We start from the raw sequence: 72089 nt of genomic DNA, 5'->3' as shown, positions 1-72089 counted from the left end.
GGGTCATGGATCTTCAGGAATTGGTAAGTCATTGGAAGTTCAGGGTATCCTTTCCTTTGGAACCCATTCTTCTCATGGCGCCCCAACACTTTAATCCTGTCGGCGGGGATTACATGGGTTACTTCCTCATATACATATGAGTTCATCTCAACCCTCCGACCTCGAATATGTAAAGTTGAGTTTACGCGAGCTTCCACAAAAATGAACAGATTCACGACTTTCAGGTCTTCCAACCACTTGATCCTCTTTAGGTTGGTTTGTAGGTAAGCAAACCGGTGGGCAACTATATAGTAGATTCTTGAGGCACCCGTCCATCTTCGTTCCATGTACAAAGGCAATGGATTATAGATTCACTCTAGGATGTTCCTCATCTCAACCCTTTGTCGGTAGTTAGGGGAATGCATTGCAGTCATAAACATGACTCGGAACACTAAGAACTTGTTCCACGCTTCGTAATTTTGCAAGACAGCATTGAAATTAAGGAAATGTTTGGAACAACAACATTTGCTTTACTTTAACTTATTAAGATTTCATAGAAAACAATTCCTTGCTGGGTTGGCTCTGATACCAACTGTAATGTGTCCACTTGTTTCTTCAGGACACGTCTTAGCAGTCCATCGAAAAGGATGTCTAGAAAGCTCCCCCCGGCACTTCCATGGAATGTTACGGGGTTTGCGATCTAGGGCTTTCCGTGTCTGCCACGTAGCGGAAGTATTCCAGCCGTTCCCATTTAGGATCAACCTGAATTAGGATTTTCCTTATTGGTCATTTCCCAACGGCAACTAGCGTCGGACCCAAGCGAACTACTTTACGCAGAAATGCTAGGTTTGAAGCGGATTCACGTTGCAGTTGGTTCAAGGAGAATGGGAAATGAGAGGGATGCAAAGCTCAACCTCTCTGCCATAAGGCATAGTCCCATTCCATTCCCCTAAAACAGTGTAAATCAGGATCAATCATAACTCTAGGTCAACGCTTTTGTTGTTTGTGTTCCTTGATGATCTTCGTGCTGTCCATCGCGTTTTGAGAAAAGTTCCCGGCCAACCGGGACCACCCATCCGTAGGACAGACCTATGGCCACATCCATCGCACTTTCCTCGTGTTGTTTTAATTATCTAATTACCTAACACATTTAGTTAAACATGTAACAATTAGCTTCCTTAATGAGCCCGTTAGGCACTAGTTCCTTCACGTAACCATATCACTTGACATAGAAAAGCAATGAAAAACAAGTTCCTTTTTAACAGGTTATCATATTTATCTTTGAAATACATAAAGTCCAGCTCGTAGGCTTATCCACAATCCTCTCGAAGGCTATCCAGCAATCCAAAGGGATCACTAATCCAATTTTTCGCCCGTAGACTAGTATTCGGGCCTCGAGATCCAATCTCGAGTCACGTTAGCCTCTTGTGCAGGGCCCGAAAGGCGACGAATTTATGGCCAGAGCCCCCCTAGCACCCAAGCGTCCTCCTGCTCCAAGTAGCGCTCAACGGAGAAACCTCTGGCAGTGGGTTCGGTCCACTTTCCTGGCGCGGTTAACAACCCCCTTGGTTAGGGTCAGGCAAGCAGTCGGGGGTAATTGAAGCTACCTCTCCCTTCAAGCCTTCAACCTGAAGTATTAGATATCCATTTATCTTTTAGTTCATTGATCAAACAAAGCTAAACAGTGCTCTTAAATCTTTAACAACCACAAACATATCCATTGGTCGTTTTTGTTGGCAAACTGCTAAGGAATGAATCCTTCCTCTCGAATGCGTTCAGCACTCGATCCGGGATGACTTGCGACTTGGCAAGATCCGCTATATCGTGGGTTAGGGCGTACCCTATTAACCCGACTTGGTCAAACCTTAAGTTCATAGATTATTTCAATTTATCGACTGGTCTTTTGCTTCCAAACAATTATCTTTACTCAAGAAAGATATTATATTAGGATGATTATTCATCCTCTTGCAAGATAACTTGCGTAAGGACCTACCAACCTCATTGCGAGAATTGGCCATTCCCTTGTGATTCAATCACAAGATCATATGACTCTGCACTTGTTGCGCAAAGATCGCATCGAACTATGAGACTATTCTACTCATCGAATGGAGTCACGAAATAATCTGTTCCTCATCACATTAGGCTGACGTCGTCAGTCCTAGGGTTCCAAGCTCCATCTCGTAAGATTCTTAGGGACAAACCCTAGTTCACTTTCCAAATATGTTTCATTGTCCCTATGTTCGGTGAATGTGGGCAAGTATTTAAGGTATAGGAGTTTTAGTTTTAGCAATACATACGATTAGGTCACGTATTAATTCCTAGTGAATTTCTTGGAATTTAACTCATTCTAAACGAGTACTTCGGGGTTGCGGTGTTCAGGTTTATGCCAATTTGTTTAACTCTTGAAGATAGTTACGTTATCATTTCATAAACACATACCTCGTTGTCTACGTGTAAATTGATTTTTCAACCCTAACTTATTGATTTAAGGTCACTCATAGGTTAGGTTAATTCCAACTAATCTTCCTATAACTTTGCGAAAAAAATTCATGCTAACAAGCAATCTTTTACTTGATAATTTATGCAGTTGACAAACGATATTTGCTTAGAGTTATGCATTGTAAGAATCATTTCATGCCTTGCACTTTCCTAAGGATTCCTAGCACTTTCTATGATGAATCATTGTGAAGAGGATATGGGTTAATAATGCGATATGTAGTTTATACTTTCATGTTTAAACGAGGTATACTATCTTAATTCCGTTCTATAACAATGGACATTAATCTAATTTTAATTCATTGCACTGCATAAAGCTATTTACTAGAAATGCATTTATGCTCCCTTTATTTTACTTGTTTTATTGAAAATATTAATGACTAAATTCCTCTGTCGTGAGCTAATTTTTCTAAAGCATTTAAGACAAAAAAAATGCATCCTATTTCCAACAATTATCCTTTGCACGATTGAGTTATAACAATACCAAATAAAAATGAGGAAGGAAAACCTGGACTTGGGGTGAGATGTCCACGTGGATACTAGGAGACGACCCTCCTGGAGCTGCGCCTTGGGCTTTCTTAGGAGGCATCGCGAATGTAGTCTTTCCGTCATGGATGCAGCTTTACAACTCCTTTTTGAAATTCCACCGTGGCTCTCTTTTGCGATAACTTGCACCGTCCATCAAAAGCAATTTTAGAAGGCTTCCTCCTTGAAGTAGGGATTTCGAAAAGAGGGTGTTTCAAAATCTTTCGCAATTCAGGCCCATTAAAGCCATGGGAAAGGCTTAATGGCCTTATAAAGACTCACACGAAAAAGGTGTAAAACAAAAGGGAGTATAAGGGTCCTTAAGGAGGAAATTTTGTGGATGGGGTGTTATATGCAAGGGCACATGAACGCTTTGAAATTCCCCGGGGGGGGGGGGGGGGGATAGGGGGTGTTTTGACAATCCCTCACGAACCACGGCTAGGAGGGAAAAGAAAAAAATGACATGAAAGGCGTAAGGGAACCCTTAGGGAGGGATTTTGAGGGGGTGGGAGAAAAAGGGCTTAGGGAGGTCTTAGGAGGGAATTCAGAGGGGGGGGGGTAGTCTTAAGGCTATAGGAAAGGGCCTAAGGGGGATTTAAAACACAGGGGAGGAAAAGGCCCTTTGGGGTAACCTTTTATGGGGGGGAAAGGCCCTAACGGAGCCTTAGAGAGGAATCTAAAAGGGGGGGGTTTCAAGAGGCCACAGGAAGGGGGCCTAAGGAGGGTTTTAAGACACGGGGGGGGGGGGGGGGGGAGAATAAGACCTTTAAGGTCAGACTTCTTTCGGGGGGGAAAGGGGGCTTATGAAGCCTGTTTGAAGCTTCTAGAAGCTTTAGTGCTTCTACACGTGGGGGGGGAATGATTTCCTCAAACATGACATGAGGGCCAGGTAGCGTGGCCTGCGGCTCTAGACGGTGGCACCGAGACGACTGGCAGGAGGATGGCTGCTGAATGGCGGCTGCTGTGACTGGCGTGGTAGCTCACGACTCCCCAGGGAGGCGGTAGCGCGTCGATGTTCTCTCTCTTCCTCACAACACTCAGAGGGTCTCAGCTCCTTCGTCCTTCTCTTCCCCAGGCTACCATAGCCACTAGTAGCCATGATTTATATGCGTCGATTGGCATGCTCCATTGCCTAGGCAAGCTCCAGCAAGGAGCTTGCCTCACTTGCTATTCCCCTCTTCCTCCAGCTCGACAGTCGGCTGGAGGAGAGGGGAAATAATTTAAAAACATTTTCTTAATCAAAAGAATTATCCAATTCCATTATCCTCTATTGAGGCAGTTCATGCGTGCCTTCAGGATATTATAGAGAGAGAGTAGGGCAATCAAACCCCTTTATACCTAAAGTGACTACACCAAGCAGACACCAAGCTCTCTTTGGAATAAGGGGAGTTGAATCTCTCTACTAAAACCATGGGAGAGTGCCACCCCCCCCCCCCGACACTATGATTAATTCAATAACCCTACTATGTGAGGGTTTAGGGTTTTAACCTTACTTGCCAAGATCTCTTGTATGCCATTGAGAACCCAATCTATGGAGAGAGGTGATCAAATGTATCCCCCTCCCCCTTCTTTTTTCCCTCTATCCCCTCCTTAAATTTAAGTTGAATATAGGAAATTAAGAGGGGTATACCTCTAATGTATACACTTAAGTGTCCCCTTCCAAAAACCCCCTCCCTTACACTCACGTTGTCGTCGCGTTAAGAGTTGAAGGCCTTCCACCGAGGATTTTAGTGCAGAAGAAGAGTTTGGGATTCAAGATTCAGGAATGAAAAATGGATTGGGTTTTGATATGATTCGGGGTTTAGAAAGAATTAAGGTACGGAAGAGGAATTCAAGCCTTCTCACTTTGTACTTAACATACATGAACAGAAGGAATAAGACTAACTTGATTACATCAAATGCTTCAGGATGCATACATAATTTCATAAAGGATATTTTCAGATTTCTAATTCATTTATGAATGTCAAATGCAAGCTCTATTGGCATTTATTTCATGTACATAGATGGATTTCAATCCTTTGGGTCAAGTATATTGATGCTAGAATCAAATACATCCAAGATTTGGGCCAAAGATACATGAAATGAATGGGAAAAGAATAATTTTAGCTTCAGCCCTGTTTCAAAACAGAAAATTCCAGCCCATAAACAAATTCAAAATGAGTGCATAAACTCAAGAAGAAGCACTTTTAATCATCTATGAACAATGTCCTGAAGAAAAGAGGTCATTTTCCTCTATTACAACCATAAAAAACCCATGTTTGCTCATAAAAATAGATCAAAATAGTGGGCTTCCCTATTTATGACTGGTTATTTCAGCCCATAACAGTTCATAAGTCTTCAATATCCTCCCCCTTTGCTTGCCCCAAAGTCACTCAAGTACTTGGGCACAAGTCGGGCTTCATCATTGGACCAAGAATAAGGTAGAGAAGATGAGAGAAGTCGTGCATAAGAGCAAGCTGAATACTCTTCTCTCAGATTTCCCCTCTTTATAGACAGTTTCAGCATGCATTTTCATCAGACCAAAGAGGCAGAGAAGTGGAGCTCTCACCATGTTTACATCTTCAGTATAGTTGGGCATGTTCATCTTCAGTTTGCATGCTCCACTTCATGCATCTCAGCTCCAGCTTTCTTCCAGTCTTCCTCAGACAGTGCAGCCCGTATTTTGTGCCAAAAAACACAGGCTGCTCTTTGTTCTATCCCTAGTTACTTTTTGACAAGCCTAGGTCACTTGCTGGTCACCTAAGTCAGTTACTTTTGGTCCCTTGTGGACCTAGTGGACTTTTGTCAGTTTTAATAATGCCTGAATTTTGTATGCAAATATCTCATACAATTTCCAGTGAAACTCTTCTGTGTTTATAAGAATCGCATGATTTATATCATGGACAGTAAACTCTTTGACATTCACCCCCTCCTAACCTGCACATCCTCCGGCATGTGCCATTTTATAAGATTACAGGTCAAGGAGGGTCTTCTTCTTCATTTTCATTCTCAAAGTCTTTTTCTTCCTGTATGTCTTCAAGTAGAGGACTCATTTCTAAGTCATCAAGTTCATAACTTGAAGATTCTCATCGTTTGAAGAGTTTGATTCGTTTCCCAGCTATTGGAATCTTAATCATAGTCCCATCCATTTCAGCCAAAGAGTAAGTAGCATTATTATGTACTACTTTTACAACATATGGTCCAAACCATCGCCTGGCTAACTTCCTATGAGCACTATATTGATTATCCAGGCTGCTATCATAAACAAGAACCCAGTCATTCTCTTGAATAGCTCTTGGACGGAGTCAATGGTGCTTATCAAACCTCTTCTTATTCTTTAATCTTACTGTTTTTAGCCTTTCAATGGCTATTTTAACATCCTCTGGCCTTCTTTCAAGTTGCCTTATGCGTAAAGACAACAATTCTTCCCTGTTCATGCCTTCATCCCAAGGCAAGATACTCCATGTGACAATGGATTCCTCAATAGGCATAATAGGTGGCTGTCCATACATGAGTTCAGCTGGCATATATCCTGTCACTGCACTATGGGTTCTTCTATCAGCCCATAATACGAATGGTAGCATTTTAGGCCATTCCCTCAACTTTCCTTTGCATGATTTTGCTAAAGCTTTAAGAATTGGTTGATGACCTCTTTCACTCTTACCATTGCCTTCAGGATTGTAGGCTGAAGTAAGAGATAGCTTAATTCCCGATTGAGCAAAGAAATGGCGAGCTTCATCGGCATCCAATTCTCCTCTATCAGCAGTTACTTTAGCAACACATCCATACTTGCAAAATACTTCTTCAAGTAAAAATCTACAAACAACATGAGTGGACTTTGTTTTCAAGGCCTTTCCTTCCACTTGATTTGTGAGATCTTCTCTAGCAAGTACTAGATATCTCATGTTCCAAATTCCTGTAGGCATGGTTACTAAATCAATAGCCCATCTATAGTGAATAGATAAAGGATAGGTAGGCTGAAGCCCATCTCTATGCTTTACCATAAAATACATTTGACAAGCATGACAAGACTCAACAAAATGCTCAATGTCTTTATACATGTTTTGCCACCAAAATTTTTCTTTTATTTTGGCAAAAGTATCCCATATGCCTCTATGACCAGCCAATAGGCTTTCATGGAATTCTTACATGACCTGTCTTTGTGTCTTTTTGTCACCTAAGACACGAACAGGCGCTCTTCCTTTCTTTTTTGCATGCCTCCAAAGGTAGCCATCTTTAAGAAAAAAACCATAGGCTTTTCTCTTAATTCTCTTGAACTCTTCATGAGTCCATTCTTCCTTCTTTGTCATAGTACTCAAAAATTGGCCAATTTTTAGCCAATCATCTGCATAATATTCTTCTTTAAAGTGTGAACAAACCATAACAAAACATGGAATATGTTGTTTACTAGCTGTCCATTGTCCTTCTTTAGTTGATTCATCCATCCTTGCTGATGTAAAAGTTGTATTATTAGCTGAACCTGTTGTTCTTGCTGTAATTTTTATTGTACCTGCATTAACAGCTTCATTTATAAACTCTGATTCTTCTTCATCCATCATTTCTTCTTCATCCATATATCTGGCACGTGAAAGCATGTTAGCAACTGGATTATCTTTACCTGCAATATGTTTCAAATCAGGATTTAAGGATTTGATATAGGCTATCCATCTTAGCATGGCTATGTCAGGAGTGGAACAGTTGGCTATCATGCCCAAGAGTGGAAGGCAATCTGTCTCAACTATAACATGTGCGCCCATGAAGTACTCCCTGTCACATTTTAATGCAGTTACTACTCCCCAAAGCTCTCTTTTAATTTGAGCATACCTTCTTTGTCATTCATTGAGAACCTTTGCTCCAAAGCGGATCACATATCTGTTGCCTTCAAGGTCGTGGGAGCTGAAGTCAGCATTTTCTTGAGTTTCCAAATAGCCTGAGTGTGTTCTTTTGTCCATAGAAACCTTTGGCCCTTTCTTAGAAGATGATAAAGACTTTCAGCAACATGAGCAAAATGTGGTATCCAAATAAGGTAGAAGACACATGCACCAAGAAATCTTCTCACTTCTGAAACATTTGTACATTCTTCTTGCATCTTGCTGATTGCATTTATTTTCGATGGAGAAGGCTTTCGGCCATATGGTCCACACATATGACCGACCACAAGGACTTCTTCAACTCCAAAAACAGATTTAGCTCTTGAAAGAGTAAGGTAAACTTCTTCTAATTTAGACAGGATTTGAGCACAATCATTAATATGATCAAAAACAAACTTTTGACATCCAAGTTCATTGAGTTCTTCATTTTTCTCATGAACTTCACATCCTTTGATTGGAACATCATCAAGGAAAGGAAGAGTCAATTGAGGAATATAATCCCTCAATACTTTATGCATGGCATTCATCATGTGAGCTACTGAACTCGTAGCCCCTTGAGGTAGAGTACACATGCGGACTAGGCCAAGAGGCGTCTTCATTGTAGTAATGTCACGGCTTTCCAAAGCAAGCTGAAATTGGTCGTAGCCTGAATATAAGTCTCCCATGGAATAGATTGCCCTTCCTGCAAAAGCTTCAGCAAACTCATCCACAATTTGTCCTGATCCAACATTTCTAATAGTGAATTTATTAACGGGTTGCAAATCTTGAATGAATCGTAAAGATCCATTCTTCTTAGGTATGGTAAACCATTGATTGGAATATGGAGCTGAAGATGGCTCCAATATTCGCATTTTTATCTTTTCATTTAAAGGTTCCAATAACTTAGGCAAATGAGCCCTTGGAACCGGAATTGGTTTAAGATTCCAAGGCACATGTGGGACCGTAAAAATTACCATTGGAGCCACAATGCTTGGATCCACACAGCCGATTTCATGCGGCTTAAATGAAAAAGCTTTACCATGGTTCTTTAACATTTGCATGAAAATTTGTTTTTCAACCGGCAAGAGGAAAGAGTCTTCACCAATTTTCAGCTGTAAATTGATGGCCAATATCTTTAGGATCACGAAGGCTTGGTTATTTGGATGCCCTTTCTGCCAATCCTTCGCTTTCAAGTGGTAGAGGAGTAGCTACCGGCTTGACCTTCTTATCAATTGTTTTATATTTTGTTTCTACTCTTGCTTCATCCTTTTTTGGCTGTCCAAAGGCTTCATAATCTGCAAATTCTTGAATTATGTCATACATATCCAATGTACATACCTGTATGGACTGATTTTCAGCTTGATTTTCAGCATGAACAGCTGTATAAATTTCAGCCATTGTATCATTATAATTCAGCCCATAAAATAGACCTGAAATTTCTTCATCTTTAGGTAAAACATCAATTTGCTTCAGTTCTTGCTCCATATGACTCAAATACTTTCTTTCAGCCCTGTTCATGGTTGAAAATTGTTTATAACAGCCCACTCCATTGGTTGAAAAAACCTGCAAATCAGCTTTAGACCTTGCCTCCTTCATATGTGGAGGCAATTTTTTATGACATGATGCATTGCCATAGCCTCCACTTATAGCAGCGCTACCCGAAAACCCTTAAATTCTCGGGCATTAGGAGGAACGGGATGATCTCTCAATCGATCCCTATTCCGATGGTGATTAACACAGATAGTTAGGAATTGAACAGCCTTATCATCCGAGCGTATGATGAACCATCATCAAGAGCCTTTGTCTCTAAACGAGACTCGAAAATAAATGGTTGTCCAAGAATGATTGGATAACTGCAAGAATCTTGAACAAAGAAATGAAATTCATCTTTTACATTACCAATACTAACTTGTACATAAGGACATGCTGCATAAAGATCGCCAGAAGACTTATTGGCTGCCTTCATAGCCACCCTGGGTCCACGTCAATGGGCCATCCACCATTCTCATAGAGACTTCTTGACATAACATTAATTTCTGAACCATGGTCTATAAGGGCAATGCATGGAGTTTCTTTCTCACCGATTTTAACAACAGTTTCAGTAGTCGCCCTTGCCCAATGGGTACGGGAATAGTGACTACTTGGAATAAAGTGAGTTTCACTTTCTTCCTGCATGTTGTGAAGAAAAGTCTCTTTCTTTTGCATGGGCTGCACTTTAGATTGAGAAGTTTCCACCATTATGGCTTCTTCAGCTTCTGCTTCATAAATGTCTTCATCTTTGGCTTCTATGGCTGCAATCAATTCTTTGATTGCCTCCAATCGAATCCCTTGAGTTTTCAGCTTCTCTTCATCCTGCAAATACACATGAAGCACTTGCAAAAAAGCATGTACAGATTCTTCAGTTTCCTCACCAACATATAGTCTTTTTCATTTAATTACATCAATTATTACATCATGAAATCCTCATTTTGCAATACCGAGAATTTCACCTAATGTAAATTCAATTCTACTTCCAAGAATCCTTTCTTCTAGGATCCATTTAAGATCCGTTGCGGTCTCTATGTCTGACTGCAACTTGTAACTGGGACGTTTGCTTTTTCTTTTTCCTTCTGTCTTCTTTGCTTGAGGGGCATCTCCCATGTCAAATTCTGGTGGTGGCGGATTTTGAGCAGCCTTCTGTTGGTCTGGTTTGCTTCTTGTTATGCGTTTAGTCGGTCCTGAAGAAGAATGACCGGCAACATCTTCTTCTCTTTTCTTCTATCATGGCTTCTTGATTATTAATTTCAGCTAGCCGGGCAAAAGCTGAAAATGAATCCACAAGCTCGGACCATCCGGTTCTTCCTCGAATACATTGGCTGGCAGTGGTTAAATCATCCTTAGTTGCCTTGCCTTGCTCCATGCGTTCCAAGGCCTGCGTCCACACTTTAGATTTTGCATTAGTTTTACATGCTTTAACAATTTCATTAGTTGGCTCAATTTGCAACCCATAAGTTGCACCATCAACAGCTCCATAGGCTGTTCTTGTTGCCAAATCCTCCAATCTTTTCTTCATGCCGCCGTTACTGAAGTTTGGCTCAAGAGGGAGCCCGGTTTCGGTTGCATGGATTTTGCCATCCTTCCAAAAGACTAATTTTTGTGCTTCAGCTTCACGGAATGCTCCGCACTCCCTCTTGTCATGCTGAAGGCTATCACACCAAATGTAGCGTCTTTTAAAGCCTTCTTGTGTAGGTCTTTGGGCGGTTGACTGACCCCTTTCTTCTACTTTAACATCAAGCCTTTCTACTTTAGAATTAATTTCTGTTAAATTAAGATGGAGATCCCGCATGCTTTTAATTAACTCATCCATGACATCCTTCTTTGGAGAAGGAACAACAGAATTTCTTGATTGCTCGGCCATAGAGACAGGAGGTCGAGAAGCTGAAACAGGCTCCTTCATAGAATCAGTTGTTACAGGGGTTGATCCCCATCTTAGGCACAATCGCTCTCTTCGAGCAATCATATTAACTGCTTCAGTGACATCACTCCAAGCAGTCTTTAATCCCGACTCAGAGTCAGGGTCTTCAAGTCGGTCAGTCAATTTCTCCTGAAGAGAAGAATCTGCAGCTTTTAAAAATAACTCAATCTTTTGACTTTCCATACCTTGTTGGTCATCGGGATCTAGTTGGGCAAATTTGCTTTCAAACTCTCGATGAAGAGCAGTAGCAGTTAGACCCTTATTGGGCCTCTCGACCCATTCGATGAAGATTTTCTTTGTCATAAGGCCAGAATCTTCAAGGAAAAATTCTTCTCGAAGAGCCTTTTTGAACACAGTCCATCCAACATCTTTTTGGGAAAGACCATGAATTCGGTCCTGGAGGCCATGCACAGCCAGGCGGGCAAAGTAACGGCTCCAGGCATGTTGAGGAACTCCAAAGAAGACCATCTTGTCAGTGTAGAGATGGATAAAAGAGGACACATTTTGCCCATTAAATTGCTTGAGCTCATGCCCAACTGCTTCTAAGGCCTTAATGGCAGTAGCATCAATCCGTTCTTCTTCTTGTCTCCATTGTTGTTGCAATTGCAACTGCTGCTGAAATTGCAGCTATTGTTGTTGGCTCTCTTGCATTAGATGAACCAACTGTTGCAAATCATCTCCTCCCGAGCTTGATGATTCTCCCATTGGACTTCTTCTTCTGCAGTGGACCTTCACGTCGGGTTCACCATTGTCGTCACGTTAAGAGTTGAAGGTCTTCCACCGGGGCTTTTAGTGCAGAAGAAGAGTTTGGGATTCAAGATTCAGGAATGAAAAATGGATTGGGTTTTGATATGATTCGGGGTTTAGAAAGAATTAAGGTACGGAAGAGGAATTCAAGCCTTCTCACTTTGTACTTAACATACATGAACAGAAGGAATAAGACTAACTTGATTACATCAAATGCTTCAGGATGCATACATCATTTCATAAAGGATATTTTCAGATTTCTAATTCATTTATGAATGTCAAATGCAAGCTCTATTGGCATTTATTTCATGTACATAGATGGATTTCAATCCTTTGGGTCAAGTATATTGATGCTAGAATCAAATACATCCAAGATTTGGGCCAAAGATACATGAAATGAATGGGAAAAGAATAATTTTAGCTTCAGCCCTGTTTCAAAACAGAAAATTCCAGCCCATAAACAAATTCAAAATGAGTGCATAAACTCAAGAAGAAGCACTTTTGATCATCTATGAACAATGTCCTGAAGAAAAGAGGTCATTTTCCTCTATTACAACCATAAAAAACCCATTTTTGCTCATAAAAATAGATCAAAATAGTGGGCTGCCCTGTTTATGACTGGTTATTTCAGCCCATAACAGTCCATAAGTCTTCAATATCCTCCCCCTTTGCTTGCCCCAAAGTCACTCAAGTACTTGGGCACAAGTCGGGCTTCATTGGACCAAGAATAAGGTAGAGAAGATGAGAGAAGTCATGCATAAGAGTAGGCTGAATACTCTTCTCTCAAAATTTCCCCTCTTTAAGACAGTTTCAGCATGCATTTTCGTCACACCAAAGAGGCAGAGAAGTGGAGCTCTCATCATGTTTACATCTTCAGTAGTTGGGCCTGTTCATCTTCAGTTTGCATGCTCCACTTCATGCATCTCAGCTCCAGCTTTCTTCCGGTCTTCCTCAGACAATGCAGCCCGCATTTTACGCCGAAAAATGCGGGCTACTCTCTATTCTATCCCTGGTTACTTTTTGACCAGCCTAGGTCACTTGCTGGTCACCTAAGTCAGTTACTTTTGGTCCCTTGTGGACCTAGTGGACTTTTGTCAGTTTTTGGCAACATTTTTGGGATTTGTCCATATTTTTGTACCTGAATTAATGTGATTTATCCAGCAGAGTGTCAATTACTTCCAGATGTCCAAGTTATAGGTTCCCATAGACTTATTTAGCAAATTATATGCTAAATACAAAAGAACTTGTATAACTAAGGTAGATATTGGATAATAATGCCTGAATTTTGTATGCAAATATCTCATACAATTTCCAGTGAAACTCTTCTGTGTTTATAAGAATCCCATGATTTATATCATGGACAGTAAACTCTTTGACAACGTGATACCATACAACATCTATACTGAACCCCCTGGGGACCATTCCAACTTCATGAAACATCGTGTTAAATTGTTCGCAACATGCTAGGACTCTCGTACAATCTAAATCACCATCCCATGTCTCTGGCAATTGGATCAATAGTTTAGATAAGCTTGGCTTTTCTTTTTCTACATTACTTTTTCCAATAGTTTTTCCACCCAAATCCCCAAATAAGAGTTCAAGCGTATTATCTTGAGTTGCGATTGAGATTCGGTGTTTGCCCCAAAGTGACAGAAATTTGATGAGCAAATGACTGCATAGTATGGTTATTCTCACTATTATATTCACTCTCATCATCTTCATATGGAAATTATAGTTACTCTCACTATGTTCCTCTTACAAAAGGCCATTGCTATTCTCATTAAGTTTCTCAATAAAAGAGTCACATGGTGGGGCTTCATTTGCATTATTATTGTCAAATCAGTAAGAACATTGTTATTAATATCATTATTACTTTGTATAATGAGATTATTATCAAGTACTATATGAACGTGACTCATCACCGCTTAGAAGACCTAAGTTTCTACCCAACCCATTGTATGCAAATTTGAATTGTTGATGTTTGAAATATGTGTAAGGGGCCACATCGCTTGATCTTTAGAAACAATATCAACACCTTCTTCAATAAGAGGATATAAGCTACCAACAAAGTCATGATTATTTTGTCTAAAGTAGGTGCTTCTATTTACTAATTATCAGCCCTGAGGTGTGCATACATATTTGTAATTATTATAAGTACATTCGCATAAATTACCTATTGAAGGCATGATTTAATATTGATGCAAAGATTAAAGTTAATATATTAATTAAATATTAAGATAGTATAAATGAAAGTATGAAATTTTAGGTCAAGAGATAACTTGCCTCCAAAGATGTGATGGACAACCTCAATGTGATGGAGGACACACAGGATGACCTCCCAACTTCCCTTTTTGGGGACTATTTATTAAAGAAAACAAGTAAAGTAAACAATCAAAATGATGATTATATTTTCTAATACAAGAGCCTTTATATATTTTTAGAGAGAGAGAGAGAGAGAGAGAGATGTTTGATATGGCCAAAAAGTTTACACAACTCCAAAATCCCAACTTACAATAGTAAAATTAAATTTAAAAAAATCACATGGCTATACAAAACTCCCAACTTGCATATGGGTTCTACAAATTACTTTGCAAATTAGGTAATGAGTTAACATGTGGGATATTGTTGTGGTATTTTGTGTATTGTGCTTCACTTGTAAATACCCTCTCTCCTAATCTTGACTTATATAGCTAGGATCATCAAGGATGGAGACCTTACAACCTTACAAATTTTGAAGAGCTTAAAACCTTCCAAACTAATACCCATAATTGTTTCTAATCCTACTTATCAAAAGCATTAGAAGATGTCCAAATAACTTTTGATGGTTAAATGTAGACTTTTTGCACCGCTACATCAGACTGTTAGTGTACTCCCAATACACTAGTTGGGACTGGTTGCATGCTTCGACTACTTGTTCTCTTTGGCATTCATATGCAGGGTAAGGCACTACACATCAAATTGTTAGTGCAATACTCCTAGAGTCTACTGGGTGGGATTAGTTGCATGCTTTGACTACTTGTTATTGGGAAACGAGCTTATACGAGCTTCGAATGTCGACAAAGAAAATACAATAGGCTTGATACTGTTTGTTAGAAATTTTCTTGATCATATGCAATGAAGCAACCTTTTTTGTTCTCAAAAAAAATAAAATTGGGATGGGTTGCATGCTTGGATTACGTGTTCTCTTTAATATTCACATGTTGGGTAAGGTATCTTATGGTCTGCACTAGAGGGCAAGCAATCTATTGTTGTGTTTTTGATTCAACAAAGCAAATGATCTGTTGCTATGTTTTTGACTCATAGCTACATTAGAGGGCAAATGATTACTTTGAGTTTGCAGTTACAAAGCAATGCTCTTGATTTAACAAAGTAGCCACTGCTACATTAAATTGGTAGTGTACTCGCAGTACACTAGTTGGGGTTGCCTAGTCTTGTACAAGATCAATACTTGATAGAGGGCTCCTGTTTGTAAATAGCGCAAAGGAAGATGTTAGATTGTCAGATATACATAGTTTGAGATTGCTATAGAGAAGAGAAATGGCATATGCATATTGATAATTAAAACACGACTTGTTGCACAATTTCAATCCTTGCTATTCCTAGTATCACTATGTGTATTATTTTAGAATAGTGTACTCAGAGGTATATCATGCAGGAAGATGCCAGAACGTTAGATTGTTTTGAGATAGCATCATGCTGCAGAGAAGAATAGGGGACTATCATAGATTTTTTTCAATGCATGATTTTCATAATGATTTTAGTCCTTGCTATTTTAATGCACCAATACTAAACCTTGCTATTTTAATGCATGATTTTCAACATGGCTCTATCTATGTTGATAAATGTTATCTTGAACTCTTGATTCAATAGTAGCAGTAGCATGAGAAGATGACTAGTAGCCATACATTAATGGAAAAGACTAGTCCAGGCATGTTATGCAAGCATCAAAATTGATAGGCTAGGCATCAACATCACTGAATTATGGATTCATAACAGGTACCTTCATATTGGCATCTTTGTGATTAGAATCCTTTTTTCTAGCTCATCTAGCAATCACTCTAATGAAGACACAAAGAGCTTGCACATCAAAAAGAGGGGGCAAGTCCATGATAGCTATAGAGGATCCATTTTACCATTTCAAGAAAATAAGTACAATGCTCATCAATAACAAGAAGTCCAAGGTTTGGTAGATAAGACCTCGGGAAAGTTACTATATGTATATCCTCTACATGACGTGTGTTCAAGGCCTATTTATAAATCCTTATTTGTGAATCTTTCATGAATAAAAAATAACCCTTTTCTATTGGATCCATAAATAACCCCTTTATATTACACCCTTTTGTATGTAAAAAATGTATAAAAATGATATTTAAAAAATACCTTATTTTGAACCCACATGATGCACACATATATTAATGAGTAAGACACATGACCTCTTGCAACATGTACTTACTTGATAGGAAATGCTATGTATTCAATCTATATGATTGAGCATTGGATTTGAAAGGAGAAATTAAAGGTTTCTCTTAGGAATTGTGGCATATATTTTTGTCAAATTTGAGGCCCCTCTCATTAATGTGTAGCAATATTTGACTTCCATTACTCTAGTGGCTCATAAAGTGATTGTATATGCATGGCTTAGATATCTCTAAAAATGACAATTACCATTATTTTCAATTTCATTAAGTCTCACATTCATGATGATTGTCACTTATCTACATGATAGGCGAACTATAGGAAAACTATGTATTCAATCTATAGGACTAATCATTGGATTTGAAAGTCAAAATTTAAGGTTTCTATTAGAAATTGTTGCATATTTTTGTTAGATTTAAGGTCCCTATCATCAATGTGTAGAAATGCTTGATTTCCATTATTGTAGTGACTCATAGAGTGATACATAAGCATGGCTTAAATATCTCTAAAAATGACAATAACCATTACTTTCAGTTTCAATCTCTTGTTGATCATCACTTGTCTACATGACAAGTGAACAATGTCCAAACTGATTTTTAAAAACAACACTTTGATGAGCACCGAATTCAAGGCTTGTGAAGGAAATACGAAGAGCTTGCACGTTATAAAGAGGGAGCACGTCCATGATAGGTGCACAAGCTCCACTTTACCTTGTCAAAGAAGAAGTCCAAGGCTAGGTAAGTATCACAATCTTGTTCTTCTTTTGTAGTCTAGACCTTATGATTAAAATCAGCTCTAAAGGTAAAAAATTTTAGATTTAAATCATCCAAAGGCATGGTTCAAAGTGTGCCAATACTATCAATGTGGTAGTTTACCTGGCAGCTATTAATAGTACTGATGGTACTAGTAGGTTTACTGCTCCTACTGCTACTAGTAAAACTTGGGGCAACACATTGCAAGGTAAATTGAAAGGATAGCACCTTATTCCATGTAGCTAGACACATGACATGAGAGTACTTGATGGGTAATGCTATGTATCTAATCTATAGGACTACATATTGGATTCAATAGTAGGGGCCTAAGACTAAGCCATCCACAATTGTAAGGATAGTGCATATCAAGGCCCCTAAAGCCATCAAGACTAAGGTGGCAAACTTTAGAGCATTAATGCAAGAGCTTAGTTGGCCCATATTGATACTTTGCATCACAAAAGATTAGTATTAAATAAGTGTAATGATGAGCTGCAATCAATTGTCTACCATCAGATATGGTAGTAGTGGATAGCATCTCACCAATGGATAACATCTCAAGCTCAAATGTGCTTTATGCTTACAACCATCATTACAAACATTGCAAGCTAATCTGAAAGGATAGCACCTTATCCCATGTAGCTAGAAACATGACCTAAGTGTACTTACAGGATGGGTAATGCTACTTATCCAATCTATAGAACTAAGCATTGGATTAAGCTAAGACTAGAGAGACTAAGTTGTCCTCACCTAGTAGAATAGTGCTTATCAAGGCCCCTAAAGTCACCAAGACTAATGTGGCTAACTCCATGACATTAGTGTTGGGCACTACTAGGGTCTCACATTGATGTTGATTATCACTTGTCTACATGACAGGTGAACAATGTCCTTTTTTTTTGGAAAAAAAACACTTTGATGAAGCACAAAATTCAAGGTCTGTGAAGGAAACCTGGAGAGCTTGCACATTAGAAAGAGGGAGAAAGTCCATGACATCTACATAAGCTCCATTTTACCTTGTCAAAGAAGGAGTCCAAGGCTTGGTAAGTATCGACGCTCAATCTTGTTCTTCTTTTGTAATCTACGACTTATGACTGAAATCAACTCTCAAGGTAAAATGTTTAGTTTTAAATTAGCCAAAGGCATGGTTCAAAGGTTGCCCATACTATCAAAGTGGCAATTTATCCTAGCAGATACTAATAGTACTAATGTTACCTACCATTACTGGTACTAGCAGGTCTATTGTTGCTATTGCTACTAGTAAGGGGCATTCGGTGGCTTTTGCCTCAAGACATCACATTGCAAGGTAAATTGAAAGGACAACATCTTATTCCATGTAGCCAGACACATGGCTTAAGAGTACTTGATGTGAGTAATGCTACATATCCAATCTATTTGACTAAGCATTGGATTAAGTAGACACCTGAGACTAAGCCATCCATAGCTATAAGAATAGTGCACATCAAGGCCCTTAAATTCATCAAGACTGATGTTGCCAACTTTAGATCATTAGTCCAAGAGCTTAAAAGGCCCATATTGATGCTTTGCATCACAAAAAATTAGTAGAGCAAATAAGTGTATTGATGAGCTACAATCAATAGTCTACCATCATATGATTGTAGTGGATAGCAACTCACCACTGCATAGAAACTCAAGCTCAAATGTCCTTTATGCTTACATCCATCATTACAAACATTGCAAGGTTATCTAAAAGGACAACACCTTATCCCATGTAGCTAGCTAGAAACATGACCTGAATATACTTGATGGGTAATGCTACATATCCAATCTATAGAATAAGCATTTGATTAATCATATCCACTGCTATGTATCCAATCTATGGAACATAGAATCTACTAATAGTAATGATATTATCCACCATTACTAGTATTAATAGCTCTACTTCTATTGTAGCTATCAGTGAAATTTGGGACATTTAGGGTAGTTAGTGGTTGTTGCCTCTAGACAACACATTTTTCTAGCTACCAGTAAAATGTGGGGATGTGCCCCAAGATATCACATTGCAAGATTAGCTATAGCAACATTTGGGGCGTTCAATGAGTATTGCCTCAAGACAACACTTTACAAGGTAAACTAAAAGGATAACACCTTATCCTGACATCTACTAATAGTATCGATGTTACCCACCATTACTAGTACTAACTCTACTAGTACTTCATCTATCAATAAAATTTGGGGCATTTGGAGGCTTTTTCCTCAAGATAGCACATTGCAAGGCTACCATCAAATGACAATAGTTCAAGGACCACTACCCACAAAAAGTAGCCAAATACATAGTTCAAAATCTGGCTATACTATTTATACAAGCTCAAGGACCACTACCCATAGAAAGCAGTCAAATACATAGTTCAAAAGCTGGCCATACTATTCAAGTAGCACCTTATCTTAGCAGCTACTAACATTATTGATGTTAGCCACCATTGCAAAACATTGAAAAGATGATCACTATAATATATCGATAATACAACCATATTATGTTATCAAAACATAATGAAAATAAACTTATAATACATTGAAAAATTGTACCTACACTACCAAGAAACAGTGCCAATGGTGACTGATAATGAAATCTATGATGTCTCTATATTTTGGTGCCTTATCATTGGGGGAATCGTAATTGCACCAATGAGATGATATTCCAGGAGAATAGAAACATTAGTTTTTCTCATGAAGTATGATTATTATATTATATAGAGGGGATGATAATAGGTGCTAATTATTAGTTAGTTAGATAATCCTTAAATCAAGAGATATGGTTTCTTACCTCGGACAATACAGATTTCCTGACTACGATGAAGATGTGCTACAATAGTATGACATAGAGAACCACACGAAGCTCGACTTGTTTCTTCAACTAGCTGAGTGTTGTTTCATTCCCTTGCATGAAGTCTATGTGCCTAGTAGCCCATGCATAGAGTATGGATTGTTTTGTTCTAGAATGAAAAAAAGGGAAAAGAAAAGAAGTTGTAGTTTTGGGAAGGTGGGAGTTCCAAAAAGTAATAGGGGGAAAATATATTTGGATTGGTGTTTGCAATGGTAGGATGAGAACTTTCTTTTTTTTAAAAATTGTTCGAGTTTATAATTACTTATTAACATGCATCTAATGGAGGGTTCTTAGCTTAGGATAATTCACACTTCTTAGACAATCGTGGCAATGATAAAAAAGTGTCTGTGAATACTTCACACACTCTATACACGGAAAATATTAGTAACTTGTCCAAGACGTAATTCTGGGTGGGTGTCTCCACTACCCAAATGTCAATTCCTTCTTGAATTTGTCTTTTTTCTTTATAAACAATTCTAGAAAAAGAGAAGTAACTTCAATGTCTCACCAGTGATATTTGTAGCTTCCAAGTATTGAATGGACTTGCTTGTATATCTAATAGAGTCTATATCTCTAATACATATTTTCTCCATACATATCACTAAATAATGAATCACTCACTATATCAACACAACCATCTTTACCTAGATTTAAACAAGCTTGGTGAGAATGTCCACCAAATAATAACACTTTGCTTACACATACTTTATCAATTTGCATTATATCCTTTAAGAATCCTAACTACTCAATGCTTCTAATGCATATTGAGGAGTCGTGAGAGCCTCATACTATTGGATTAGTTTGGTATGCCTTATTAGAAATACTCACATGCAACCCATGAGTGGTGATTGAGAACTTTCCGTTCCATCAAAATGTATCACAAGGATAATATTGAGCTCCTCATGCCCCATCTATTGTAGTAATGATCCATCTATTGTGGTAGTGACAAATGAAAATTTTTTGGCTTCATCATTTGAACACACTTAGCCTCTCATTACTAATATATGTTAAACATGATAATGAAGTCCTTGATACTTGAAATTATTGCCTTGTCATTATCCACTCATTGCCATGTGTAGCATCCTTAAGAGGCTTTTCCAACACTTTGTAACAATCAAGATCATGTTATAGTTGTGGTCCATTTCTTCTATGGCTATACAACTATTGTTTTTAGAGAATGAAAAAGACTATTCTATTGCATATGATCAAGAAAATCATTGACATACAGCATCAAGCCTACTGTTTTTGCTTCATCAACATCCTAGGCTCCTACAAGCTCATTGCTCTATATTGCTTTCCCTTGATTAATTTTTGCAATAGATCATTTGCTTGCCTAAATTTTCAAAATAGAGCAACATATCACATGTTCTTTGCTGCATATAAGATGCCTTACCTACATGTGAGTATCAAGGAGAACAAGCAGTCGAAGCATGCAACTAGTCCCGCATAGTATATTGGGAATACACCAACATACTAATGTTGTAGCACCTTACCTTGCATGTGAATATCAAAGATAACAAGTAGTCAAAGCATGCAGCCAATCCCAACTATATAGTGTACTAGGAGTACACTGATAGTTTGATGTGGTAGTACTACGTGTCCGCATTTACTAGTCAAAAGTTATTTGGACATATACTAATGCTTTTGATAAGTTGGATTAGAAAAAATTAGGGGTATTAGTTGGAAGGTTTTAAGCTCTTCAAAAGTTCCCCACTCACATTGTTGAAATAGACTATGGCTTTTGATCCAACTAGCCCTAAGCCTTAACACGGCTACTCTAGTGAAAATTGATTTTTGATGACAAGAAGTGCTGAAAAATAGCAAAAAAATCCATATTTCAGGGGAAAAATAGACTTCGTCGAAGGTGGCGGTGGCAATCAGTACAATTTTAAGCGGCAATGCTCGGAAAGGCTTAAAAGACCCACTTGACGACAGTTGGCGAATTTTCATAATTTTTTGGCATGTTAGATGAGACCTTGGGAGATGCCCGACAATGGAGAACTTCAAGATGAATGCCTAGAATTTTTCGGATCATAATTCGGACACTAGAGGTGGAAGAGGGAGTGCCGGGGAGGCCAAGACTAAAGTCAAGTGGAAATGGGACTTAAGGGATGCCAAAGAGCATGACCCTTGGGGGCTCCCTAAAGGAGGCCCAATCAAAAAAACGTTTTTTTTAAGGGAAGAAGAAGGTGGCACATTTTTCATGCCAAGAAGAAGATGGTGCCATCATTCTTGGGCAAGAAATGGGATATGGGGGCTGCAAATAAACCCCCCAACCGATTAAATGCCTGAGATACTCTTGATCTTCTCCCTCCATCGCTCCAGTCAACTCCTCAAATGGTTGCCTGGTTCAAGAGATCAGATTTTAGTCTTTCTCTCTCGTCTCTCTCTCTCCTGCAAGGGGTAGTTCCTGTGTGTGAAGAAGAATGAAGCCGGGTTGATGAATGCTTGTCCGGCATGGTACCAGATTGCTTCCCAGTCAAAGGTGGGCTGAAGATTGCAGTGTGGAGGCCAGTTGAGCATCAAATAGGGCCTGATTTGTAGACCCGCAACAAGTTTCAAAACTTGAAATAATAAAAAATACACGGTAATGATATTTTTACAAAGAAAATGGCTCTTTTTTCGCATTTGATGAAGTTAGCAATGTTCATATGGGCTGACAATTGATGGACATGTTGTTTGCTGTTGGTTTTAGTCTTCCATAATAAAAAAATCAGAAAATATACACTTACAGTGTGGAAAATAGATGAAAAAAACTTGAAAAGCATGGTTTTAGAGTAAAAATGGGTTTTTGGGGCTTAAAATCGGAAAAACATGAAACAAAACACCAATAAAATCTACATGGTTGGTGTTTAAGGACTAAAGAGTCACAAATCTGAAGTAATGCTAAATTTTTTCCATTTTTATTGATAATAGATAGGAAAAAATAAGGAAAAATGAGGAAAAATACTCTTTAAAAGGGGAAAAATAGGAAACAGACGAGAAAAATTATGAAAACTTATGGATGTGTCTATGGGTATATAATGAGGACAAAGCATGAGGGTTTGCTTCAGGTTATCCCCATTTATAGATTTTTTTGAGTATTTACTGCTTATTTTGTGCGAAATACACATGAAATTACCCTTTTACCTATCACCACAAGCAAAACTCTAAACGTTAGGGAAAGAGGGGAGTTTGAGTGTTGAAACATGTTATAAAATCTGATGTATTCATTGCATTATTCATATAGGATGACATTAAGTTAAATAAAGGGAAGTACAACACGGGTGTAAGGCTCGCTGTCTTCTCTCATCGCAGCAATTATGCGTTAGTGTATGGAAGCATGAAAAGAATGGATTTGCAAGCACAATGCATGAGGTTGTTTTTAAATTGTTTGAGCACTTAATCATATACACATTTGCATTAAGCATCATTAAATGGTATCAATTTCAAGTTCCTGGATGTATAGCACTTGGTTTCTCTAGGACTTGACCCATGTAGAGAGAGTGAGCAACCCAACTGTAGGTATAGACAATGGGTTAAAGGGGATGGATAAGTGAGGATAAGTGCATTCCTCAAACATTAAATATATTGGCACCAAGAGGGGAGTTTGTTTTGAATGTGTCTATGTGTGGAAGCAGCACATCGAGGGGCCAATCCCCAAGATGTAGGAGAGCTATGGTAGGGCCACAATAATTAGCCAATCGGGTGCCCTTGTGTGTGTAATATGTGGCATTCATAGCCGATATATGTATATTTTCCCTCTAAGTTGGACTACAGACTATAAACACGCAGTGATTAGTGTTTAGGATAGTGTAACCCTCGATAGACGGTCTTGGTCCGCGAGGCCATGAGGTGGGGTTGTGTGTTGAGAGCATGAGACCTGGCTAGTGCTTTAGCCAGTGCCAGCCCATTTTAGGTCCCATCAGTGGTGTGTTTTCCGGGAGCCGCCACCAAGTGGTTGTTCTCGAATCTAGGGTTTCTAGGGACCAAATAGTTGGTTTATGTTCTTTGACAAGGACCGTCAAGCCGAAAAACAAAAAGTAGAGCATGCTGAGAGGGCTAGACAGCAGTTGGAGATCGTAAGTCATTATTCTCCTCAAAGCAGGAGCCCGTTGCGCATAAGAGGTAGTGGTTCTAGTAACTTAAGTGTTACAAGTAGTTCTTCGAGTGCAAGTGGAAGTCTTAGTACTTCCCTACTTCCAGTTAATCAACCCACAACAAGTGGGGGTATAGTTTTACCTACACAAACTCCTATTGTCAATCCGGTTGTAGCCATGGCACAACCTATATTAATTCCAGTAGGGACACCAAATTTTCCAGCATTAGGAGCATCATTGCCCATTTTCCATGGGTTAGCAAAAGAAGATGGAGAAATCCACATTCTGGAGTTTCAAACACTCATGTTCAATTATTGAATTCAAGACAAAGGACACCTAATGATGTTCTTTAACATGATGTTAAAAGGAAGAGCGATAGTATGGTACCACGGTCTCGAAGCCTGAACCATAACTACCAGTGCCCAATTCTTTACGGTTTTCTGTAGAGAGTTTTCCCCTGAGAAGGGTGGACAATATTGGTTGCGTGCCTTGAATGTAACACACCAGGAGCCAAATGAAAACATCCAGGCCTATGCCAAGAAATTAAAGCAAGTTCTTCGTAAACTAAATACTTATATCCCCATTCCAACAGCTGCCCAGTTACAATATTTCCTACATGGATTGGATTTTAATATCCAGGTGCAGCTGAGCAGTGTTACTTTGGCCAACATTGACACTGCTATAATCCAAGCAGAAGGAGTAGAGTCGCGCTTGCTGTTAGCTCTATATATAGCACCCCAGGTCCCCTCTATATATTTCTATCATGTGTGCTCAGTTGACACACTTCTAGGGTTCCACTTTCGGTGTCTCGTGTCTCTCTTCTCCTCTCTCTTCCTCCGTTCCTCGTCTCCCTCGCGCACTATTCAACATGGTATCAGAGAAGGCATAGGTCGGTAGCTGAGAGTATCTTGCCTTGTTGTATTTGCCATTGGTCATGGTAACCTAGCCCCCTCCGTCTCTCCCATTATGTTCATCGCCAGGAAGCTCCTTTGCCTCCACCATCACCAACATAAGGCAAGAATGCCCAGTGGGGAGACCTTCCCTTGTTTTCTCCTCCATCTCCAGAACCTGCGACCTTTGCGCTTGAAGCACGACACTCTAACCCAACTAAGGGAGCACCTGGTCTTGGTGAGGCACAGTCCGTCGCATCGAGAACAGCACTAGTCGACAGGTGACCTTTTCCAAACATCGCACTGGTGTCTTCAAGAAAGCCTATGAGCTCTCCGTTCTCTGTGAAGCACAGGTGGCGGTCATCATCTTCTCCTCCACCAACAAGATGTATGAGTATGTGAGCTCGAGCCTGCCCGCCCCGCCCTCCAGGTTTTCCACAGAGAGATTCTCAGCTTGTGCGCGAGAGAGAAAGGGACCTGTATACCAAGACTCAGGGAGGGATGCTGGCTGTCAGATTTGTCCATAGCATTTGCAGTTTTCATGTTGACACAGGTTGATCTTGCTCGAGAAGCAACACATCTCGGCAGGTTTCTTTACAATTTCCAGAGTTGGAGGTATTGGCAATCGCAGGTCTCGCACTACCTGCGGCACTTCAGTACCTCTCCGTCGCCGCCCCTGCTGCCTCGCTCAGCATGGCGGCCACCTCCACCACCTCATTCAGCATCGACGCCACCACCTCCTTCAGCATTGTTGCCTCCGCCACTACTATCACAGACGGATCTAGCCCCTCTGGTCCTGTCTCACAGACGGATCGAGCCCCTCCGGGTCCCTGCCAATGCATCGAATCACACCACAATAGAATCTGCAAAGCCTCGAGTGGCTATCTGCCTTGTTGGTGGTGCTCGTGCTTTCAAATTGATAGGGCCTTCACTGAGAAAATACGTTTTGCTGCACGCCACTCATCACTACAAGGCGGATGTTTTCCTCCATGCTCCCCTGGACAGGGACTTGTTGAGATATCGAGCTCCACTCATGATATGCCAGGGTGACCGTTGTGCATTTATGTCACCGACTTGTCAGTTGCAAATGTGGTTGGTACACCGCCCATGAATAATTGCTAGACGACAGCTATCCTTATCTACTCTAGTTTGTGGCTCAATTAGTATGCCACCTTAGTTAGTTGAGTTTGGTTTGAGACCCATATATAGGGTTCTTCTATTTCTATGTACTTGAGTTCTTTTTGGCTTACACAACTAAGAAGAGGAAAACTGTTTTGAGCCTCCACCTTTGTATGTATTCCCCCATTGTGCAAGCAAGAAAGCTACAAGTGAGACTCCTTTCTTCTCTCCCACAATCTTGACATGGTATCAGAGCCTTTTTCGTGGTAAGGAGCTCAAGAAAACAAGCCAAGCTCGCGGTGTTCTAGTAAGAGGAGCAGTGTTGCTTTCATTTTCTGTTTTGGGAGCAGATCTCTACAGGTAGCACAGGCGGAAATTGCAAGAGTGCATTGTCTCAGGTTGAGACGCCCTTCGCGGTGAAGCAAGAGGGTGCGGGCCAGGGCTGTAGCCCTTGGCGACCCTGTTTTTTTGATTTGAGGCCATTTCGGGAAATGTTTTGGAGGCGGAAGTTTTCTGCACGCACTCAGGAAAAGGCCCAATTTTATGCTGTGCAGCCACTGTTCTACAGATTTGCCCTTGTGAGGCTGAAGCTGTATTCTCTGCAGTGACAGAATTTTTTGCAGTATTCTGTAATGGCGTCTAATTCTCTTTCACAAATTGTAACTGAAAAGCTTGACAAGAACAACTTCCAAGCATGGAAGTTTAGAATGACGAATTTCCTTATGGGAAAAGGATATTGGGAATTTGTTACAGGAAATGAAGAAGAACCAGTTCTTCCTGATGTTCCCAATCAACAGCAAATGCAGGCATTCAAAGCATGGCATGAGAGAGCCAGGAAAGTTATGTATTGGCTGTCTATCAGTATTTCAGACTCTATGATTGTGCATATTCAGGATGCAAGTACACCAAAGGAGGCATGGGATACTTTGTCAAAAATGTATAACACAAATATGCAAGCCAGGAAGATGCAGCTCAAGCAAGAGTTGCATAATGTGCAAAGAGAAAGTATGAGCATCAATGACTACCACATGAAGGTGAAGAAGATTGCAGATGCACTTGCTTTCATTGGGTCGCCAGTGGAAGATGATGATTTAGTTTCTGTGACCTTGAATGGTCTAGGAAAGGATTATGCACAGTTTCGGACATCCATTTTAGTTCGTGAAAGATTTCTTGATTTTGAGGAGTTCATTGCTCTTCTAATTTCTGAGGAGCAAAGAAATGGTGGTGCATCTTCTTCAAGAGGAACTTCAAAAGAAACTGTCTTCTACTCAAATGTTGGAAGAGGTAGAGGCAGAGGTAGAGGAGGCCGATTTGGAGGCCGTGGTAGAAATCAGAATATGCAGCAAACTCAAGAAAACCAGTCCTACGGATGAGGACGTGGTAACTCTAGAGGCAGGGGGAGCCAAAGATGTCGTGGTGGATGGCAAAGAGGCCAACATGCAAACAGTAATGTTGAATGCTACTACTGTGGTAAAATGGGTCATATGGCTAAAGACTGCTATAAAAAGCAGAATGACATCATGAATGGAAAACTGCAACAAGGGAATTATGCATCTTCTAGTAGACAGGGTGACGACAGAAATGAGCATTTGTTTATGGTGCAGCACATGAATAATTTTGTGACAAGTGCAGAAGAAAGCAACGATGTATGATATGTTGACTCAGGTGCATCAAACCACATGACAGGTCATGCAGAATGGATGGAGGATGCAAGGAAAATGGAAAAACTAGGATTTGTGGAGACTGGTCATGATACTGCACATCCTATTGTGCAGATTGGAAAATTTCCTTTGTCTATGCAGGATGGGAAAAAGAAATACCTGTCCGATGTATTTCATGTCCCGAATATCACCAAGAATCTGGTTTCTGTTGGTCAAATGGTTGAGCAGGGCTTGCAGGTCAGATTTAATCCTCATGGATGCTTTGTTGAGGATATGAAAAATAAAGGTCGCTTGATAGCAAAAGGAAAGAAGAAGGGAAGAATGTTTACGTTGGATGCAGACATGTCTGAATTGAGTGCAGCAATGTTTGCACATGGGACCAGTGTAGTTGCAGATATTGATATCTGGCATAAATGCATTGGTCATGTTAATGTACAGTGACTTAAATCAATGCAGGCCCAAAATATTGTTGCAGGATTGCCTAAATTCAAGGTTGCAGAAATGCATAAGGTATGTGAAGCCTGCCAATTTGGAAAACAGGCAAGGAAACCATTTCCTAGACATGTTCAAGAGAGTAAGAAGCCATTGGAATTAATCCACTCTGATATGTGGACTACTAAAGCTGCATCTCTTGGAGGCTGTCATTATTTTATCACTTTTATTGATGACTATAGCAGAAAAGTTTGGGTGTATTTTATGAAAAAGAAAAGTGAAGTTTTTGGGCATTTCAAAACTCTTAAAGCTATGGTTGAAAAAGAAACAGGCCTGCAAATAAAATGCCTAAGATCAGATGGAGGGGGAGAGTACCTCTCAAATGAGTTTGCAAGGTTCTTGCAGGAGCATGGCATAAAGCAGCAATATTCATGCAGTCATACCCCACAACAAAATGGAATTGCAGAAAGGAAAAGCAGGCATATTGGAGAGGTATCTCGTCCCATGCTCAATGAAAAAGACCTGCGAGATTCTTATTGGGCTGAGGCAGTTGCTACAGCAGTCTACATAATGAACAGGACTCCCACTGCAACAATATATGGGATGACTCTAGAGGAGAGGTATACTGGTAGGAAACCAGATATTTCTCATTTAAATTTTTTTGGTTGCATTGCCTATGTTCATGTGCCAGATGAGTTGAGATCCAAGTTGGATCCAAAAGCTGAGAAGTGCATCTTTATTGGTTACTCTCTGCAAGGGTATAGATGCTATAACCCTTCTACTCGTAAGTTTACAGTGAGCAGAGATGTTGTTTTTTATGAGATGAGTAGCTGGTATAAACCAATAAATGTGATTGATGATGTAAATGCACAAAATGGTAATGCTGCATAGAATTCACAGCAGCAGTCACAAAATATTAGTGGACCTGGAGTGTCCTCTAGTAGTGGTTCATATTCTTTGCCATGGACAGGCAGATTGAGATCAGGAGAATCTCCTCAAAACAATGCAGATAGTGGTATGCAGGTTTCACGAAAAGGAAAAGAGAAGGTAGATCAGCCCATGTTTGATGTGAATGAAGGTCACTCTTATGTGGATGGTGAATCCAGTGGCTCAGAACAGAGCATTGATGATGAGTTGGGTATTCCTTCTATTGTTACACCTGGAGTAAGGAAGACTAGGGATGTTTTGAGAGCACCTGGGAGTGAACCTACTTTGCACAGGTCTACCAGAGCTAGGTATCCTGTGGATAGGCTGAAATATGATGGATTTACAGCCATTCACTATGCATATATGGTCAAAGTGATACAGGAACCAGAACCCACTTCTTTTGAGCAAGCCATGGGAAAAGAAAAATGGGAGAAAGCCATGGATGAAGAAATGGATGCCTTGGAAGCAAATGCTACATGGGAGTTAGTACCTTTGCCTAAAGGTAAGAATGCAATTGGCTGTAAGTGGGTTTATAAGGTGAAGCACAATGCAGATGGTTTTGTGACCAGATACAAGGCAAGATTAGTAGTCAAGGGATATGCACAAACATATGGCATTGACTATGAAGAAACATTCAGTCCGGTTGCAAGGATGGCAACTGTAAGAGCAGTCATTGCTATGGCTGCATCAAAGAGATGGTCTTTACATCAGATGGATGTAAAGAATGCCTTCTTGCATGGTGATTTGCAAGAAGAGGTCTATATGGAGCAGCCACCAGGTTATGTGCATGTTGTTCATCCTGAGTTTGTTTGCAGGTTGAAGAAAGCCTTGTATGGCTTGAAGCAAGCACCTAGAGCATGGTCTGACAAGATAGGACAGTATCTTGTCACTATTGGCTTTCAGATTTCCAAGGAAAATTTCTCACTTTATGTGAGAAAAACAGAGAAATGTATTATGCTACTTGTCATTTATGTTGATGATTTGATTATGACAGGTGACAGTGATGAAGATATCCTTCATGTGAAAATGCTATTGAAGCAGAAGTTTGAGATGAAGGATTTGGGAGAGCTGCGTTATTTCTTGGGCATTGAGGTGATTAGATCACCAAGTGGGATACAACTCTTGCAGAGACAGTATGGATTGGACATTCTGTCCAAATATGGGATGACAGGTTGTAAGCCGATTTCAGTTCCTTTGGAGCAGAATCTGAAGCTGAGCGCAGATGCAGGTGAGCTTCTAGAAGACCCTACTATGTACAGACGCATAGTAGGAAGCTTGATTTATATGACTATTACTAGGCCAGATTTGAGCTATGCTGTTGGATTGGTAAGTCAGTTTATGCAGGCTCCAAAGAAACCGCATTTGGATGCGGCTAGACGCATAACTAGGTATGTGAAGTCCACATTGCAGTATGGACTATTTTATGAGACTGGGGTTCAGATACAGTTGCATGGATACACTGATGCTGATTAGGCTAGTAGCATTTCTGATAGATGATCTACCAGTGGATATGTGTTCTCTTTTGGGAGTGTTGCAGTCACTTGGAGCAGCAAGAAACAGCCTACAGTTGCCTTATCTAGCACAGAGGCTGAGTACAGGGGCGCAGCAATGGCTACATGTGAGGTAGCTTGGTTGCATAAGCTACTTTATGATATGCATCAGCCTACAGATGGGCCAGTTGTCATTTATTGTGACAACATGAGTAGTATACACTTGGCAAATAACCTAGTCTATCATGCTAGAACAAAGCACATTGAGGTGCATTATCACTATGTGCGAGAGAGGGTTTTACTAGGTCTTATTGATCTAGTTTATGTCAGCACAGAGGATCAGGTAGCTGACATATTCAGAAAGCATTGGGCGCAGAGAAGCTGCGCAAGTTCAGAGACCTGCTTGGTGTGCAGGAATTGGGATTGAGCTCGAGGGGGAGTGTTGAGATATCGAGCTCCACTCGTGATATGCCAGGGTGACCGTTGTGCATTTATGTCACCGACTTGTCAGTTGCAGATGCGGTTGGTACACCGCCCATGAATAATAGCTAGACGACAGCTATCCTTATCTACTCTAGTTCGTGGCTCAGTTAGTATGCCACCTTAGTTAGTTGAGTTTGGTTTGAGACCCATATATAGGGTTCTTCTATTTCTATGTACTTGAGTTCTTTTTGGCTTACACAACTAAGAAGAGGAAAATTGTTTTGAGCCTCCACCTTTGTGTGTATTCCCCCATTGTGCAAGCAAGAAAGCTACAAGTGAGACTCCTTCCTTCTCTCCCACAATCTTGACAGGACTCTTATAAGCTCAACATTCTCAAGGATGTGCCAAATCTTGCAGATTTCCGGATTTTCGTGTCTCAGAATCTGCCCGAGACTAGAGTGGCAAGGGATGTGTTGACTTCAAGTAACTCTTCTCACAGAATTCAGGGAATCTTGTGGAGGGGTGTATAAATATGATAAAGCACTACCAAACAAAGCACAATTTTGTCCATGATTGGGTCATAAGGACACGTCTGGATGGATTTTGGAGTGATAATCCTCTGTTTGTGGTAGAAGTTGTGTGTGTAGTGGCAGCTCTCTGTGCAGTGCACATCTGCAGCAGGGTGACTACAGATCTCTACCCAGTAGTTTGCTTTTTAGATCACAAGCCTTGTGGCAGACCAGAGAGATATTTTTGACTGCTTGTCTGTATTTCTCCTTCTCATAGTTGTATGAAGTTTTATACTTGCATCAGAAGGGAATTGTGAAACTTCAGCATCGAGATACATAGACAGGCTTGTGGAGTCTACATTTGGAGTGTAATGCTATCTTAGAAATTGAGGGACTAGAGAATTGTGTGGAGCTTTATTGTCTATATTTGAATCAAAATATTATTGAGCATGTAAAGGAGCTGGATCATCTCAAGTGTTTGGACACAATAGACTTGTCAGACAACCAAATAAAACAAATTACAGGATTGTCCTGCTGTCCTTTATTGTGACAATTGTGGTATCAAATTCCAATTTTATCTGATGTCCTCAAATCTGTAGCACTAGGTTACATGAACTCAATCAGTTTTGATGCTAAGAAGGACAGTCTTTATTTGCCCAAAATAAGAGTGGGAGATGATTTCCACTCGGCCTCACTATTCATCACCTAGACAACAGGGGATAGTCCCAGCATACCCTGTGCGAGAGGCATCGGGCCACTTGAACTCTTCTTTGCGGTCTTCCCGTGGGACAGCTGGTTCAAGAATTCAGATATGATATAGCTGCTGACGTTTCATTTTCTAGCTCATAATTTGTTTGCATCTCGTCTATTATTCTTTCCAACTGATGATCGTATTCCAGCTTATAGTTGATGCGCTGATGATATTTTAATGATCGTAATATTCATCTTGTTATTATTCCAGCTGTTGAGTTGTTCCAGCTGATGTTTCATTCCTTATTCAAGCTGTTGAGTTGTTCTAGCTGATGTTTCTTTTCTTATTATTCCAGTTGCTGAGCTGTTCCAGCTGATGTTTCGTTCTTTGTTGTAGCTTCTTTCTAGCTGATGAGCGTCTATATTCCAGCTGATGACAAATTGTTTTATTTATACTTTGTTCATGGGGATCCACATGTGTTATGTTGTCTATAGAGCGACGTCGCAAACCGTCTCTATAGACCTTGTGTTGTTCTAATGTCACTGTAACATTTCTCTTTAAGTTTTGATGTGACAGATATATTGCTTACATCCCAAGTTCAGTTGAAGGAAATTCTTGGAGATTTTATCTTTTGTGGTGATGTCGCTTATCCTTATTTTACATGTTGTATATTTAGGAGTGATAAAGCTCTTTTGATGCCTTTGAATAGGCTGTTGTAGTTGTATATTTAGGAGTGATAAAGCTCTTTTGATGTCTCTGAATAGGCTGTTGTACTTCAGGAGTGATGTAGCTCCTTCTCCATTGATGTTGTAATTCATGAGTGATGTAGCTCATTTGATGCCTATGAATAAGCTCTTGTAAGTTCAACTTTGTAATTTTATATTTCAATATTAATACAATGGTAGGCCTATATAGAGCTGTGGGTTTTTCCCTTGAGTCCCCAAGGGGTTTTTCATCCATAGTAAGGGACCTTTACTTGAGCGGGGGTGTTAGCTATATATAGTCTGTCTATATATAGCGCCCCAGGTCCCCTCTATATATTCCTATCATGTGTACTCAGTTGACACGCTTCTGGGGTTCCACTTTCAGTGTCTCGTGTCTCTCTTCTCCTCTCTCTTCCTCCGTTCCTCGTCTCCCTCGCGCACTGTTCAACACTTGCAAGCGGCTTATGTAGCAGGGATAAATTGGAATGGTAATAACTTGGCCTTGACCAATGGGAGTCAAGGGGATCCCATGTCAAATGCGAATGGGAGAGGAGGGGTCATGCCAAATTTACCTATGTTACCAGCTCCTCCTAGAATGACTATGCCCATGGCTAGTTAGGAAGCCTCACTAAATAGTGGGGGCCAAACAATGAATCCTAATGTTGTCCTAGTAGGTCAATGGCCAATCCCTAATCAATTGGTTAGGCCCATGGAATGGCAAACTGACGATCGTGGCTACGAGTCGAGTGCCTTCAATGTCCTTGGTGAAGTTAAGGACATGATGAAGCACTACACCAATATGATCTCTGAACAGTATCGACAAATAGCTGTGGATGTCAATTTCCTTAAGAAGCAACATAATTTGATAGGGAGTCGACGCCTTGAAGAGGATGGCCCCTCAAGATTCAGTTGTAAGTGGTGTGGTTGCCAACATTTTCCTAGGAATTGCTCGAATGTCAAATGCGATATATGCGGGAAGTGTGGCCACTTAGTTGCTACCTATTGGAGTAAGATCATTTCTCTCCAACAAGGAAGTATACAACTTGGTCCAATTAATCATTGCACACAAGGGAATAATCTCCCGCAAGATGAGGTACTAAGACAAATACTGTAACGAGGAAAGGCTGTTGTAGAGGAGTTGCCTCATGGCAGTGGAGTCATCCTTATTGAGGCTGTACGTGTCAATGATGCAAAAAATTCTAATCTACGAACCATAACAAGAGGGAAAAAGATTAAAGAGGGTGATAAAGGGGCAGTAAAGCCTGTCGAGGGAAACCCTAAGCAGGATGCTAGGGAAAAGCAAGTGCTGAATCTGGATATGGAAGGTGGACCTCTAAGGCATGTTGATGGTAAAGTAGATCCCGAGAAGGATAGAGAAGTGCAAAGAAAGAAGACAAAATTCCAAAAAGAGGCACTAAAGCCGGTGGTCCAATGACCAAAGGGAAGAATGGTTTGGCATGAGAAGAGAACTTTGGCTAATTACCATGACTTTGACCTAGCAAGTTCTCTTTGCAAAGTCAAACCAGATGTGAATCTCTTGCAATTGATTAAAATTTCTTCAAGAGTACACAAGGAATTCAAGAAAATCCTGTGTATCGGGTATATAGTAGAACCTTTGGGCATAGATAGAGTGGGAGAAGATTGGTTCGATCATGGTGAAAAGCATTGCCCTAAGGTTCCAGCATATGTGGATAGAATATTAGTGGAGCACGCTATCGTGGACACTGGATCCTCCGTCAATTTCATAAGTTTAGACTTGATGGAGCGGCTAGGTCTCGAAATTCAAAAAGAGAGCTCCACACTTCTTAGGACGGCAGATGATAGTCTAAGACAACCAAAAGGTTGCATCAAACTCCATATTCGAGATTTTGGGAATTTCCCATCAATATGGGAAAACCAAATCAAAATGGATTTCATGAATTTTGGGAATTTCATTAATTTGGAACTTGGTGCAATTAAACATATTACTGCTTATGGTTGTTTCCAAGAGATTGAAAAAAACTCAAAAATGTGGTATTAATAAACACCTTAGTTTTAATATCCTTGAAATATTCAAGGAAAATCTTCAATCAATGGATTCTTGTAGACTTTCTTTAGCCTTCAATACAACCTTTGGGGAAATTTTAACTTTTTTGGGAGATTTTGTACTTTTCTTCATCCAAGAGAAGACAATGCTATCTATTGTTTCCCATCGTTCAGGATCTTTTTTGTTGCACATCCAATATTTATCCCAACAATTAAAATACACCTCTGCATTTGTAGCATTTTGATGACTACAAACTGGTGCCCAATATTGTATACGTACCTTGTTAAAGTTTTTGGAATGTCTATTTGTATCGACCTCACTTTGTGCAACACCAAACCATATTGGATATACTGGATCTAAAGGTCTAACAAGCACAAAGTCATCTTTCTTAACATCAAGCATTAGTTCAAATGCATGTTTGGGTCGTTTGCTTAGAGGACCACAATAGTGATCATTCAACTCTTCCAATCCAATGAAGTCATCTGCATTATCTACATCTATATTGGTTACATCACTTTGTGTTCTCGGCCAAAAATCTATGAAAAATAAATCTTCTTGGACATTTAGAGTTTGAAGAGTGTAGATCATATGTTTCCAATAATCAATCACTGGTGTTATAAACTTTGTGAACTCTGCTTCAGGTCCTTGTACATTTGATTATCTTTCCCAATACTTCAAATAATCTTTAACTCCACTTACTACTTCTTGATGATCCTTAACGTACTCAAACATGGGCAGCAACATTGGAACACCCTTTGGAAGAGTAGGCTTTCCTGCAAGGTCTCTCTTCCATAATTCAATGCCACCTTCTCTTTGTAACTAGTCTGGGGACTTTGGAATCATCTTGTATTGCATGATAGGTGTATCTCCTTGCATATAAAACTGAAATTGAAGAGGTTTTAAGTGACCAACAAGTGTATCTTTCGAATCACATAAGTATCCCTCAATGTATCTCTTAAAGTCAGGCACATCTATCAATAAGAAAGGTGTAGGACTAGTCATCTGGCATGATTGAAAATGTTGCATAAGATGAGGAAAAGTGAAGGTTGCTTGTCCTTAGCTTCTCTGAAAATTTGTTGAACATTGCATCTATGTCTTCATGTGTATGACCCACCATGAGAAACCCAAGTTGGATCATCTTGAATGTTCCTCGTGCAACAACCAATGATAGATATGCAAAGAGATAGTGATTTTTGTTTTCTGACCCAAGTTGAAGTAGTAAGTTCTTTGGCAATCATTTGAAATGATGATGGTCATCCTATGGTGTATTATCTTCCATGCATGATTTATTTTGTGCAACACCTTGATGGTGGTCTAGTACTTTTTTCGAGTTGAGGGCATTTAGTAGCACAGAGGTTGATCTTGGCATTCCATCTACTTGTAGATCACCATTTGCATGCTTGTATAGTCGCTCCAAGTTCCTAAAGGACAATGAAAATGAGGCAATTGTGAAGTTAGGATCATGAGGCCATAGATCGAGTGAGAAATATCCATATCTACCTTCTCCATGTCCATGTGTAATCATGCCTGTTAAAGAAACTGGTAGTTGAGTAGATCTTTTAGTCTCTTTTGATCGAAGCCTTAACCTGGGGATAGCTGTCTTTTGTTGGTCTATTTTATCATGTATGATGCACAAGTTTTTATCTGGATCTAATGTTGAGGCCAAACGCCAAGTGTAATATATGTTCCGACAACTTTATTGCTGTAGCATGTGACATTGATGCTTCTTTAGAAGCACATTTCGCTCTTGAAGACACTTTGTTGCTGCAAGTTGCTCTTTGATCTCTGAGCAAATACTACATTTGGAGAACTCACTTGTCTTTGCTAAGGTTACATGCTTGAACTCTGTGTTCCAAATACGATTGAAGGTGGACAAGGACATTTGCTTACATCCAATACCACTCAATGTTGTATTTTCTTCTGCCCATATATCTACATGCTTGTAAACATCTGGGATGACCAATTGTGTCTCTCTTGATCCATCTTGCATTGTTCTACTCTTGTGTGGCATTTGCTCTGCATTCTTCTTAACAAAGTCTCTAAGGATGGCTCTTTCCATCTCTGTGTGATCCCAAGCTGCTCTTATTACCCCCTTGTTTCCATGCATTGCCCTCCTCACGCCATGCTCAAATTGTGTTTTGTTTCTTTAAAAAGATGTCTTTGGGATTCGATGAATCTCATACCATGCCCTTCCACATACCACTTGTCCATTGAAGATAAAGCTGTACTTCCTTGTTCCCAAGTAATCAATCCTGCATGATGATTCAAAATTGTCATAAACATAGTTTGTACGGTCTTCAAATTGCAATCCCCAAAAGTATTTACGTAATTGTTGCATTGCTTCCCTATCAGCAAACTGGCAACACTTTTCTTGGCAACAATCAATCATGGAAACTTGTGAAATGGAGTCCATAGAAGTCTTCAAGTTTGCACCTTTAGGGGCAATAAATCGAGGCTTTCTATTGACCATACAATATGATCTCTTTTGAACAAAAATTGATTTTTTTGCAGAAAAATAATTTTCATTGGTATCTTCCATGTTTTTGGCACAAGCATTTGTAGAGACAAATTGCATGTATGATTGTTTTTGTAGCAGTGATGTTCCATCATCAAAGGTGACTTGTTTAATAGGCTATCTTTCCAAACTGACACAGTGGAGGTTGTCATCTATGTATGTTCCTGTGGTTTGATCAAGGGCTTTATCTACTACCACACCAACATCCTCTTCTCCTAGCAATTCAAAGTTTATCACATCATATGGAAAAGCCAATGATATAACCCCTGTCCCAACACACACAGTGTTGCCTTCTGTCCATAGCATCACTCTATGTTCTATCCAACTTTCATGAATGCTAAGCACATCAATATCCTCAGAAGGTAGGACATGGTCTGATTCGTAATCATCTCGTCCCTCATGAATTGTTATTGAGTTTGAAACAACCACCACATCTTTCTTTCCCCATTTTGCAAAACCACCTACAGCTTCATGAACCTTCATTGCATCAATTGTTTGGAATGGCAAATACGCTAGTACATTTAAACATTTATCAATAGCCACTTAATAATATACATCTTCAAGTGTTTCTCCATGGCATGTCTCATTTGGATGTATTAAATGCACTCTACCAAGTGCAACAATCTCATGATCAACTAGCAAATTCACAGTTTCTCGAAAATAAAATTTGTTATTCATGATACCTGTACAAGTGAGAAAATGGAGATTTTATCATTTGTATGTTGTCACCTCTCAGAAAGAAGAAAATAGTGATGAAATTGCTAAATACAATGAAGTATCAAATTTCATTGAAACAAAAAAAGTACCTAAACATTAGATAGAATGAGTCCAACTTCCATAATAGAAAGTATCAAGGGAAACATCGTACAGAAAGAAGGGGATAGATTTGACCATATGGCCAAAAACAAACTTTCTCATGAATTGTGCCACCCTAAAGTAAATAAGAAAAGTTTCTTCTATTATTTTTAGTTGCCTTGATTTTACTTTATTTTATTAGCTACTCTTTGATTAAGCAAAAACTACCTTGTGTGTTCTCATTGGGAAAAGATATAGCAGATGTTCAAAACTTGTACTATATCTATTCAACACGAGAACAATGATTAAAATTATTTATAATGTGTATAGGAAAAGATTTAGCCACCAAGTAAAAAATCTATTGTATGTATTCCATACCATAGCAAATATAAAAATTATTTGTGATCCCCATAGGGAAAAACATAGTCAAATGATTGAAACCTTTGTTGTATGTATTTCACATGACAAAAAGGATAAAAGTTCATTGTGGTCTACATAGAAAAATATTTAGCCAAATGGTCAAAACTCAAGCCAAATACATACAACAAGGATAAAAGTTCATTGTGATCTTTATGGAAAAAGATTTAGCCAGATGGTCAAAACCTCTATTGCAACTATTTTACACAAGACTTAGGATTAAAATTCTTTGTGATATCCACAAGAAAAGATTTAGCCATATGGTCAAAACATGTATTTAACCTAGATGATAGCAAGAATAATAATTGTTTGTGATGTCCATAGAACAAGATTTAGCCGAATGTTCAAAGCCTTTATTGTATGTCAACAAGAATAAATAATGTATGTGATCTCCATTGGCAAATATTTGATCAAATGATCAAAACCTTTATTTCATGTATTCCACATGACAACAAGGATAAATATATTTTTAAGAAACTTTGACCTTGTGCTTGAATATTGAAACCAGAATGACCTCTAAAGAATAGGAGATTTCATTCCCTATGACACAAAGTTATAAATATTGAGGAAATTTTAGCATCAATTAAAAGCTATTTGAGAAGGAAAGATAATTTTAATCATGGTTAAATATTTACAAATCTTGTACTACCTACTGGTTGATAATAGTAAAATGTATCATATTACATTTTATTTTTAAGTTAAATTATTTTAGTCTAAATCATGTTATATTAGTATATCGTACTATGTGATTATTATGGAATATATTATCAAAATATATTTTAAATATATATATATTAAAATAATTTATTAATAATTAATAAATATCATTTAAATATATTAAATCATATTTTGTAAGATTATGTATATTTAATGTATCTAATATGTAATGTGTAATATCATTGAGGATTTTAAACCCACCTTAGTGATAGTTCGAGAGTAGAATCTCTAGTAGGGTAGGATAGAGAGTATGTAGGTAAAATCCCTAACTGTGGAAATAGGGGCAATATCCTAATGGTGGGTTCTTAAGGAGGGGCGAGGGGGAAGGAGCTAGTCTAGAAGAAATGCCTGTGGTGAGAGTTTGAGAGCAATGTCTTCCTCGGTGGAGGTTTGGGAGCAATGCCCCCAGTCGGGGTTTCAGGATAGCGCCCATTGTAGGGATTTGGGAGCAAAGCTCCCTTGTGGGGGTTTGGGGGCAACACCCCCAATGGGGGGTCCGAGGGATAGCGCCCCCTTGTGGGGGTGTAGGGGCAACGCCCCTAGCGGGGGTTCGGGGGCAGCACCCCCGGTGGGTTTGGGGGCAACGCCCCCAACGGCGGGGTCCAGGGCTGCCGATAGACCCCCACGGGCGACGGTATAGCCATTACGTGTTTTTTTGAAAAAATCACGATTTGAAATCTTTAATAAAATTAAAAAATAGACATAGAAATAAGATCTAAATCTATTCGTATTCTGTAACAAGTTATGGTTATTCGAATAGCGTGATACATTAAATGATTCGTTTCATGAGTCTGTCTTTAGAACTAATCATGACGTTTTTCAAAATGAGTCTCTTCCCCTCCCTCTCTCTTCCACGCAACTCTGTAACCTGAGTGTTTTCTCTGTTGCGTTTTTACAGTTGCAGGTTTCGCATCTCTAATCCTCTACGTTTTTATCTCTGCTCCTGTCGCCCCTCTCTTACTCTGCAGGTGTTGCAGCCCTAATCTTTGGCAGTTCTATCCCCCTCCTCTTCTTTGACTACTCTCCACTGCTTCATTTTCTCAAACTGAAACAGATTGTGCAGTGCAATTTTTGGTTCGAATCAGGGTATTATGAGCAAAACTACGTGCGTCTCCAAATCAGAAATCTTGCTCCAAGGCTTCATCAATTCAACAAGGCAGTGAATAATCTCCAGTCCACACCGTGCTTGCTCTACTTCATGGGTGATTTTTGTTACATTGACACGCATTACTGACCTACTAATTACAACACGTTTTCAACTTTTTTCTACTTCATTTTTGATTTTGAGTTAAACTACATTGATTATGACCATTTCAATCCATACAATTACTACAAATCACACTACTACTCTTTTGTATGATTAGTATTGAATAATAGTAAGATCAAACACCAAAAGCATTTTCTAAATAAGAATCATGTATGAAAACTAAATGCAATATGTATTTCTGTAGCAATGAGATTAGACATTCACTCTTGAGAATTCAATGTCTTCTTCTTCTTCTCGATTGCTTGATGATCTCCTGGAGCGCTTGTCTTTTTTGTTGTCCAACCACTACCTTGCAAGTGATAGCTTCGCTCTACGTCAATATTGAAAACATGACTTCTTGCACTATTGAAAATACTCTTTTTGTTGTGAATATGAAATATATGATTTGTGTAATGTTGAAAAAAGTCTCTTAGATGTGAATATGGAATAAATGGTTTGTGCAATGCTTTTCTAAATGAGTGCTTTCAAAATACTAGCCTTTCTTTCTATTCTATGATGCTATATAACTTAAGATTTTGCCTGAAGGCTAAACCTAGCCTTATATTTGTTGTATCATTCCGTAATATTAGAGCATTTTATCAAGTTCTTATACATCGTATTATACTTTACTATATAGAACTTTCCATTATACTGTATTTTCATAGTAAAAGCATTACCATCAAATTTTATGGTTACACTCTTTATGATTTTGGAATAAGAATATGGCTATACAATACTTACAAATACTCAATATGCTTTTGCCATAGGATGTAATTTGATCTTCTAACAACACATATCATGATCTTTCATCAATTTATAGATTGGACCATATGGTCAAAAAATTTCTTGCAATATAAGTACTTTTTGTTATTTTATTCAATACAATCTGAGATTTGGCCATGAGGTCAAATCTTTTCTTATAATATAAGAAGTAATTTATGTTCGTTTTTCCAATATACTGTGAGATTTTGCCATGCCAAATCTTCTCCTTAAGCTATCTCTTGGCCAAACTAAGGACTCTTGTAGTATCACAATATCTTGCAACCAATCAAGCACTTTGTTCATTTTACTACAAGAATGACATTTTTCCATTTGGTCAAATGCTTTCTTATAGTATCAACCCTTTCTTACTTCCAAAAGGAAAGGCTAGTTTCTACTTAGAATTTCTTACTTTCTATAGTTTGGCCCTGTGGTCAAATCTTGTCTTGTAACAAACAAACCACTTTTTTGGAATTTGATCCTAAAAAATTAAGACTAAATCTATGGTGGGTTCAATCACACAAATTTTAGGTATGCTAGATTTGGTTGTATGGAAAAATGTTCTAAGAAAAAAATCTTCTATATTATCTCCAAAAAAGGAAGACCATGTTCTCCTTGTGGGGGTCTGGGGGCAGCGCCCCCAGCGGGGATTTGGGGGCAACACCCCCAATGGGGGGTCCGAGGGGTAGCGCCCCCTTGTGGGGGTGTAGGGGCAACGCCCCTAGTGGGGGTTCGGGGGCAGCACCCCCTGTGGGGGTTTGGGGGCAACGCCCCCAACGGCGGGGTCCAGGGCTGCTGATAGACCCCCACGGGCGACGGTATAGCCATTACGTGTTTTTTTGAAAAAATCACGACTTGAAATCTTTAATAAAATTAAAAAATAGACACAAAAATAAGATCTAAATCTATTCGTATTCTGTAACAATTTATGGTTATTCGAATAGCGTGATACATTTAATGATTCATTTCATGAGTCTGTCTTTGGAACTAATCATGACGTTTTTCAAAATGAGTCTCTTCCCCTCCCTCTCTCTTCCACGCAACTCTGTAACCTGAGTGTTTTCTCTGTTGCGTTTTTACAGTTGCAGGTTTCGCATCTCTAATCCTCTGCATTTTTATCTCTGCTCCTGTCGCCCCTCTCTTACTGCAGGTGTTGCAGCCCTAATCTTTGGCAGTTCTATCCCCCTCCTCTTCTTTGACTACTCTCCACTGCTTCATTTTCTCAAACTGAAACAGATTGTGCAGTGCAATTTTTGGTTCCAATCAGGGTATTATGAGCAAAACTACGTGCGTCTCCAAATAAGAAATCTTGCTCCAAGGTTTCATCAATTCAACAAGGCAGTGAATGATCGCCAGTCCACTTCGTGCTTGCTCTACTTCATGGGTGATTTTTGTTACATTGACACGCATTACTGACCTACTAATTACAACAGGTTTTCAACTTTTTCCTACTTCATTTTTGATTTTGAGTTAAACTACATTGATTATGACCATTTCAATCCATACAATTACTACAAATCACACTACTACTCTTTTGTATGATTAGTATTGAATAATAGTAAGATCAAACACCAAAAGCATTTTCTAAATAAGAATCATGTATGAAAACTAAATGCAATATGTATTTCTGTAGCAATGAGATTAGACACTCACTCTTGAGAATTCAATGTCTTCTTCTTCTTCTCGATTGCTTGATTGATCTCCTGGAGCGCTTGTCTTTTTTGTTGTCCAACCATTACCTTGCAAGTGATAGCTTCACTCTACGTCAATATTGAAAACATGACTTCTTGCACTGTTGAAAATACTCTTTTTGTTGTGAATATGAAATATATTATTTGTGTAATGTTGAAAAAAGTCTCTTAGATGTGAATATGGAATAAATGGTTTGTGCAATGCTTTTCTAAATGAGTGCTTTCAAAATACTAGCCTTTCTTTCTATTCTATGATGCTATATACCTTAAGATTTTGCCTCAAGGCTAAACCTAGCCTTATATTTGTTGTATCATTCCGCAATATTAGAGCATTTTATCAAGTTCTTATACATCGTATTATACTTTACTATATAGAACTTTCCATTATACTGTATTTTCATAGTAAAAGCATTACCATCAGATTTTATGGTTACACTCTTTTTGATTTTGGAATAAGAATATGGCTATACAATACTTACAAATACTCAATATGCTTTTGCCATAGGATGTAATTTGATCTTCTAACAACACATATCATGATCTTTCATCAATTTATAGATTAGACCATATGGTCAAAAAATTTCTTGCAATATAAGTACTTTTTGTTATTTTATTCAATACAATCTGAGATTTGGCCATGAGGTCAAATCTTTTCTTATAATATAAGAAGTAATTTATGTTTGTTTTTCAGTAACCTTTTGCAACAAGTCGTGCTTTGAACTTATCAAACGAGCCATCAGCTTTAGTCTTGGTTTTATAAACCCATTTACATTTGATAGGAACACGATTTGGGGGGAGTTCAGTAAGAATCCATGTACCTTTGGAGATTAAAGAATCGTACTCAGCTTGCATAGCTTCTTGCCATTGATCCCTTTGAGACGAATTGATAGCTTCCATATACGATATTGGATCCTCTTGGACAGACATAGCATCATCAAAGACATCATATTCAATAGAATAGAATCCATGCTCTATCTCAATAGGAAGATCAACATAAATCTCCAAATTTTCATCAATCTTCTTTGGAGGTGAAGGAGGTTTATGATTATCAGAATTAGTAGAATCACAAAGCAAGTAAGGAAATGCACTAAGCAAAGATTGTGTATCATCTGAAACATCTGACGACCATGTGCCACCCATAGTCTTCTCATCAAATATAGCATCATGACTAATGATAACCTTTTGAGAAGAAGGATCATAAAATTTGTAACCTTTGGAATGATCTAAATAACCAAGAAAAATAACCTTCAAACCTAGAGGATCCAACTTATGTCGAGTGTCCTTGGGCACATGAATATAAGCAATGCAGCCAAATGTGCGAAAGTGAGAGACTGAAGGTGTCTTCCCTGTCCAAATTGTTATAGGAATTTTACCAGCAGGTGCAGTAGTTGGAAGATGATTTTGAATAAAAACAGCTGTTAGAAGTGCTTCAGTCCAAAACTTTCGAGACAAACCAGAGTGTATAAGCATGCAACGTATAGCATTAAGAATCGTGTGATTTTTGCACTCAGCAACACCATTTTGCTGAGGAGAATAAGGAACTGTAAACTCATGATGAACACCTTGATCCTTACAGAAGTCATCAAATAGATTGGATACATATTCACCGCCGTTGTCACTGCGAAGCGTCTTTATAGAGAATCCAGTTTGAAGCTCCACACTTATCTTGTATTGTTTAAATATAGATAAAGCCTCAGACTTATGTCGAAGAAGATAGACATGTGTGTACCGTGAGAAATCATCAATGAAAGTTATAAAATATCGATATTGAGACTTTGAGGCAGGAAAAGGACTGCAAATATCGGTATGAACCAAATCCAAGAGAGCACAGGAATGTGATGAAGTAGAAGTGTGGAAAGGCGAACGATGGTGTTTTCCAAGTGCACAGTACTCACATATTCCCATACGTGGATGAGATTTAAGATCCATACCTTGCACAAGACCATGACGATGAAGATCAAGAATTTTGGCAAAATCGGAGTGTGCAAATCGTTGATGCCATAATTTGCAATCTGCATCTCTAGGGGCAGTAACAACATTTGCAACTGTATCATTCAATGATAGCTCAAATAGATTACCATGTCGAGGAGCCACTGCTATAGTATTCCTGTCTTTCTCTATATGACATTGATTATGATCAAAGCCAACAAACAAACCAAGATCAACTAGACGAGCAACAGAAAGAAGATTTCTTTGCAAATCTGGAACATGAATAACTCCTCTTAATATTCTAGTGGATGAAACAGTCCCCAGATATAAATCACCCACTCCTTTGACTTGACAAGTCGTATCATCCGCAAGGTAAACAAACTTCTTGACAGGAAGAGAATGATAATTGTGAAGCCACTGCGATTGGTATGTCATGTTTCCAGTGGCACCTGAATCAACGATGAATAGAGAACCATCATGAACATGAAGTACCTTTTCTGGAGAGATATCATAATGGACGAAATTGAGCTCCTGATGAGTATGATCATCATCAGTTGTAGTTTGTTGAACAATATAAGCTCGAGAACGTTCTTCATCATATCTGTGTTTATAACAACGACGAGATGGATGATCTGTATGTGCACAATAATCACAAGGAGGAAAACTTTTGGACGAGCGATGTTGCTTTGTAGTAACTCCATGCTCCTCATCATATTGACGTGCCCAGCAATCAGAAGCCACATGACCTTTCTTATCACAATAAGAACAATGTTTGTTAGGATAAGCAAGACGAGAAGATTTACTACCTGGATTAGGGCGTCCATCCTGCTGAAAACGTGAAGCATGACACTTGCGAGCAACAAAAGCAGCATCAAAATCCCTTTGTTCCCGAGTGACCAAAACAGCATCAGATTTTTCCAAATGATGCTCATGACGTTGAGAATATTCAATAAGAGATATACATGCTTTGTCAAAGTGGATATCATCCTTGTTAGACAAAATAGTGATGATATTGTCATATAAAGGATCTTTGATGGTATGAAGAAGTTGAGTAACAATCTGATTTTTAGCAACAGGAGCGCCAGCAGCACCAAGCTAATTGATAATGTCTTTAAAAGCCTCGATATGAGAGTGCATAGAGGTACCAACCTTATATTGAAGATTCTTCAAACAAGTTTGGAGATATAAAATTTCGGTGACCGATTTCTTCTCAAACGTTGAGATAAGATACTCCCAAATAGCATGAGAGGTTTCCAGATGAAAGGCATCCAACATAAGTGAGTCAGGAAGTGCAGACAATATATAACGACGAGCCGCTTTGTCACGACGAATCCAATCAGTATGATCAATTTTCCATTGTTCAAATAATGGACCATCAGTAATCACAGAATTGTTATTCATCACATCAATAGGTTGAATTGGGCAAGACAGATCACCCAAAACAATATCAAATAATTCGTCACCTTCAAGAATTAGCATCATCTTTGCTTTCCACCCAGGAAAGCCTTGTCCTTGGAAGAAGGGAACCGAACGTTGCCCAGACAGATATCCGTTAACAATTATGCAATTGGCCATGCCTGTATGTCGAGAGAAAACAAATAAGATGAGATCGCAGAATCTGCAAACCATGATCAAGACGAGCGTAGTTGAGACGCATGACAATCAAAATAGGGATATGCACGTAAGAACGACGAAAAGTATTGAGTGACTAAAAAGAAAGCCCGAAATAGAGAGGCATAACGTGCAAGACGAGATGACACATATAAGAAAAGTGCTATTTCGGTTGAGCAAAGAACGTGAACGATAATAAAACATCGCTAAAAATAGCAAGATGTTTGCTTGTCGTAATCAACATCATTAACGAAGACGAGTGATTAATAAATTGTAATTGGGGATTAACAAACTGTAATTAGAAATACAGTTTTAAATAAAGAATCACAGATTTGAGCAAAATTGCTGTCTTGAATCCTGAACTGTCATAACTTTTGATCCAGAACTGCGATTGACAAGCGGTTTTTAAAGACAAAATTAACTAATACTTCTAATTTGAACAAGTTCATGTATCAAATCATCACTTGTGCAAAGAATTCAATCAAGTATAAACAATGAAACAACTTATCTTCCTTGTTGTTGCTACGCATCCATAGCTCTAATACCATGTTGAGAGAGAGAGAGAGTACGAGAGAGATACACAAGACATGCTCCTAAAGAATGATTCATATTGATGTAGAGTTAGTATATATAGGTGAGACCCAAGTCAAGTGAGAGATGATATATATAGTTGTAACAGAGCACTTGTCTTTTTTGTTGTCCAACCACTACCTTGCAAGTGATAGCTTCACTCTACGTCAATATTGAAAACATGACTTCTTGCATTGTTGAAAATACTCTTTTTGTTGTGAATATGAAATATATGATTTGTGTAATGTTGAAAAAAGTCTCTTAGATGTGAATATGGAATAAATGGTTTGTGCATTGCTTTTATAAATGAGTGCTTTCAAAATACTAGCCTTTCTTTCTATTTTGTGAAGCTATGTGCCTTAAGATTTTGCCTCAAGGCTAAACCTAGCCTTATATTTGTTGTATCATTCCGTAATATTAGAGCATTTTATCAAGTTCTTATACATCGTATTATACTTTACTATATAGAACTTTCCATTATACTGTATTTTCATAGTAAAAGCATTACCATCAGATTTTATGGTTACACTCTTTATGATTTTGGAATAAGAATATGGCTATACAATACTTACAAATACTCAATATGCTTTTGCCATAGGATGTAATTTGATCTTCTAACAACACATATCATGATCTTTCATCAATTTATAGATTAGACCATATGGTCAAAAAATTTCTTGCAATATAAGTACTTTCTGTTATTTTATTCAATACAATCTGAGATTTGGCCATGAGGTCAAATCTTTTCTTATAATATATGAAGTAATTTATGTTTGTTTTTTGCCATGCCAAATCTTCTCCTTAAGCTATCTCTTGGCCAAAATAAGGACTCTTGTAGTATCACAATATCTTGCAACCAATCAAGCACGTCTTTGTTCATTTTACTACAAGAATGACATTTTGCCATTTGGTCAAATGCTTTCTTATAGTATCAACCCTTGCTTACTTCCAAAAGGAAAGGCTAGTTTCTACTTAGAATTTCTTACTTTCTATAGTTTGGCCATGTGGTCAAATCTTGTCTTGCAACAAACAAACCACTTTTTTGGAATTTGATCCTAAAAAATTAAGATTAAATCTATGGTGGGTTCAATCACACAAATTTTGGGTATGCTAGATTTGGTTGTATGGAAAAATGTTCTAAGAAAAAAATCTTCTATATTATCTCCAAAAAAGGAAGACCATGTTCTCCTTGTGGGAGTCTGGGGGCAGCGCCCCCAGCGGGGGTTTGGGGGCAACACCCCCAACGGGGGGTCTGAGGGGTAGCGCCCCCTTGTGGGGGTGTGGGGGCAACGCCCCTAGCGAGGGTTCGGGGGCAGCACCCCCGGTGGGGGTTTGGGGGCAACACCCCCAACGGCGGGGTCCAGGGCTGCCGATTGACCCCCACGGGGGACGGTATAGCCATTACGTGTTTTTTTGAAAAAATCACGACTTGAAATATTTAATAAAATTAAAAAATAGACACAGAAATAAGATCTAAATCTATTCGTATTCTGTAACAAGTTATGGTTATTCGAATAGCGTGATACATTAAATGATTCATTTCATGAGTCAGTCTTTAGAACTAATCATGACGTTTTTCAAAATGAGTCTCTTTCCCTCCCTCTCTCTTCCACGCAACTCTGTAACCTGAGTGTTTTCTCTGTTGCGTTTTTACAGTTGCAGGTTTCGCATCTCTAATCCTCTGCGTTTTTATCTCTGCTCCTGTCGCCCCTCTCTTACTCTGCAGGTGTTGCAGCCCTAATCTTTGGCAGTTCTATCCCTCTCCTCTTCTTTGACTACTTTCCACTGCTTCATTTTCTCAAACTGAAACAGATTGTGCAGTGCAATTTTTGGTTCGAATCAGAGTATTATGAACAAAACTACATGCGTCTTCAAATCAGAAATCTTGCTCCAAGGCTTCGGCAATTCAACAAGGCAGTGAATGATCACCAGTCCCACACCGTGCTTGCTCTACTTCACGTGTGATTTTTGTTACGTTGACATGCATTACTAACCTACTAATTACAACAGATTTTCAACTTTTTTCTACTTTATTTTTGATTTTGAGTTAAACTACATTGATTATGACCATTTCAATCCATACAATTACTACAAATCACACTACTACTCTTTTGTATGATTAGTATTGAATAATAGTAAGATCAAACACCAAAAGCATTTTCTAAATAAGAATCATGTATGAAAACTAAATGCAATATGTATTTCTGTAGCAATGAGATTAGACACTCACTCTTGAGAATTCAATGTCTTCTTCTTCTTCTCGATTGCTTGATTGATCTCCTAGAGCGCTTGTCTTTTTTGTTGTCCAACCACTACCTTGCAAGTGATAGCTTCACTCTACGTCAATATTGAAAACATGACTTCTTGCACTGTTGAAAATACTCTTTTTATTGTTAATATGAAATATATGATTTGTGTAATGTTGAAAAAAGTCTCTTAGATGTGAATATGGAATAAATGGTTTATGCAATGCTTTTATAAATGAGCACTTTCAAAATACTAGCCTTTCTTTCTATTTTGTGAAGCTATATATCTTAAGATTTTGCCTCAAGGCTAAACCTAGCCTTATATTTGTCGTATCATTCCGTAATATTAGAGCATTTTATCAAGTTCTTATACATCGTATTATACTTTACTATATAGAACTTTCCATTATACTATATTTTCATAGTAAAAGCATTACCATCAAATTTTATGATTACACTCTTTATAATTTTGCAATAAGAATATGGCTCTATAATACTTACAAATACTCAATATGCTTTTTCCATAGGATGTAATTTTATCTTCTAACAACACATATCATGATATTTCATCAATTTATAGATTAGACCATATGGTCAAAAAATTTCTTGCAATATAAGAAGTACTTTTTGTTATTTTATTCAATACAATCTGAGATTTGGCCATGAGGTAAAATCTTTTCTTATAATATAAGAAGTAATTTATTTTCTTTTTTCCAATATACTGTGAGATTTTGCCATGTGGCCAAATCTTCTCCTTAAGCTATCTCTTGGCCAAAATAAGGACTCTTGTAGTATCACAATATCTTGCAACCAATCAAGCACTTTGTTCATTTTACTACAAGAATGACATTTTGCCATTTGGTCAAATGCTTTCTTATAGTATCAACCCTTGCTTACTTCCAAAAGGAAAGGCTAGTTTCTACTTAGAATTGCTTACTTTCTATAGTTTGGCAATGTGGTCAAATCTTGTCTTGCAACAAACAAACCACTTTTTTGGAATTTGATCCTAAAAAATTAAGACTAAATCTATGGTGGGTTCAATCACACAAATTTTGGGTATGCTAGATTTGGTTGTATGGAAAAATGTTCTAAGAAAAAAATCTTCTATATTATCTCCAAAAAAGGAAGACAATGTTTTACTTGGAACTCCTTGATTACCTACTATATTTATAGGAAGTTTCACCATGTGGTCAAAACTTGTTGTGCAACAAAAAAACCACTTTGTTTCCATAAACCATTTCTTTCATTTCAAATTTTCATAACTTCCTATAAATATCATATCATTTTGCCACAAATTAGCCACTTTTTCCATTCCACTACAAAATAAAAATTGGCCATATGGTCAAACCTTTCATTTTTTTATCAATGCTAGCATCCAAGAATCCCCCATTCTTGTTTTGTTCAGCCATATGATCAAATCTAATCTCATAAATCTTGCAAACCATGAGACCACTTTTTCATTCCACTATAAAAAAATATTTGGCTATATAGTCAAATCCAATTTCATAGCATGTTACAACAAATGAATCACTTTCTTCATATGGTTATGAAACTAGATTTGGCCATATGGTTAAAACCAGTTTATAAAAATTATCTTATCTTGTAGGTTTCACCATGAGGTCAAATCTCCACCTTTCAAGTGTTTTTCACTTTATCTTATATTGATATCTATGGGATTTGCTACATAGCTATATTTGTTTATATGTGAATCTCATATAACAATAAACCCCATCCTCTCTTTAACTAGCCTTTAAAAACCCTATGGTAAAAAACCATGGCAAAGTTTCTAATCTTATAGATAAGTCTTATGACTAAATAGGATTTAACCACATGGCTAAAACCAATGACAATGTTTCTACAATATAGCTCCTTTCAAGGGAAACTTACATGTGCACTAATTTAAATGCTAACTTTGGGCCAAATGGAATTGTGAGATTGCTACATAACCACATTGATATATAGGTGGATCTCATATTGGACTAAATCTCATTCTTTGATTAAATAGGATTTGACCACATGGCCAAAAATCTTAGCAAAGTTCTTAGAGTATGATCCTTGCATAGGAAACTAACATGGAGAAGAAATCCAATATTAACTTAGGAAAAAAATCATCCATGATATTTTCTACATAACCACAATGATTTTTCACTATATCTCATACCACACTCACACTCAAAATTTCATTATCACTTGACCATTTGGTTAAGCCCATGGTCAAGTCTCACTATTAATAGAATTTGATCTTGTCACCGAAGTCCATGGCAAAGTTTTTACTATATGATTCTTGCAAGATAAACATAATTAATGCTAACTTAGGGCCAGGATAATCCAGGAGATTTGATACATAAGCACACATATTTATGGTTGGATCTCATACCATAGTTAATCTCAAATTTCAATATTTCATTTTATGGAAGAGTCCCTTTGGAGTACATTTGTCTTGTATTTTGTAAAATCTTGTGTTGTATTTTCAATTTTCAACTTAGAAATCTTATACATTTATTTGGGTTTTGTGAAATTTGAATATTTTTAAATCCACTTTTGTTTAACAACTTTTTCACTTTGTAGAACTATTCAATGGCAAAGAAAGATAGCACATCCAAAAAGGAGACCCAAACCATTGATGGAGTTAGTGGTGATTTTGTATATCCATGGTATGTGGATGTTTATGATAGTCAAGGAAAAAGGGCTGACAATGTTCTCTTATTCACTTTAAAGAGTGATATTGCATTTTTTCAACAAGATGGTGTCATAGAGAAGATAACAGATGGATGTGCTAGGAAAGAGGGAATACCATGTAATCTTGTTAAGATCAAGGGGAAAAATGTAATACACAAACTTGATCCTTTGTCATTTCACTTTTCCCGTATTAAAGAGGATGAAGAATACTCTTTGAAAACAATGGGATGAACCTTATTTGAGGAGGTAAAGGGCACAGAAGACATTATATTAGCATTCCAAGCTGTTCAAAATAGTGAGCTACTTTCCCTATCAAGAAAATGTGATCACCCCAACAAAAGAATGAAGCTCCAAGATAAACAAATAAACTGGAGATCTTCACCTTCTCCTCAAGAAGAAAATAATTCATGGAATCCCACAAGCTCAAAGTTAAAATCACCTCAACAAATTTCCTTGTCACAAGCTCTTGTTGTTAGTATGGTTGCTAACACTACTAAGAATGATGCCACTTTACCTTCCATGTGAGAAGTTACACCTGCAAAGCCAATAATTTCTCTTGAGGTCAAGGGAGTAGAAATAACATTCAATTTTCTTGAAATAGTTAAGAAGAAGGGAAAGAAGGAAGAATCAGGATTTCACATGTTTGAAAAATTCTTTCCATTTGGTCCAACAACACAATTTCCTATTCTCGTTGATAGGTGTTATGAGGCACCTCCTTTGTATGCTTATAGGTCACTATGTTGGGATTATGTAGAGAAGCTAACCACGCCTTTCATAAAGAATCCCATGAACCCAACAACAGCAGCATATCTTATGCCTTTTGTACAAGACAACAATGAGAAGAGACCCATGCATCGTGATGAGGTGGATGCTAGTAAGTTGGACACTTATAGTTATTGGATTATATCAGGGCTTCACTCAATTCATGCAGTAAAGATATATATTCAAAGTAATACTACACGTTGTCTAGCAACCAAGCATTTATACACCACAAGAAATGCTAGAATATTAGTTTATTGTCCTATGGAAATGTGCATTGAGCTTTCACGAATAACAAATATGGAATCACATAATGTTATGAAGAATGCCCCTTATGTTCAGCAACTTCAACAATTAAGAGATCAATGGCTAGCATTTGGTTCTTCACCAAAACCCCAACAAGGGATTTCTAAGACAAGCTCTCAAAGAGTACCATGGCAGGTAATCACATATAAGCTGTAATATTTTAGATATTATTTTTTTCCCTTTCTCAGCGGTGCGTCGTGCTGGAAGGAGGGAAGGGGATAGAGGAGCCAACAAGCTCCTCGTTGGGGCTTGCTCAGCTTCACGGGCATGCACAATGACACATAGGAGGGGGACTCCCCTATATAATTGAGGGAGGGGCCGCAGGCTACTGAATGGAGGAAGAAAAGGACATAAGAGGAAGAAAACGTTGCCCCCATGCAATCAACGCTGCCGCCCTGCAGTCTGTGGAGGGAGGGAGGGATACGCCACCTCGTCGCCATTCTGCCCAGATGAAGGTTGCCCTCTCAGCGCCGCCGCCTGCAGACTACCCCCCCTGTCATCGCCATCGGAATCACCCCCCCACCCACGTGGCTCCTGACCCCCACAGAAGCTTCTTGAAGCTTCTAAGGGGGGGCTCCTCTAAGCCCCCCTTCCTATACCCTTCACTTACCCTTTCGCCCCCCTCCCCGTTTTATTCCCTTTATTCCTTTCACCTCCCCCCAGTCTTAAACCCTTAACCCCTTCCCGTAGGGCCATTAAACCCCCACTCCCCTTGGCCTCATAAACCACAAATCCCCCCCTCCCCCCCCCCCCCCCCCCCCGGTGCTTAAATTTATAAGTCCCTTCTTGTGTTTTCTTTGAAACCCGTGTTGCACCCCCCTCATATTCCTTTTTTAACACACCCCCCTAAGCCCCTTTTTAACCCCCGTGTCCCCTTTTCCTTACACACCCTTTTCCCTCTCCCTCGTGCTATAAGCCTTCACCCTTCACCTTTCCCCTTTCACCCCGGGTTAAAATCCCTAAAGCCTTTACTACTCCGTGTCCCAAGACCTCTCCAAAGATCCCCCTTTCTATACCTTTTACCCCAAGCCCAAAGATCTCCCAAGTCCCTTTACATGTTTTTTGAAACCACACTCACACACACCATTTTCACCGCGTATAAATCCCTATAGGGCCTTTTTCTTTTAGGCTTTATAAACCTTTCCCTCTTCGAAGAAGCTAAGACCTTAAAGGTCTTGTTACCCCTTCCTCGCGGTGGTCAATCCCTTAACGATTCCTTGACTTGAAAGAGAGAAGAGGAATATTGAAGCGACGGTGAATTCCGAAAAAGAGTGTAAATCTACTTTCACGTTCGAAGGATTACAACTGCGATGCCACCTAAGAAAGTCCAAGGAGTAGCTGCGGGAGGGTCATCTCCCGGTATCCATGTGGATATCTCACCCCAAAACCAGGTTTTTCCTTCTTGGTTTTATATCGGTTTTAATTCGATCATGCAAGATGAATTGTTGGGGATAAGATATATTTTGTCCTAGTTATTTATGATGAAGGAATTTAGTTTAGTTGAACATGCAAAATGGATAAAGTATAAAACATAGTTTTCCTTCAAATAGCCTTATGCACTGAAACGTATTATGAGCAAGATTATTTACCCACTAAAGTAGTATATTCTAGTTAAATCTGGAAGGAATAAAAACTGCATCTTGCACCATTAACCCCTATTCGTTTTACAACGAATCATCATAGAAGGTGAAATTCATGAAAGGTTTCTTACGTTGCTTAAACTCTAGGAAGTTATCATTGTTAACTGCATATCTTAGCAAGGAAAAGATTGTTTATTTGGCATGAGTTTTGTTCGCAAGGAGAAAAGGAAGATTAATTGAATTTACCTAACCTCAAATTGATAAAGTTTAGGATTGAAAAATCAATTGACACATAGATAGCAAATCGTGCAGAAGTGATCTCGATATTACCTTCTAAAAGTTAACCGAATTAATATAAACTTAGAAATACCTATGCTACAAAATATGCATTGGGAATGATTTAAAATCTAAGAAACGTTTATATTTTAAATACTTGCCCACCTTCCCTGATTGTAGGGTCAATAAATCGTTAACGTAAAAGAACTAGGGTTTGTCCCTGACGTTCTCAAAGAAAATAATAAAAGGAGACCCTAGGTCTGACAAATGTCAGCTTAAAGAAACTGAAACGGACTGTTTCATCCCATATTACGATGCAGGACTTGCGCTTGCGCAGCAAGTATGAAGTCATATGGTCTTGTGATTGATTCACAAGAAGAAAGGTTAAATACCCTCAACAAGGATGGCGGATCCTTACGCAAGTTATCTTGCAAAAGAATGTATTCTTTGATATCCTTCTAAGTAAGGAAGGTTAAAAACCGAAAACTAAAGTATCCAATGAACTTTAGGGTTGACCAAGTTGGGTTAATAGGGTACGCCCTAACCCGGAATATAAGGGATCTTGCCAAGTTGCAAGACACCCTGGAATGAGTGCTGATGCATTCGAAAGGAAAGAATCATTCCTTAACAGTTTTCCAACAACAACATCAGTTAATGGAAATGTTTGTGCTCGCTAGAGATTTTAGAGCACTGTTTGATTTATGAATTACAAATTAAATGAATATCTATACTTCAGGTTGAAGACCTGAAGGGAGAGGCAGCTTCAGTTACCCCCGATTGCCTGCCTGATCCTAACCAAGGGGGTTGTTAACCGCGCTGGGAACGTGGACCGAACCTGCCACGAGAGGTATCTCTGTTGAGATCTACTTGGAGTAGGAGGATGCTTGGGTGCCAGGGGGGGCTCTAGCCGTAAATCCCTCGTCTTCCAGGTCCTGCACAAGAGGCTAACGTGACTCGGGATTGGATCTCGAGGCCCGCATACTAGTCTACGGGCAGAAGCTTGGAATAGTGATGCATGTGGATTATTGGATAGCCTTCGGGTGGATTATGGACAAGCCTACGGGCAGAACTCCTTATATTTCGAAGATAAATATGATGTTATGTTAATAAAGAACTTGTTTGATATTGTTTTTTTATGTCACATGATAAGATTACGTGAAGGAACCAGTGCTTAATGGATTAATTAAAGAAGCTGATTGTTACATGTCCAATTAATGTGTTAGATAATTACCTAACTAAAACAAACCGAGGGAAGTGCGGAGGATGGGCCATGGGTCCGTCCTATGGTTGGGTGGTCTCGGTTGGCCGAAAACTTTTCTCAAATCTCGAAGAACAGCGGGATGATCGTCAAAGGACAGAACAACAAAAGCGATGACCTAGAGTTATGTCTTACCCGATTTACGCTGTTTTAGGGGAACGGAATGGGACTATGCCTTATGGCAGAGAGGTTGAGCTTGCATCCCTCTATTTTCCCATTCTCCTTAAACCAAGTGCAGCGTGAATCCACTATAGCCTTGGCGTTTCTGCGTAAAGTAGTTCGCTTAGGTCCGACGCTAGTTGCTATTGGGTAATGACCAATCAAGAAAACCCTAATTCCGATCAATCCTAAGTGGGAACGGCCAGAATACTTCCGTTACGTGGCAAACTTGGAAAGCCTAGATCGCAAACCCCGTAACATTCCATGGGAGTGCCAGGCGGAGCTTTCTCGACATCCTTTCCGATGGACTGCTTAGACGTGTCCTGGATGACACTAGTGGACACGTTACAGTTGGTATCAGAGCCGACCAATAACGGAATTGTTTTTATGAAATCTCAAAGAAACGAAGTAAAGCAATTGTTGCTGTCCAAACATTTCCTTACCTTCAATGCTGTCTTGCAAAATTACGAAGCGTGGAATAAGTTTCTAGTATTTCGAGTCATGTTTATGACTGCAATGCATTCTCCGCTTTATCGACAAAGGGTTGAGATGATGAACATCGTAGAGCAGATTTATAATCCATCACCTTTGTACATGGAACGAAGATGGATGGGTGCTTCATGAATCTACTATATAGCCGCCCACCAGTTTGCTTATCTACAAACCAACCTAAAGAGGATCAAGTGGTTGGAAGACTTGAAAGTCGTGAAGCTATTCGTTTCTGTGGAAGCTCATGTAAATTCGACTTTACATATTCGAGGTCGGATGGTTGAGATGAACTCATATGTATATGAGGAAGTAACCCGTGTAATCCCAGCCGACAGGATTAAAGTGTTGGGCCGCCATGAGAAGTATGGATTCCAACCGAAAGGATATCCTGAACTTCCAATGACTTACCGATTCCTGAATATCCATGACCCAAAACCTTACTATTACACAATTCCTGTAGATAAATGCAATACAACGTTGTTCTCCCCAAACTAAATGTAACAATTGGCTTATCGTCACATGAAACGTTGTATTCGAAAGGGCTATGCCCATGTAAATACAAATAAAGACTTTTTTTTATCATGTCTGGCTGTGCATAAGAGTTGATAAAAAGTTAAGTAGCTACATTGTTTACGAGATAGCTGAATTAAAGATAAGCTAACGTCAATTATCGTATAATAACGTTAAGAAAACCTTTATTCAGGCACAACCCCAGGTACAGGTTCCTAATTCGCCTCCTACATCAACTACTGCTGTGATCCAAGAGAAGAAGTTCCTTCTCAACTAAAAATCTCTTATCTATGAAATGTATAAGTAAATTAGCTTGGTTAATTTGATGAGGTCAAGTTTTCCTTCCATGGACAGTGTGGTTGGCTATCTACTTCAAGGTTATGGGAACTTGCAGAAGCCAATGGAGCATCCCAAAAATGATGATACTCTAATTACTATATCAAGTCACTTCATGTACATATCTTTGATGATTGATGGATAATATGCCTTTCTCTATCTCTTTCATATACACCTTCATTGCATTATCTCTCTCTAGCTAAAAACCATTCGTGCTTTATCCACCTATTGATACTTGCATGCAATTGCAAGTGGGATGGTCTAGTAAGTAGCAGTCGGTACTGCACCCGCCAATCAAGCTATGCTCGCCAAGTTAAAACTCACCGGCGAAGCCAGACTTTGGTGGAAGCAATGGTATAGGGATCAAGGGATCGCAAAGGGATCCGTTACCTGGGAGAAGCTGAAGAAAGCCGTGTAGGGTAGATACTTACCACCTGCATATCGCACGTAGAAAATGAACGAGTTCTACGAGCTAAAACAGCTAGGACTCACTCTTGACGCATACTACTCTAAATTCGTCTCACTTTTAAAGTATGCGCCACAGATGGACATGACACAGCAGGTGTCCAAATTTTGTTTTGGCTTAAATCCACCAGTAAATACCCATCTCGAATCTATGTGTCCTTCAGATCTTTAGGATGCACTCATTTGAGTGGCGCCTATAATTCAAGAGATGTAAGCTAGACCAAGGGGTAACAAAACTTGGTCTTATAATGACCCGAACAAAGGAGCATTCAGACCTCAAATGAAGATAGTTCAAGATCATAATCAGGGACAAAGAAAGAAAGCAAGGATGAATAACGTCAACAACTTTGTTCCTACTCAAAGTAATGGTTGAAACCTCCGTTGTTTCCACTGCAACGAGCCTGGTCACTTCAAGAGGCACTGTCCCAAGCTTGGTGGAGGACATCGCCAAGCGCCTTTCCAAGGAATAGGCCGTGGTCAAGGAGCCACTACCCGAGGAAGAGGAAGAACCGCCTGTATTGCCAATAGGAAAATGTGCGAAGGAGAGGAAGAAGAAGATCCGACCATGGAAGCAAAGTTCGAAAGAGCGACAGTCCACGCTGCTTTATACAAGAAAGGGCCGAATCGCCAGTTCTCGGTGATTCAGACACCGTCGGACTATCAAGGTAAAGGTTTCCAAACCTTGATTGATTGTGGCAGTATACATTCCTTTATCTCACCAGCATGTGCAAAAAGATTAGGAATAGCCACAGTAGAAGCACCTACCCTCCTTGTGGAATCGGCAAATGGTCGTGAGGTAACTTGTACCAGGCAAACTACTAAGGTGGAATTCTTTCTGGGAGGAAAGAAGACTTTGGTCAAATTCAGAGTCATGAATTAAGGTATCCATGAGTGTCTACTCGGAATGGATTGGCTTAAACCTAATGACGCCCACATTCACTGTGGAAAGGGTCAAGTTTCCTTTCGAAACTCTGAAAGGGAATTAGTCACAACTCAAGGTGAGGCAGGAGTGCCAAGAATCCAATTGGCCAAAGTATCTCAGATCATAAAAGGAGTCAGAAAAGGATTACCTGTTTACTTGATCAAACTCAACAAATTAGATCAAAAGCAAGAATCTCATGAACGGCCTTCTTGGCTAAAGGAATACGCGGACGTATTCCCTGAAGAGTTGACTAAACTTCCGCCTCAAAGAGAAGTAGATCATGAGATTAGGTTAGTACCTGGAGCTGCACCAATTGCAAAGAGACCTTATAGAATGTCTATACCAGAAGCAATTGAGTTGAAGGAACAACTCAAGCAACTGTTAGATCAGGGCTACATCCGGCCTAGCAATTCACCGTGGGGAGCTCCAATACTATTCTAGAAAAAGAAAGATGGGACACTTTGACTATGTATTGATTACTGAGGGTTGAATCAATCAACAGTCAAGAACAAGTATCCTATTCCTAGAATAGATGAGCTTCTTGATCGTCTTCAGGGTGTGAAGATCTTCTCCAAGATTGATCTCAGGTCAGGTCACTATTAGATAAGGATCAAGGAAGAAGATATCCCAAAGACGGCCTTCAATACAAGATATGGGCACTTTGAGTTCCTGGTTATGTGATTCGGGCTTACGAATGCATCTGCCACCTTCAATAGGTTAATGCAGGACATCTTTAGGCCATATCTTGATGATTTTGTGCTTGTCTTCTTCGATGACACTTTAATCTATTCTAAACAGGAAGAAGATCATGAACCTCAACTCCTTGAGACAATGAGATCACATAAGCTATATGCAAAAATGAAGAAGTGTGCATTCTTCAAGCGTCAGATTGAATATCTGGGATTCATAGTTTCATCAGAAGGAATATCAGTGGACCCAGCCAAGGTCAGAGATGTGCTTGAATGGCCAACACCAGTATCTGTCAAAGAAATACGCAGCTTTCTTGGATTGACAGGATGGTATAGGGTCTTCATCAAACACTATGCTTTGATTGCAGCACCTCTGACAGATTTACTAAAGAAGCAGACTTCCATTACATGGTCAAGTCCCGAACAAAATAGCTTCGATAGATTGAATTAAAGTTTGGTATCAACACCTATTATAAAACTTCCAGATCTCAATAAGGAACTTGAGGTAATAACTGATGCTAGCATTCTTGCCTTGGGGTGTGTACTTATGCAGGAAGATCATCCAGTAGCATACTCTTCAAGGAAACTGAAGACCATGAAAAGAATTATGCTACGCATGATCTGGAATTACTAGCTGTCATCCATGCTCTAAATCTTTGGAGACACTACCTGTTGGGTAACAAGTTTACTCTAGTAACCGACCATAAGAGCCTCAAATGGATCTTTACCCAGAACGAGCTCAACATGAGGCAACGTCGGTGGATTGAAGTGTTGGAGGAATATGACTTTGAAATCAAGTATCGACCAGTGAAAGAGAATGTAGTTGCCGATGCACTTAGTCGCAAGGCATTCCTAAATTCCCTAATCTTGCAAAATCCTTCAACGGACAGATCTCTAGCTACAAAAGTATCTATGCCAAACAACCCTATACTTGAGTTAGCTAGAGAGGGAGCATGCCATGATTTGGCCTACCAAACAATGCTAAAGGAGATCTCTAACAAGGAGCAAAATCAAAAGTTGCAAGCTAAGTATCAGGAATTTTCCATTGATAATGGACTTGTCTACTACAGAACAAGGCTATGTATACTAGCAAGCCAATCACTTAAGCAGAAGATATTGTGGGAAGCTCATGATTCTCCTTTCGCAGGACATCCTGGCTATGCTAAGACTCTTAATGCAGTTAGGAAGAGCTACCATTGGGAGAGGCTCAAAGGTGACGTTCTCAAATATGTCACTAAGTGTTTGTCTTGCCAACGTATCAAAGCCGAACATGTCATGATGCCAAGGAAGCTGCAACCACTTGACATTCCCCAAATGAAATGGGAATTCATCAGTATGGATTTTGTTGTAGGCTTACCCCAAGTCCAGGGAGGATACAACTCCATCATGGTTGTGGTTGACATGCTTACCAAGGTTGCACACCTTATTCCAGTAAAGACAAACTATAAAGCCTCCGACATTGCAAGATTGTTTATCAAAGAGATATTCAAACTACATGGTTTACCCAGAAGAATCATTAGTGATCGAGATTCTCTCTTCACATCACACTTGTCGAGAGCTATCTTTGAAGCTATTGGGACTCAACTCTGTTTTAGCACTGCCTACCATCCCCAAACGGATGGCCAAACAGAGCGAGTAAATCAAGTCATCGAGGATATGCTTGGGGCATACTGCTGTCGAGAGCCGAAGAGGTGGATTCAGTACTTGCCATTGGTTGAATTTTCCTACAATGGTTTGTACCAGCAAAGCATTCAGATGACCCCTTTCCAAGTATTGTATGGTGATGACTGTCGAAGTCCCATAAAATTCTTTGATCCAACCCTAAGGGTTGAAGCGCCAAGGCAGATGTTGGAGGAGATGGATGATCAAATAAAGTCAATAAGACAAGACATACAAGCGGCCAAGGATAGACAGAAGGCATACGTGGATTTGAAGCATCAAGAAAGAGTCTTCGAAGATGGAGACATGGTCTTCATTCGCGTACGCCCTAAAAAGAGTTCTCTATCCCTAGGAGATTGCAAGAAGCTAAGTCCAAGGTATTGTGGGCCGTACAAAATCCTCAAATGCCTAAGACCCAATGCTTATAGATTGCAACTCCTTGAGAACCTAAAGGTTCACAATGTATTCCATATTAGCCTATTGAAAAAATATGTACCCAACCCTAACCATGTACTTGATGACCAACAAATTGTAATGCCTAGCCAAGGAGTCCTTGAGCTAAGGCCTGATAGAACCTTAGATGTTAGGGAGAGACAATTAAGATCCAAAACCTTGAGAGAACGCCTCGTCCAGTGGAAAGATTATCTCGAAGAGGATACCACTTGGATAGAAGAAGACACTCTCAACCATCAATATCCCCAGTTTATCTCGAGATGAGGACATCTCGATTCCTCTAAGGGGGAGAGAATGTAATATTTCATATTTTATTTTTTTCCCTTTCTCAGCGGCACGTCGTGATGGAGGGAGGGAAGGGGATAGAGGAGCTAGCAAGCTCCTCGCTGGAGCTTGCTCGGCTTCACGGGCATGCACAATGACACATAGGTAGAGGTGGTTTCCCTCCCCTCCCCTATATAATTGAGGGAGGGGCCGCAGGCTACTGAACGGAGGAAGAAAAGGACAGAAGAGGAAGAAAACGCTGCCGCCTTGCAATCAACGCTACCGCCCTGTAGTCTGTGGAGGGAGGGAGGGATACGCCACCTCGTCGCCATTCTTCCCAGACGAAGGTTGCCCTCTTAGTGCCGCCGCCTATAGACTACCCCCCGCCCCCCCCCTTGGGTCGTCGCCGTCGGAATCACCTCCCCCACGTGGCTCCTGAACCCCACAGAAGCTTCAAGAAGCTTCTAAGGGGGGGCTCCTCTAAGCCTTCCTTCCTATACCCTTCACTTACCCTTTCACCCCCCTCCTGGTTTTATTCCCTTTATTCCTTTCAGCCCCCCCCTCCCCCCCCCCGGTCTTAAACCCTTAACCCCTTCCCGTAGGGCCATTAAACCCCCACTCCCCTTGGCGTCATAAACCACAAATCCCCCCCCCCCCTCGTGCTTAAATTTATAAGTCCCTTCTTGTGTTTTCTTTGAAACGCATGTTGCACCCCCCTCATATTCCTTTTTTAACACACCCCCTAAGCCCCTTTTTAACCTCTGTGTCCCCTTTTTCTTACACACCCTTTTCCCTCTCCCCCGTGCTGTAAGCCTTCACCCTTCACCTTTCCCCTTTCAACCCCAGGTTAAAATATCTAAAGCCTTTACTACTCCGTGTCCCAAGACCTCTCCAAAAATCCCCCTTTCTATACCTTTTACCCCAAGCTGAAAGATCTCCCAAGGCCTTTTATATGTTTTTTGAAACCACACTCACACACACCATTTTCACCGCGTATAAATCCCTATAGGGCCTTTTTCTTTTAGGCTTTATAAACCTTTCCCTCTCCGAAGAAGCTAAGACCTTAAAGGTCTTGTTACCCCTTTCTCGTGGTCAATCCCTTAACGATTCCTTGACTCGAAAGAGAGAAGAGGAATATTGAAGCGACGGTGAATTCCGAAAAGGAGTGTAAAGCTACTTTCACGTTCGAAGGATTACAATTGCGATGCTGCCTAAGAAAGTCCAAGGAGTAGCTGCGGGAGGGTCATCTCCCGGTATCCATGTGGATATCTCACCCCAAAACCAGGTTTTTCCTTCTTGGTTTTATATCGGTTTTAATTCAATCATGCAAGATGAATTGTTGGGGATAAGATATATTTTGTCCTAGTTATTTATGATGAAGGAATTTAGTTTAGTTGAACATGCAAAATGGATAAAGTATAAAACATAGTTTTCCTTCAAATAGCCTTATGCACTGAAACGTATTATGAGCAAGATTATTTACCCACTAAAGTAGTATATTCTAGTTAAATCTGGAAGGAATAAAAACTGCATCTTGCACCATTAACCCCTATTCTTTTTACAACGAATCATCATAGAAGGTGAAATTCATGAAAGGTTTCTTACGTTGCTTAAACTCTAGGAAGTTATCATTGTTAACTGCATATCTTAGCAAGGAAAAGATTGTTTATTTGGCATGAGTTTTGTTCGCAAGGAGAAAAGGAAGATTAATTGAATTTACCTAACCTCAAATTGATAAAGTTTAGGATTGAAAAATCAATTGACACATAGATAGCAAATCGTGCAGAAGTGATCTCGATATTACCTTCTAAAAGTTCACCGAATTAATATAAACTTAGAAATACCTATGCTGCGAAATATGCATTGGGAATGATTTAAAATCCAAGAAACATTTATACTTTAAATACTTTCCCACCTTCCCTGATTGTAGGGTCAATAAATCGTTAACGTAAAAGAACTAGGGTTTGTCCCTGAGGTTCTTAAAGAAAATAATAAAAGGAGACCCTAGGTCTGACAAACGTCAGCTTAAAGAAACTGAAACGGACTGTTTCATCGCATATTACGATGCAGGACTTGCGCCTTGGTGGATGCTTTTAATAAGGTTGTTTGTAGAAAGGACTTGGAGGGAGATCTTCCAAGGAGGATCTCCCTCATAACTTGGAATGTCATATGCTTGTGTGTTGAGAGACTCATTAGCTATCTCCCTCCTAACAATTGTGGCCCACGTCTTTTAAGGCTATACAACTATTGATTTAGGATCCAACAACTTGTAAGCAACATTTCAATGCTTGCCTTATTGCATAGTATTATCTAAAACAATTATAGCAAAAATGCACCCACCACATAAGGTATGGAAAAACAACTTTCCCTTAAATCACAATACAATGTAGCGAGGAAAAAATGTAGCTTTCCATTCTCCACCCATTATAGTAGTTACAATTGTGAGAATTTTGACCTTTTCAATTGAATATACATGTCCTCTATTTGTAGTACACCTAAAAATGTTGCTCAATTCAATTCCATTAAAATGATTGGCTCTATATTCCTTTGCTACCTCTCTCTCTCTCTCTCATGTGCTTCAATAGTGGAAGACATGAAGGCGTTTTGTCCTAACTAAGATAAAAATAAGGTCATGGTGTTTGTATTTGCAATACCATATTCTCTTGCTTGTGATATTGGACAACTAAAGTAGGGCCTATGATAGATGTGAACAATCATAAAGGAGTGTCATTAACTTACTAGCATATATAGCTCCCAACCCAAACACATGCAAGCTCACTTGATAAGTGCATGCCTCAGCACATGTTGTTGACATTGGCACCTTTAAATCTCAACAAGTAACCTAATGATTCATTGTTGGTATATTCTTGTAAAAGTGTAGTTAACTCATCAATATTCAAGGACTTAAATAATATTCTTGATTATTATCCTGAATAGATCTCTATAAAATAGACTATATCTTTGTAATAGTCTAGATCTTTGACTCAACAAACAAAAGATTTGTTGATGTTGATTATTCAACCTTAAGACATGAATAGCTTTGTCTCTATCATTTGTGACATGCTTTGTGGTTTGGCTTTTGACATATTACTAAAAAATAAAAGAGAAATTGGATAGGAATACAAAAAATCACTAGATGATGTAAAAGTAGAGGTGACCTTTTATTTTGACATGTAAATCCACTCACTTTTTAAGTTTTGGATCTTGTTAGAGGTCATAGTTTGGTGTGCATGTGGGAGATATAGATGTGTATATATGGAACTAAAGGCATATGCTCTTATTTAAGAGTATACATGAGAGAGAGAGAGAGAGAGAGAGATGATTGCCTCTAAAAGGCAATCATGCTTCTCTCTCTCTACAAATGTTCTTTTTGAATTGTGCAACTAGACTCCTTGCTAGTCACAAATTGTGTTTGGGGTTTAACTCCCATTGAGTTTATCATTACTTCTTCTTTTGTAGGTTTAATATGTGCAACCACAAAGGTTTGATTACAACTGAACACTTGTGACTTTTGTAAATGATATTATTAATATTTTCCTAAAATTAATAATAAGAACTTGATACCGTAATACTTTTATAAATTTAATGGTAAGAACTTAAAATCTTATGATCGGTTCCTAAACTTGATAATAAAGGCTTCAAATTTTATGTGCCTCTTGAAATTGAGACTATAAGTTGGAGGAATGTTCGGATCTATAACCTAAACTTGATATCAAATAATTAAAACCACTTGAGCCTTTGATAGCTACGTAAGTTTAGAGAACACTAAGATCCACAGTCTAGACTTCACATCAAATGTTTGTGATCGTATGAGCCTGTTAGACTTGTGAATGCAAGTTAAGGAAACATAAGTACACCAAAAAGTCAAGATTATATTATATCTATCATAAGTACACATCCATCCAAGATAGTCATGTTATATGGGTCATAATGACATGTTTTGAGTTATTGGTTTTTAATGTGATCTAGGTGATTAATATAGGCCCAAATGGTTAGTTCACATTGCAAAATAGAGGAGCATGGAGTTGACAAGTTAGCAAACAATTGATGCTGCACAACCCACATGATGCAGGAATCTCGATGAGGGAGATCCCCCAGCTAAGGGACTAGTTTATGGATAAGTCATAAGAGGACAATCACTTTTCACTTTATTATTAAAAAAAAAAAGTAGAGGGCCTTGAACCCACAATCTATGAGATGCAAGTCCCAAGCTCTTACCAATCAACCAAACACATCTTTCTGAAATATTGACATGTGTCCAATGTGTAAACAAAAGTGCAAACTATTTTGACATTAAGTGGGGGCATTTGCCTAGTATGTAACTAGCCTTGAAGTGTTTTGCTCATGTGGATATGTATTTCACACTGTAAAACTAGTCATAATCTCACATGGTGGTTTTCCTTAAAATGATCCAAATGTTTTATTAGAATTGTGCTACACTTAGCTAGTTTTTATATAGACAACCAATGTAATTCCTAGTTGCAAAGGCTTCATTGTATTGCAAATGGGTTTATCTATCAAGAATATTGCATTTTACCATATAAAAAAGAATATCTTTATAGGAAAAGAAATAGGTTTACTAGTTAAATGTATGATTCTTTTGAGTTATATGTAAAATTTTCTAGGAGCAATTTTGCTAGTCATAACTAGGAAATATGAGGAATTTACTAGTTTGGATTCATTTCACCACATAGACAATGATTTAGAGTTTCTTGTGCTAGAAGCTAGTGGTGGTGGTCATGGCATGCAACAAGTAGCTACACTCCCCCAATGACATAGAGTATGAGGAGGTGGTTGGCAATGACAATGAACAACATCACTGTTAGTTTTGATATTGAGAAGAAGGAGACCATTGTCTATGGTGTGCTTCAATGGTAGGATTAAACCATGTGATGACCACTACAATATACAATCCCATGGGCTCTTTTGCATGCTTCACACTATCCATTAGGAAAATTTCTAGGTAGCTCTACATTCTTGATTCTGTCCATCGAGTTGACTTCCAGCTACTTGGAGGATGCTTTGTTGTTGCATAGATGACTAGCATGACATCTATGCTCACCCACTTGCATTCAGGCATTTGTAGCAAAAAGCTGGACTAGGATGAAATGCAAAATACTGAGTCTAATAAGTGTAGTCATGGTTTCAAACTTTGTAAGGGGGAATTTAATATAACCTTTGGATATGAATAGATTTGTAATGTGCCTTTGGGGATGTAGAACGCATGGATCAAACTCATGCAATCCACTATGCCATGACCCCATTGGCTCAACACACACACACACACACACACACACACACACACACACACACACACACACACACACACACACACACACACACACACACACACAGAGGCATGCACACACACAAGCATGCATGCAAGCATGGACGCACACGCACACGAACACGAACACGCACATGCACATGCACACGCACAAGCACAAGCACACGCACGCGCGTGCGCGCGTGCACACACACACACACCCACATACACGCACATGCGCACACAAACACACACACACACACACACACACACACACACACACACACACACACACACACACACATAAGCTTAATATATATTTGTCTATCATGATATGCATCCTTTGCATACAAAATACCTAAAGATAATAATGAACATATAATATAGATCACATAACCTACATTTAGTATGTAAGAATTTGTCATACATTCAAACTCTAATAAAGATATCACTACATGTAGAACACACTATTGGTTGCATGTTAAGGATGCTATTTGTTTTATTTTGTCTAACCAAAGGGGATAGCTTCCCTTTTCCCAAAAAATGCTAAGTGTCTGAGGTGTAGCCTTGTAAACTCACAATCATGCCAACTACGCAAAGTGTGGTTAGTAATCTACCTTTGTGAGATCCACTACATTAAGTTTAAAAACCTACAAATGGTTGATATATCTTTGGATTGAGATAGCATAAAATCATAGTCAATAGTTTCAACTCTCACATTTCAAATGTGTTATCTATTATAGATTAAGGTAGAATAGAAAATATAAGAAGTTCTTAATCAAGTTAGTGGCTATCTTGGCTAGTACAAACCTGATATATCTTATGTCAATCATCAGATTTGAGCCCATTTAGATGGTCATCTTTGGTAAATGAGGTCATAAAAGAGCACATCACATCCATCGGTATGTGAATAGGCTTAATGATTCGCTTCAGCATCATGCACTCCTCTTTGTTGGACAAGACCCAAGGAGCATGCAGCACTTGTACATGACCATCTAATCATAACATGCTACCAACATTCTTGAAAATGTGAAGGGGGCCCAAAAGACAATTGCTCTACATATGAGTCCAATTTGTTGGTGACTCATAGAAAATAGAGAGCTATCACATTCCACTTGGAAGTGACTCTTCATGGACCATCTTTGACTCATACCAGCTTTCACACATTCATCCTTGTAGGAGTCCACCCAAGAAATCCTTCTTTTTTAGATCATGTCCCTCTAGTGTAAGAATGTTGCATATCCTTGATAAATTATCATCTTTATCATCCAAGACATTTGGGAGTCCATACAACCTTTGTCCACACATGAGACATGCATCGCAACTTAAAGTGACTAGCCCTACAAAAGAAACATTCTATATAATCAACATGATCATAAAATCATGATTTAGAGAAAATGGTAACAATGGAGACTCATTTACCTAAGCACTCTCCTAAACCCAAAAAGTAATGCATGGTCCACATAAGAATGGTCCTTATATTATTGGATTTCCTCCTAGAATGCTTGGTTATGTCCTCCATTGTAATTCCTCCCACAACATCTTAAGCTTATCAACCAATGGATAGAGATACACATCCATTTTATTGACTTTCTAGGGTCTAGTCAGCATGAGTAAAGTAAGGCTCAAGTGCTCTTTATTGATAGAAATCCATGATTGAATGTTGTAGTTAACAAGGACTACTGGCCATACACGGTAAGAGATCAAGTGCAATGTGGATGAATTCATGCCATCCATAGTAAGACCAAACCAAAGATTCTTTGGCTCTCTTACCAACTTCCAAAACATTGAATCAATGCAACACCATGCCTACAAGTCTCCTGGTATATGTTGGATACCATTCATGGATCTATTTTGTGCATACCATGTTATCAACTCTACCATACTTGGTGTTGGAAGCATATGATCACCAACATAGAGAATGAGCTAAAAGTATTTTAGAACCTTTTGAGAGACCTTTTGACCTTGCAAGCCTTGTTGATACCTATCTAGACTACACTTTCGACTTGTAGCCATGGACTCATAAACTTTGGACTTGTGGCCATGGATTCATATTCTTCTCAAAAGAGCACATAATCATTGACATAGGCATGTATGTTGTTGTAATCCATGCCTAGTTTCTACATCACTTTATTTGCATCATCATGACATTGTAGCATCATGTTTCTATATGGAAATATGTGATACTTCAATGTTCTAAAAACCCCAAAAACATAAAGAATTCTACTTTATATTTTTATCCCATTTTTATACAATTAAAAAGATAAACACATTATGTACTTGCACAACTTAGTCACACTTGCATTCCTCCATTGATATTTGTGTACTTAGGAGTATAAGAAGTGCCTTTAAGTGGGATACTCGCACCCATCATACAATGGTATGGAAATATCCTCTTTCAATGGGTCAAAGGACTCAACATCCATGGGTAGTAATGGCTTAATCATCGCTTCCATTTCAAGCTCCAATCTCTAAGAATAGTCTAGCTAGTCCCCAATTTCTTCTCTAACGGAGGCCCCACTAGAGGAAGCACCTTTTAGAGAATACATCTACTTATGTGCTCCTTACATGGTACGCCCACAAAATCTTCTTACCATGTGTAGGAGATCTGTTGCTTATGATGTACCATCATCTCCTATAAAGATTTTTTCACACAAACAATACATTGCATAATATTGAAATGAGAGCTTCTCTCTATGCTACAAGTACTGCACATCTCTAAAAACTTTACTGGCTACTAAATCCAAGTTGAAGATCACTTGATCAATAATCCTTGGGTGAAACTTGCCATAGCATCACAGAGTCTATGGAAAAATGACATTTTTTATTAATTTCCCACTTACATTAAGTGCAAGGAGATGGGATCACACCATTGATTGTGATATATGTCTCGATCTCTAGCACCTCGATTGTCATCATTTGTTATTTTTGCTACAATATAGGCAATAGATCATACATGCCATGTTATGCTCTCGAGGGGGTCACTCATAAATATATGTATATATAATGTGTGTTCAAAATAAGGGGTTTTTGAAACAGCCATTTTTATACATTTTTTGCATACAGAAGGGTGTCATATAAAGGGGCTACTTACAGATTGAATAGAAAAGGGTTGTGTTTTATTCAAGAAAAATTCACAGATTAGGATATTTATAAATAGGCCATGAACGCATGTTATATAGAGGATATATATATAGTGAACCCCTCGAGGTTATGCTCTCTCTCTTCTTCTCTTAAATTCTCTATCTATCTATCTATCTATCTATCTGTGTGTCTATATATCTATCTATCTATCCATCTCTGTCCCCACTTCTCTCTTTACCCCTACCCTTCTTTGTCTCTCCATCCTCACTTTTCCCTAGATCCCTATGTAAATCCCTCTCTTCCTTCCCCCCTCTCTCTCCATTTCTCTTCCTCCCTCGCTCTCTCTTTTCTTTCTCCTAATTCTTGGAGAAAGCCCTCCCCCTCTCTCAGTCTCTTTTTTTCTTTTCTCTCTTTCTTTTTCTCTCCTTCTTCGCTCTTGCTAGATCCCTATCTATATCCCTCTTTCTCTCTCTCTCCCTCCCTCCCTCTCTGTCTTCATCTCTCTTTATCTCTCATCTTTGTTTTGCTTTCTCCTAAACCCCCTCCTCTCTCTCTCTCTCTCTCTCTCTCTCTCTCACGCACACACGTGTTCACACACACACACACACACACTCTCTCTCTCTCTCTCTCTCTCTCTCTCTCTCTCTTTGTCTCTCCTTGAACTTTCTTACTCTCAAGGAATCTCAATCCATTATTATCTCTCTATCTCTCGTTTTCTACTTTTCTCTTTCTTTCTTTATTTTTTCCCACACACACACACACACTCTATATATATATATATATATATATATATATATATATATATAATTTCCTCTCTCACTCTCTCTTTTACTTTCTCCTATGCCCTGTCCATTTTCCCTCCCCCCTTTAATCTCTCTCTCTCTCTCTCTCTCTCTCTCTCAAAGAACCTCTCTTTCTCTCTTTTTCTTTATTTCACACACACACACACTCTCTCTCTCTCTCTCTCTCTCTCTCTCTCTCTCTCTCTCTCTGTCTCTCAACCTCAACATAATGTAGAAGTAAAGGAGGAAGGTTAGGATGAGAGAAAGCTTAAACCAAGGCTCGAAGATACACACCCTAGTTCCCTTGAATCTCTCCTTCATGGTCTTCTTCTTCTTGTTCATGATATTCTCCTTTGCACACTTCGTCTTGCTTCCTCTTGAATCTCTCCCTCTCTTTCAATATCTCAATATCTTCCTCTTCCTCTCCTTCTTTTACCCTTTTTCTCTCACTCTTACTCTCTTGAAGTTCTTGCTCTCTCCCTCTCTCTCTGTCTCCTTCAACCCTTTGTTCCTCTCCTTCTCTCTTTGAAACAATTGTGGCAAAAATTCCGCGACTGTTTCAGTATTTGATTTTTTCCCATAGTAAGGCATCACTATTAGTGTCACTATTATGGTTGCTTTATAGCAATACTAATAGAGATGCAAATACTAACTTTGATAGCGATAGTA

Source organism: Lygodium microphyllum, chromosome 2 (genome assembly GCF_053477565.2).
Source record: "Lygodium microphyllum isolate KBCC chromosome 2, Lygodium_microphyllum_v1.1.10, whole genome shotgun sequence".
Taxonomy (NCBI): Eukaryota; Viridiplantae; Streptophyta; class Polypodiopsida; order Schizaeales; family Lygodiaceae; genus Lygodium; species Lygodium microphyllum.
This window is presented reverse-complemented; position numbering follows the sequence as displayed.